Genomic DNA, 72,089 nt, shown 5'->3' on the forward strand with positions numbered 1-72,089 from the left:
AGATGTTTCACCTTCAGCAGAATGAACTTCAAAAACTTGATGATTTTTCCATTATTTGATTGGGAAAGATAATTATTAAAGTTAGCTGATTTTCATCTTGAAACACCTGATGCCATGATGCACAGCTGCTGTCAATTGTTTATGATATTATTTTTCTCCGAGGAAGACAACACAATATCAGCTATCAGTTCTCTTATTATACATGAACAAAAAAATTAGGGATAAAAATAAACAAAAACAATTTATAAGAACAGTCATTTGATCTGAAAATTACAAAAAATCCTTATGCTTCAGTGAGTAATATATAAGTGTAACTTCTGCAGCTTTGCACTAAATTTCCTTAAAATAACTGCTAAATTTTTGAGCCAGAATCTTGAGCTTCTTCATTACATTTGCATTTGTACTATTCATGTTGGTAGTGATCTCATCACAGCCTTCACAGTGGATGGTAAATGCCAATAAATGTTGTATACAAACTGTGTATACTTATCATTTTCGTGAAGTTTCATGAAATCACTTTATTTTTTATTAAATATAAACTCTTTTTGGCTTATGGCTTATGAAAAATTTTATCATAAAATTAGAAAAACTTATTCCTTACCTTTTCAAAAAAAGTTGATTTACATGACATTGTAAATGACAAAAACACTGTAGCAAGTTCAGACTATCCTCTGTACCCTCAGTGGCAGGGCTACTCAGCCTCTATTTCAAGCATACATTTCATAAATACTTAATGTATCATTCTCAAGGTTTTTATATAAGCTTATGATTGGTGGCCTGGAGATTTTATGCATCTTGAAAATCTCAACACAGGCAGTGACTTGGCTGGCTAGAGCACCAAATAGCTGGAAGGGAAGTCTCATTGAATATTTGTTGAATACTTCTCCCATTATCATCAGTGCCTAGAATTTGCTGGGTCAGGTCCATTTTGTACCAGCACACTTGGGTTTCTGAGTGAACATCTTGCATGCTCATCTTAGTTACTTTAGGTTTGGAAAAGGTAAGTGGAAAGATAGGGTATTGTTAGTCATCTTTCAGATTTAATCACATGTTACAGTAAGGACTCTGGTCACTCACAAGCATCTCACACACTACTGAAACCATGGGAGAAGTGGGAAGTAGAGGCTTGTCAACTTATATGAATGCAACTATTAATTTTAAAGCAACTATTTTAATGCAATGATTTAATAATATTTTATCTAGAAATGAAAAATCTGATAAATTCCTGTCTTAGTCTGTTTGGACTGCTGTAACAAAAACACCATAGACCGAGTGGTGTATAAACAACAGACATTTATATTTCCACAGTCCTGGCGGCTAGAAATTCCAAGATCAAGTCAACTGCAGATTCAGCATCTGGTAAGGGCCTGTTTTCTGATTTATAGACAGTCATCATGTTGGTGTATTCTTGTATGTTGAAAAAGGCAAAACAGCTCTCTGGGGCCTCTTATAAGGGCACCAATCTCTTTAAAGAAGGTGGGCTTCTAATAATCTAATCACGTCTCCAAGGCTCTGCCTCCAGATATCATCACATTGTGGATTAGGTTTCAATATATGAATGCTAAGGCGTAAGTAAACATTCAGTCTATAGCAAATCCCAAAACTTGATAGGAAGCTAGGAAAACAGTCATAAACCAGGACAGTCTTAACCAAAGCCATGCATAGGGCTAGCATATGTCTATTGTGTGTGTGTGTGTGTGTGTGTATATGTGCAAGTTAAAGAAGTGTGTCGTCATAACAATATACACTTTATTTTGAAATGTTGTTTTGTTTTCTCTTAATAAAACAGCACTACACATCAGGATATACAGAGCTACCTTATTATTTTTTACTAGCTACATAGTATACACTAAATTGTCATCTAGAAATATTGTGCCAATTTATATTTCTATAAGCAGTGCACAAAATTCTATTTTTCCAAAATAGTCAATGGAAATTATGAATATTTTCTCAGAATTTAATGGGAAAGAGGGATTCATTCATTTAATGAGGTTCAATATCTTATCATGCATAATATAAATTCAGAAAAATGAACATATAAGTATGCAAGTTACGATTTTTCACATTAACCCATTCCTAGAAAGCCCTTGCTTTCCAGTCACTAACGAACTCCTGTAAGGATCATTGAATAATTGCTATTGTCACTCCTAAAAGGGTTTTGTTGTTGTTGTACCTTATAAAAAGAAGATTATAAACGATGTAGTACTATTTTATATCTGATATTTTTCCTCAGTGTCCTAGTTTGGGGCTGCTATAATAAAGTACCATAGACTGTGTAGCTTATAAACAGCAGAAATTTACTCCTTATGGTTCTGGATGCTGGAAGTCCAAGATCAGGGTGTCAAGGTGGTCAGGTTCTGGTGAGGGGCCACATCCTGGTTCATAGACTGGGCCTTCTCGCTGGGTACTCACGTGGCAGCATGGAGCTCTTGGGCATTTTGCACTGTCCAATCGCTAGAGCTCCACTCTCGACATAGTCACCTCCCAAAGACTCTGCTTCCTAATACCATCATATTGGGGTTCAGAATTTTAATGCAGAAATTTTGGGAGAACAAAAACATTTAGTCCATCACACCCAGTCTTATAATAAATGGATTATGTTACTCCAAGTTGGACAAAAACCATGTCAAGAGGAAGAAATATTCACATTTACAAAGTATGGTCACTAATCTATTAGATCTATACAGCTAGCAGTAACTAAGATAGACAAAGCCTCAACCAAAAAGCTGTTTCACTTATAAGGTATAGTGAATAAATGATCTTAAGGGTTTTAGGGTAAATTAGTGAGCTAATAGTGCTAAAAACAAGAAAAATACTAACCCAAACTTATATATTTATATTTATTTTTCCTTTAAAATATCAACTTTACAGGTACTTTATTTGACAATAATGATATGTTGCAATAGTTTGGGTGTTATACTGTGACACTGCCTTCTGCATCTGTTGTTTTATTGAAAAGAAAATAGCTTAAATTGAAGCCTACTCTTTTTTTGAAATGTTCAGTTTTGAAAACTTTTATAAGTAAACCATGGATTGGCCTGGCAAATATATTACTTCATTAGTAATTTTTAAATTATTGCTGTTCTTAAATGTTTTCTTCTAAAGAATGCTTTATAGATATGCAAACCTAAAGTTTTAATGCACTTAAACCAGAAGCAATAGAAAGTTTAAACACATAAAGCAAGCTTATTTTGGATAAAGGAGAGCAGAAATAACAGAATCCTATTCACTGTCCTTAAATAATATAAATTAATGATTTTTTTTTCCGTTGATGTCTATTACTTTTTGTTTAGCTTTTAAAATATATGACGCATTTTAGAGATTTTAGAAACAGGCCTGTGTCCTATTCATACTGGCTCCTAATCATGCCCAAATTGTTTCTCAACATATGCACATAATAATGTTGTATTTTTTGCACCATAAGTGAATGTTTTAAGCATTTTCAATGTTTTTGGCATGATGAGAGTCTTGTAAATACATGAAATATTTAATTGTGCTGTTGAACTATTGTTTTAAACTAATTCCATAGAAATTGTATTAAGGACATTGCACTGTGATTTGCACTATTTGTGTGTGATTTGCACTGTGATTGTGCACTATTGCACAAGATGCAATAAGAGGCATCTATTGCTTTAAATGTTTTCTTTTCATCTTAATACATGAGTGATTAACACCACTATATTAGTATACCAGCATTTCCATAATAAAATACCACAGACTGGGTGGTTTAAATCACAGACACTTATTTTCTCACAGTTCTGAAGGTTAGAAGTTCAAGATCAAGATGTTGGCAGAATTGGTTTCTCCTGAGTCCTCTCTCCTTGACTTGCAAGTACCCACCTTCTCACTGTGCCCCTAAATGGTCTATGCAGTTCATACAGCCCATAGCACTATGAGTGATCACCAGGATCTTTTTTGTTTGTTTGTTTGTTTGTTTGTTTGCAGTCTTGCTATTTTATTTATTTATTTTTTTTTACGGATCCTGGATCATCACCAGGATCTTTTTTTTTTTTTTTAACAGAGCGAGTGCAGTGGCATGATGTCAGCTCACTGCAAGCTCCGCCTCCCCGGTTCACGCCATTCTCCTGCCTCAGCCTCCCAAGTAGCTGGGACTACAAGTGCCCGCCACCACACCCAGCTAATTTTTTTGTATTTTTTTAGTAGAGACGGGATTTCACTGTATTAGCCAGGATGGTCTTGATCTCCTGACCTCGTGATCCACCTGCCTTGGCCTCCCAAAGTGCTGGTATTACAGACTAGGATCTATTTTTTATACAGAGGGTTGCTTCTTATTCACAATATAAATCTCCAACCTAAATACACCTTTCTTTTTTCAGTATTATGTCATCAAGAAGACTAGAAATTGATTTTGTGATTATGGTTCTAAGTAAGTGAAAACAAACACCTCAGAATTATTTCTATTTCATTTATATATTTTTATCACTTTTCATAAGATGAAGAGAGTAGTCAATTCTAAATTTACAAACTTTAGCATTTTTGTAGTTAATAAAGACAACCTTCCTCATTTTGAATGTTATTTGCATACCTGTTTTATTTTCTGAAGGAATGCAAGTTGATGTTAGATGACTTTTTGATTATTTCAGCTTAGCAACAGATAATCCATTAACTAAGGAAGATTTTCTTTTTCCCAGTTTTATGCCATGCCTACCATAATATGTTTGATAGTTTCATTCCTTCTAAAACACAGATCAGTTTTCAATATACACCAAAAGAAATAAAAATGCAATATTTTATTTAGTATAGATATTCTTTTGATCATTAACGTAATTATTATAGAAATAGACAAATGCCTTTGCACTGATTTTCTTTGAAATTTCTATGTAATGATTTCAAATTCAGATGAAATCATTAAAATATACCCTTAAAATAAACATTATAGTAAAATTTAAAAATACCAAAGGAGTAATATAGATATGATTCCTTCATGTTACAAAATAATTTTTCCTGTTTTAAAAATGCATAATTAAATTAATGCATAAATTTTCACTAATTTTGTTTAAACGTGAATATTATATAGATATGCAAACAAAGTTTTAATGCACTTAAAACAAACCATAAAATGTTTAATAATTATATGAACCATGAAGAATTATAATTTGAAGATACAATTTTTTTGAGGCAACTTTGTGTCATCTATCTCTATCTCTATTTCTATCTCTAACTCTGAGGCTTTATAACCGTACAGCATGTCAATAGAGCTTGACAGTATCAACCACAATAATATGGTTGATATTAGATGTGTTTTAGTCATCCCAACACCTCTTTTACAATGTCTCTCCCTTCCTCCCTCTATTGATTTCCTATTTCTGTTTTAATAGATTACTGCAAGATGGGTGGCTTTAAAAATATTATTATCTTAAATTCTGAAAGTCAGAAAGCAGCATGGGCCTTACTGGTCTAAAATGAAGATGTTGGGAGTGCTCATTCCCTTCTGAAGACTCTAAGAAGAAAAAAATATATATATAATATATATATTATTTTTCAGCTTCTAGAATTTTCTCTTTGGCCCTTCACAGGTTCTGGAGATTAGAAATATCTTTAAGGTCATTATCCTGCTTATCATATTTCCCTTGTCCCCCACACATATGATCATGAGTGTCTTGTCAATTAATTTGCTATTCTGTCTGCTAACAACAGATTATTAATCCAAATATGAGTACCTGATTTAATCTGGGCCAAGGAGTGCCTCCATGGGACTTAGATTTGGGACTATCTGCTGGTCATTCTCTCTCATGGTGCCTACAACTATGAATTTTACAATTGGGAAACTATTAGCAGATATATTTCTTGCCATGTGGTGAAAATATGCCAGTAGAGAGAATCACTCACATGGAGCGATTAAGAGAGAAATGCTAGAGATAAAGAGAACGTGTATTTTTGAGTTTTCAGATGGCCTCTGAGGCCCAGTTCTATAGCTGTCGTTTTTTTACCTGAATAGTTAAATTGCACTTTCCATTCCAGGAAAAGTCAATGTTGTTTCTCTTCTTGCATTCAAGAGTCCTAATTAAAATGCAATTAATTAGAATTACATAGAGATTTAGATAAAACAACAGTTATTGACCAGCTTGCTCCATCTTGATTTTGTCTCTACAGTAAGTTACATGATTAGACTGGCTCCCTTGTTGCCTCCATCAATATTATTTCTTCACTGCTCTGAAGCTCATTTGTTCAATATTCTTTAAATTAAAAAAATAATCAGCTTTACTTCTCAACCTGAACTTTTTCTAAAGATACATCTTAAGTCTTGGAAATTACTTATTCCAAGTATTCACATATTTTTCCTTCTTTATTTAAAGGTCCTCTCAAAAATTATGTATATACTTAATTCTTGAGACAATTATCTTGCCTCAATTAAGGATTATTGTTTTCCACAATAGATTTGCATAGATTTTAGCTTAAGAAAGCTGGTATTTGTGCATCAGATAAACCAGTAATCTCATGGGTATGCAATAGCAGGAAATACAGCTGAATGCAGAAGCAGAAATCAGTCTCTCTGATGGGGCCTTCCACCTCTCTCATGCTATTCTCTGTGCATTTGCTCTATTCTCTTGCTTCTCTCTGCAGAATCACTGCCTTTGGTTACTTGTGGAATCACTATTTTCTCAAAATGTTTCCTTACATGTAGTTTTGATTGGCCCAGGCAGTGACTCCAGCACCATCTCTATACAATATTTTGGCACAGTTGGCTGCATCATCTGATTCAGCTGCAGTGCCACAGGGCGTACTTACCTGGGAGAGTCATCGCCTGGCACAGCTTAGATTTCATGTGCTAAGCAGAAAAGAACAAAGCTGGAGGCATCACATTACCTTACTTCAGACTATAAAGGCTACAGTAACCAAAACAGCATGGTACCAGTAGAAAAAGAGACACATAGACCAATGGAACGGAATAGAGAACCCAGACATAAAGCTACACACTTACCAAAATCTTCTCTCTGATAAAGTGGACAAAAATAAGCAATAATAAAAGGATTCCCAATTCAGTAAATGGTGCTGGGACAACTGGCTATGCATATGTGGGAGAATAAAACTGGACAATTACCTATCACCACATACAACAATTAACTCGAGATGGGTTAAGCACTTAAATGTTAGAACTCAAACTATATCAATCCTAGAAGAAAACCTAGTAAATACTCTTCTGGATATCAGCCTTAGCAAATATTTAACTAAGTCCCCAAAAGCAATTGCAACAATTAAGAAAATTGACAGTCGGAAGCTAATTAAACTAAACAGCTTCTGCACAGCAAAAGAAACTATCAACACAGAAAGCAGACAACCTACAGGATGGCAGAAAATATTTGCAAACTATGCATTTGACAAAGGTCTAATATCCAGAATCTTCAAGGAGCTTAAACAACTCAAGCAAAAAACAAACAACCTCATTGAAAAGTTGGCAAGGCCAGGCGAGGTGGCTCACACCTGTAATACCAGCACTTTGGGAGACCGAGGTAGGCAGATCACTTGAGGCCAGAAGTGGGAGACCAGCCTGGCCAACATGGTGAAACCCTGTCTCTGTTAAAACTACAAAAATTGGCCAAGCATGGTGACGCACGCCTGTAATCCCAGCTACTCGGGAGGCTGAGGTACAAGAATCGCTTGAACCTGGGAGCTGGAGGTTGCAGTGAGCCGAGAGTGCACCACCGCACTCCATGTACTCCAGCCTGAGCAGCAGAAAAGAAAAAAGAAAAAAAAATGCAATGAGCAAAAAACATAAGCAATCATATATTAGGAGAAAATTGACAAGCAGCCAGCAAACATATAAAAAATGCTCAACATTGCTCATTAAAACCACAAAATTGCACCTTACATGAGTCAGAATGACTAGGAATAAAAAGTTAAAACATGAGTCAGAATGACTAGGAATAAAACAAAAACAAAAACAGATACCGGTGAGGCTGCAGAGAAAAGAAAATGCTTATACATTTCTGGTGGGAATGTAAATTTCCAGCTACCGTGGAAAGCAGTTTCGAGATTCTCAAAGATCTTAAAATTACCGTTTGATCCAGCAATCCCATTACTGGGTATATACCCAAAGGAAAATAAACCATTCTACCAAAAAGACACTTATTTGTATGTTTATCACAGTACTATTCACAATGGCAAAGACACGGAATAAACTTAGGTGGCCATCCGTGGTAGATAAAGAAAATGTGGTGGATAAAGAATACTATAAAGCCATTACAAAGAACAAAATTACGTCCTTTGCAGCAAAACAGATGCAGTAGAATGCTGTCATCCTAAGCAAATTAAAGCAGGAATAGAAAATCAAATACCGTATGTTCTTATTTATAAGAGGGAGATAAACATTGGGTACACATAGACATAAATATGGAAACAATAGACATGAGAAACTACTAGAGGGGGCAGTAAAGGGGAGAGGGAAGAGGGAAGGACTGAAAAACTGCTTATTGGGTACTATACTCATTATCTGGATGATGGGATCATTTGTACCCCAAATGTCAGTGTCACACAATATATCCATGTAGCAGACCTACACACATACTCCCTGAATCTAAAATAAATTTGAAATTAGAAAAAAAATGTTTGAAGCTACTGCTATTAAAAGATCAGAAAAAGGCATGGAGTATATTCAACTTCATAGTCCTGAGAAGCAACCACCCTTGCCTACACCTTGATGTTGGATGTCTAGCCTCCAGACCTGTGAGACAGTAAATTTCTGTTGCCTAGTTAGATAAAAATGTTATCTACTCAAAACTATAGTAAACTATACCAGTACAAAGAATGGATAAAGTCATAAACTTTACTTCTAAAGTAGAATAATATTGAGAAACTCTGGTTGAATTAAGACAGGAGAACCCAGAGTCTCTATGCTTTTTTTCCTTTTCTTTTCTTTTTATTTATTTATTTTTTTTTTGAGATGGAGTTTTGCTCTTGTTGTCCAGGCAGGAGTGCAATGGTGCAATCTCGGCTCACCGCAACCTCTGCCTCCTGTGTTCAAGTGATTATCCTGGCTCAGCCTCCTGGGTAGCTGGGATTACAGGCATGTACCACCACACCCGGCTTATGTTGTATTTTTAGTAGAGACAGGGTTTCTCCATGTTGGTCAGGCTGGCCTCAAACTCTTAACCTCAGGAGATCTGCCTGCCTCAGCCTCCCAAAGTGCTGGCATTATAGGCGTGAGCCACCATGCCTGGCCATCTCTATGCTTTTTATCTCTTTTTTAACAAATTCTCTACTAGGAGTTCCCAAATTCCCTAGAAATTATCTAGTCATTTTGAAAACCACTAGGATAGTGAATAAAGCCCAGGTCTGAATTTAGAAGACCAGCATTATCTCCTGATATAGCTTCTACGTAGCTGACTGCATGATGTTGGTCTCTGTGGCTCTCAGCTTAATCATTCTCAGATAAAGCAATGATGATAGGAAGTAGACGACTTTTAAATTCTGTCCTAGTTGAAATTTTTACAGTGTTTGATCTACATTTAATTACTTACAGAAGTGGAAATTCTTAAGAGTTTACAATTAATGAATTTCTGAAATCTGAAATGATAAGGTTCCCAGAGGAAATGTATCTCTCAATCATCATTCAGACACTTTAAAATAACAAGCAATCTTTATCCTTTACATTTTAGAGCAATTTCAAATTGCATATAGAACCCCTATGACTTTCTGTGATCATAAATATGAATGACTAGAATGGAACAGATGAATGGCCAATGGCTATAATACATATTAATTGAATTATATTCTAACTAATTCATAAATATGCATTTATAATAGCCTATTACAGGAAAAGAAATTTCTCTTTTTAAGATATAAAACTTGGCAGTGCATTTTAAGCACTTAGTGTTCTTTTTTCCTGGATTCTTTGTGTAGAGGCAGAAAAGAACAAAAGATAGGGAAGTTCTCAGGGCAAAGTGAAGTAGGTTTTGAATTTTCTTGTGTGTCAGTTGAATTTTTTTAATTTTCAAAGTATGTGATGTAATGTTGTGTTCATTATGAATAGTCTGACTCAATCACTAGCCTACGCTAAAGAGATCTAAAGTGAGTAGATTCATATTTATGGAAAAGCAAAACATTTTTAAAACAAAACACTAATGAGTCTCTTCTATAGAATGCCAATAAGCAATCTATTAAGGTAATGTAATCAAACACTTTAGAAAAAAACAAACATGGTGCATATAATTACCAATCCTTCACTGTGAGGAGTGTTGGGCTATAGGCTTCCTTACCATCCATTGGCTCCTAAAGCTGTTTCACCTTTCCCAGCGTGAGGCTAAATATTAAATGTGAGAAGAATTCTTCCAAATGTGAGGGGAAATTCTTCACAGGCAAGATTAGAATGATGTATTGCCCTCTGAATTCCAGCTGTGTTTGCCCAGTGGTCAGAAGAGAGAAGGAGGCTGAAATAAATATTTCCCTTGTTTTTTCATCTGGGGTCCATGGTGTCTTTCAACTAAGATTAGTGCTTCCCTTTAGGTGGCATGTTTCCAAGACTTTCCTCTGGGTCTAGGTGATGCTCACTCCCCTCCTTCTATTTAGGACATATGAGAGATGACACTTGGATCCTTCTAACTCTGGATTGATGTGTTATTCCTTGTGGTTTTCCTATACCCTGCTAAAATGTTTGTGAAGAGCATGTAAATGAAACTTTCTGGAATTATGCTTTGTGCATGTGCCACCTGGTTCTTGTGAAACAGTGATGAGTATCTGCTGTATCTTGTAGCAACAGGTAGTAAAAACGGTATCTTAGACACGATCCTTTAAAAAGTTATTTTGTCTTTTAAGAAAATGCTAAATGACGGCTCATATACAAGGCACTCTGCAAGGCAACATATGCAAGGGACTCTGTTGGACAATGAGAAAATAACAGTATGCTATTTGGCTCATCCTATTCTGTTGCGAATAATATCTCTCAATGACTACCACCTCTAAGGTCTGCTCAGACTCATTGTACACTTTTGAAAGGCTTCTGTCAAATATACAAGGCCTTCACGTTAATTCCTGCTACAACTAAAACTTGTATTTTTATCTTTTGTGGTTATTCTTTTTTTTCTGTTTCAATTTAATTTGTGCATTCAAATCTCTAGCAGATATTCATCAATAGGCATTATTGGCCAGATGCCACTATAAATGCCTGTTTACAGCAGCAAACAAAACTTAACAAACCCCCCTGTCCTCCAAGAGCTCACATCCTGGTATCAATTCTTTATATCGTACTGGTTCATGGACACTATTCTTTAATCTAGCTAGGAAAACATATAACTCTCCTTTTATCTTTTTCATTCCATTCTATTACAACGTGTCCTAGTCGGTTCAGGCTACTGTAATAAATTATTATTGACTGGATGGCTTAAACAACAAATATTTATTTCTTACAGTTCTAGAGGCCTAGAAGTCCAAGATTAAAGTGCTGGCAGATGCAGTGTCTGGTGAGTTTGCTTCCTGGTTTACAGAGGACCATCTTCTTGCTGTATTTTCACAAAGCAGAAAGCAGAGAGTGGAAGAAAGCTCTTATCTGTCTTCTAACAGTACTAATATAAGAATACTAATCCCATTATGCGTGCTCCACCCTCAAGACCCAATCACCTCTGAAATCACCCCTACTACCATCACAGAGAGAATTAAGATTTAAATAAATGAATTTGAGGTGGGGTAAGCATAAACCTGTAGCTCCCTAACACAATGCATTTAATTCCCTTAAGCCCTGGGAAACTTCAGCTTCTTTCTTACACTGTCTTTGTATTTACTCCTCAGGCCTTAAAACTGCTTCTGTTTCTAATACAGAATCCTTCCATAGAATTTTAGAATGAGTAACTCTTCTTCTAGTGTTTTGGGAGGCCGAGGTGGGAGGATTGCATGAGCCCAAGAGTTTGAGACCAGCCTGGGTAACAGAGCAAGACCCCAATTCTACAAAAAGTAAAAATTAGCTGGGCATGATGGTTCATGCCTGTAATCCCAGCCACTCTGGAGGCTAAGGTGGGAGTATCCCTTGAGCCCAGGAGTTCAAGGCCGCAGTGGCTGAGCTATGATCATGCCACTGCATTCCAGCTTTGAGCAGCAAAACAAGATCCATGTCTTTTAAAAAAGAAAAAATGTTTAACTCTTCTTGATCTTCAGACTGTGAATTACATTTTCACATACTCATTTGTTTCTCCTTCCATATGAAAATGTAATTTTCCAGATAAATTTTCACTATCTACTTAAAGAGATTTTCCTTCTTGTTTTTTTAATGTAAAAATATACTTGAATTAAATAGTTCAAGATTTTCATATCTAACGATTTATTTGCTTATGCCAGAAGGCAAGTTAAATGTGGAGCTTCCTGAGAAACCTGTCTGGAGAAGGCAGGGCTCACCTCTTCATATCAAGTCTTTCTAGTTATGTTTAGCTACACACTTTGTGTGTGTATATTTTAGATATAACTTCAGAACTAAGTAAAAAATTGAAAAAAATTATGTTGCCCTGGAATACATTTCTCTTTCTTATATGAATTTCTAGAATCCTCATGGAGACCTGGGAATTTTATACAGAATTTGAATTATGAGCCATATTGCAGCTGCAGAGTATATAAATATTCTAGAGCCACCAAGCTTTCCAATTAAAAAAGATGTTTTCTAATTTTATTTCTATGTGCTAAAAACAAAATTCTCCTGAGTGTGTGTGGCAGTTTCTTAATTTCTTGCCATGTACCCAGTTTCTAGTTGCTGTGTAAATCTGATGTATAATACAAAATCAAAATAAATATGAGCTGAGGATTATTTTGTTTTTGATTTTCCACCAGTAGATAAATATTTACCAGTTTTCTCACAGTAGCCTTGATTCTGATTTCGAGACACTGATTATGGAGATTTCGTTGAATTCAGCAGAAAGGAGTAAGTAGTTTCACCAGGTCACATAGAGGTTATTAGTTGGATGAAACTCTTTGAAACTTCTTAATAGGAAACTGCTCGTGAATTTCTCTCTACATCGTGTCACCTGTGGTGTGTACATACTTTGTTAAATCTCTTCAAGGTGGGCCTTAGCCTGTCAGTCTTGATCTTAGATTGATCTGAAAGAGAAATCCATATATTAGACTGATAGATCCATGTTTTCATTGATTTCTACTTACATTCCAATATAGAATTTTGCAATAATAGAAATGGAATGACTCTAAATTTGCATATCCAACCATATTCAAAATAAATAATGCTAGATAAATAATTTTAGGATTGTATTATTTCATACTTAGTATATACAATTAGATTGTGAGCAGAAGCAAGATTTTATTTGTTCTTTACTCTGTGCTTGCTTATTTAACATTGAAGGCTGTGATTAACCCCCAAAAAATGGGAGAAGAGAGAAAATACAACCAAAAATATTACCTTAGCCTAAATCTTGACATAGTTACCTCTTCTATAATAGGTTGCTGGCATCAGCACATAGTAAGACCAAACCATCTTTTTCTCCATGTGGATTTCTTGCAGGATGTTGGATTCATTTCTCACATCCATCAGCGTCCCTCTTACTTCTGTGGCAATTCTAATGTGTAGAAGAAAATTATCACCAATATAAATATTATCCCACATTGTTATGAATAATTCCCACCTCAAAGTAAATATTAGTTAGCTTAGACTAGACGATATTGCCAAAAAGTTTTGTTTCTTCATCGGGTTTTACATCTGTTAGTAGTTATGACTTAATGACTATTCTGTTCTATGTAGTCAGTCATTCTGGGACCCAGGATGTGGGAGACATTTCACATTGGTTCTCCGTGGATCACTTGCATTTCTGCGTGTGTTATGAAAATACATTAGCAAATTTTCTTCTGAATTCTATATCCGAGGATCTTTTTGAAGAAGGTTCACCATGCACTGATTACCGGCTTGTTTGAATTTGATGAGACAGAACATGCATACAGGTAACAAGCTACATGTGGCAGGTTTATCACTTGTAGGAACAACAAGAGCCTGGGATTCACTCTGATCCATCCCGAAAAGCTCAGGAAAGCTGTCTGGAACAAATGAAGTCTAGTCTGTGCTTGTCTGTGTGTGCCTCACTTGCACTGCAGCTGAGGGACCCTGGACCTGCCGTGTAAAACACTAAGGATCTCTTGTTCTAGTGGGGACTGGAACGGAGCCTGATCTATTCTAGCCAGTCTTCCCCTGTCTCAAGATGTTGCATTCCCAGCACATCTCAGTTATTCTTGAGAATTACAAATGAAAAAGGAAGGGGAACTGAGTTGTCCAAAGTCACCCAGAGAACTATCCTGAATCTTTGATTAGCAATCTTTGAACAGAGGCAGCACCCTCCTGCTGGAGAGGGAAGATTTGTTTCCTGATCAGGAAAGTGAAAATATTGTCTCTATGTGGAACAAAGGTTGAACAGACCTTCTAGTAGCCCCTTTAAAATTTGGGTGGTTTTCTTAGCTATGGGTCCCCCAGGTGTAACCAAACCCACTGTGTATGGCATTCACAGGGACATTCCTCACTGCCCCCTGAGTCTTGGAGGGACCAGAAAAAAATTAGTAAAATAAAAGTCTATTGTTATTTCTCCCAACACATTTTTATTATGGATACTAAAAAATTATAAGATATATCAAAATATTAAAGATAAGACTTGTATGCAACTTTTATTTGGCCGTATAGTCAGAAACCACTGTGAACATGGAGCTCGTGTTGTCTGCTCTACTTTGAGGAATAAAGCCATTTGTCTCTGCGCCCGGTGTTTCATGTGCTCTTCCAGCACTGATGAATCTGTGTAGAAAAATTGTGTAGAAAAAAATGTGATTCGTGCTGGAAGCATTGAGGAAGGAGAATGAGTTCATGCACTGAATATATTCCAGCCCAAATGAAATCCCTCAAAGGCAATTACAAAAAGAGAATGACTGAGATTTAAGTTAAAGTATTTATTAGTTCACAGTCTTGCCAACAACACCACAACAACACAACATTTACTCAAATAGCAACATACAAAATGTATACTTATTGTAAGTTATATTATTAAATTATAATCTTAAAATATTAGGCAACATCAACTTATAAATTAAGATATTTAGTTATTAAAACCCAGTATATCTAGTAACTATCAAATTGCAATTTATTTTTTTAAATATTAGTAAAATAAAATTATATTGTTATTTCTATCAGTATATTTTTCTTATGGATACTAAAAAATTATACAGTATGCCAAAATATTCAATATAAGACTTGTATATAATTTTTATATGGCCTTATAGTCAGAAAGGATATTGATCTTATTTTTGACAGTGTTAATGAATTTGTATATTGGGCATTTAAGTGGAATTCTTTTTAATTTTGTAGGATTATTTGTAGGTAAATAACAAATAGAGCTGCAGAAAAGTGTTGTTTCATTGCTTTAATCAAATAAATGTTTTACTTTGCTACATATGGATATTAAAAAATTATAAAGCATATCAAAATTTTCAAGATAAGACTTGCATGCAACTTTTATATGGGCGTATAGTCAGAAACCAATGTGAACATGGAACCCATGTTGTCTGCTATACTGTATATAATATATACAGTTTTATATATTGGTTTATATAAACAATGTTCTATTATGTAAAAAAATCAATCATTTCAATTTAACCAATAATGATTAGAATTATATTACCTGGCAGGATGGCTGCACCTGGTTGATCAATGACTGGATGAACAATGTTGGCCTCAATTATTTCTGGCAGGTGGCAGGCTGGTTAGTTTGAGGGAACTTACTCAGGATGAATGTTTTCTGATCTATATTGCCTAACATTCCAACAAGTTATCCAAGCCTTCATCAATGACTCTTCTTTTTTCCACATTGTCTCATCTTCCAACAAAGTAACCCAGGCATCTTCAAATAATAATTGAGGGCTCCCAGTGGTAGTGAGTCAGCATGGATGTGCAAGTCTTTTCAAACATGTATTGTGTTATATTTGCTGTTGTACAATTATCCAAAGTAAGTCCGTGATCAAATGCAGATTCAAGGTGTCAATAAAGTTCACTTCTAGAGGGGCGTATTAGACAGAATTCTTAAGAGAAAAAGAAACACCAATAAGATTATATATATATGCACACACACACATATATATGAAGGTATATATATATGTGTGTATATAGATATGAATATTTATATAAACACACATGTGTGTATATATACATAAAGATATATAATCAGCACTATCATGAGTGCTGATATATATATTATATATATTATACATAAAGATATATATACACACACACACACACGTGGAGAGAGAGAGATTGAGATTCATTATAAGAATTTGTTTTATGCAATTATAGAGGCTGAGAAGTTCCAGGATCTAATGTCATTAAGTTGGACACCCAGGAGAAATGATGGGGCAGTTCCAGTTTGAGTTTAAAGGTCTGAAAACCAGGAGAGCTGATGGTGGAAGTTCCAGCCCAAAAGTCTGCAAGCTTGAGAACCAAGAAGAGTTAATGTTTCAGTTTGAGTATGAAGGAAGAAAGAGCTCAATGTCCCAGCTCAAGGCAGTCAGGCAGAAGGAGTTCTCTCTTACCCAGCCTTTTTTGTTGTATTCATATCAACTGATTGGATAAGGCCTACTCACATTTAGAAAAACCATCTGCTCTACTCAGTCAACTGTTTCAAATGTTAATCTCATCCAGAAACACCTTCACAGACACAACCAGCATAATGTTTGAATAAATGTCTGGGCAACCTGTGACCCAGTCAAGTTAACACATAAAACTCGTTATCACTATGGGTGAAATCATAAAGTCACATTAAAAGGGGGCATGCATAGATATAAAGAAATAACTTCGGACTCTTAAGCAGTCTGCAACATTAAACATTCTAAGCAAATTATCTTGCATTATCAAATATAGATAATAAAATCTTCATTAAAGCTTTTATATATTTAAAATATTCATAAACCAGACATGTATTACATGTCTGTATAGGGCCGTTGCAATAATATATAATTTTCTAAGAGTTTGAATATTCAAAAATTTTCTGACTCTACAAAATAAGCATAGAATTGGGCTACAATAGGACTCATGATAGTGCTGATGAAATAATAAATGATTATACTTCTCCATTAAACATATATGGCCAAAGAGTAATGAGTTAATGAGTTTTCTTGTAGTGTGTATAGGAATATATTTCTGTGCAAAGATTAGTGTTGTATTTCATTTATTTTATTTTCTTCACATAATTAGATATGTTCCATCTTCTTTACAACAATTGAGGTCATTGAATCCAAGCATATTTACTTTTCTTCTCACTAAATAAGATTCTTATTTTCAAATTCTTAATAATATGTAGTTGAAGTAATACGACCACTTTGGAGCCATAATGTCGACAAGTTCTAATTTTTGAAAATTATGTTGACCTTCCAAGCCCCAAGTGCATCATTTTTATACAATGAGTGCTAATTTCCTAAATAATACCCAACTGGCCTGATAGAACACAACTTCCAGAAGTGTTTCTTAGTCTCCCTGGTGTAGTTTACACAGTGGGAAAATATAGTTAGGTATGTCACACACTACATTATTGGATACAGCACAATGGTTGCAATTATATTTGTGGTGGTTTTAAACTAAGTAATTCTAATGGAAGTGTATCTCTAATAATACAGTTAAATTTGCATGCTGATTTGTAATATTAAAAGAACATTTTCCAATTTCATAAGTTTTTCCAAAAATGTTTGTGTTCATCTACAAACCAATTTTTTTTTTTTTTTTTTTTTCTTTTTTTGAGACGGAGTCTCGCTCTGTGGCCCAGGCTGGAGTGCAGTGGCGCAATCTCGGCTCACTGCAAGCTCCGCCTCCCGGGTTCACGCCATTCTCCTGCCTCAGCCTCCCGAGTAGCTGGGACTACAGGCGCCCGCCACTGTGCCCGGCTAATTTTTTCTATTTTTAGTAGAGACGGGATTTCACCATGATCTCGATCTCCTGACCTTGTGATCCGCCCGCCTCGGCCTCCCAAAGTGCTGGGATTACAGGCGTGAGCCACCGCGCCCGGCTTACAAACCAATTTTAAGACTACCTTACAAATGAGTGTCAGAAGGTGTAGTCCAAATCACAGCAAATTTCTTTGGTGCACACAGAATGATTTTCATCATCTCCTATTGTTCTCTAAGGCACTTTTCCACTTCTGCAAACCAATATTTTGTATTTTTAAAGCCTGAATGGCAAATGGAACATATTATTTAGTCCAATACAATTATATTCAGGCAAAATCCTACTTGTCTTGCATAATCAGCTATTTCAACTGTCTTACAGAAAATGTTTTTATGGGAATCATTCCCTATGCAACGAAAACAAAACTCTGATTTATCCAGTTGATAGGGAAAGCATACTCAAATAAACAGCATATTGTGCACAATACGTTAGCATAATATCACAAACATATTAGCCTAGTTTTTCCCCAGTGCACTAGTAAATAGGTATCCTGCTTAGAAATGAGAAAGTCTTTCTTGTCTTCTCTTCTATATCGATTTTATTCTCATGCATAATCTAAAACAACATATGCTTTTTCAGGGTTATACTACTAATTAAAACCGGTATTTAGAAACTTGTGATAATTAATCTTTACAATTTAATAAATATTTTATTGCCATAAGAAATATCCCTGGAACATAAATAAATGCCCATAATTCTTTATGAGATTTGGAGATGAGAATGTTCAGAGGCTTTCCCCCATACACTTAGTTTAAAAAATTCCACGCACATTTTTCTTCTCACAATTTCACCTGGGAAATATGACTTCATTACAAAAATATGAATTTGTCATGATCAGTTTATCAAAGGATAAATATGCATCATGCTATGTAAGATGAACCAATGCTTCTCAACCCATAATGTGCATATATGGGTCACCTGAAGATCTTGTTTAAAGTGCAGATTCCGATTCAACAGCCCTGGCCTGGACGGGAAATAAAATTGTGCATTTTTAACAATGTTCTCAAGTCAAAGCAACATTTAGTCCATAGATGCTTAACATCATTAAATAGCCTTAATTTTTTTATTTAATCAACTACTTGGAATTCTTAGCTTATGTTATTAGCAGGAGATCTGAATGGAAGATAAAGACTGAATTTGTAGCATACTATGATATATACATTTCTGAAGCAGGTCAAACAGTAATGATGAGCAAAAGGAAGATTCCTTTGGCATTTGGGGAAATCAAATTGGGTGGGGTAGAGGTTTTATGTTGGTGGAATATCTATAATTTGAATATGTTGATGAGAGAAATATAAAATGATGGGATACGAACAACTCACAGAATAAGTACATAAACACATTAGGCATGTGTATCTATTACAGGTACACATATACACAAAAAGTTATCCTAATAACTAATATCTATAGAAAATACTACATATATCCAAAACTATACCAAGAACGCTACGTGAATTGTCTCATTGAATTTTCAAATGGCTGTTGAAATCAGTACAGTACTATATATACATGCTTTGTAAATGTAGGTAGTCATGTTTTATAAATTAAGGCAGTAAACTCACTTGCATACCACAACACACCTACTAAAAGCTGAAGTGGAGTTGGGATTGGAAAGAATTTTAATTTTTCTTATTTCTCATCCCTGAACAACAAAGGTAATCCCACGTATGGGGAATTTTTTTCATCAGACAGCAACATTTTGCTACCCAGTTTTGGAATGGTCATAATGATGTTAGGCTGTGTTAGTGTAAAATGAATTTTAAAACCTCGGTGGTCCAACACTGAAAAATCATGTATCTCTCAATAATAAAATATTCAGATAGGCAAGTGGCTCCCCTTTATGCCATGTGGAACATTTGTTTTCCAAAGTTGATGTGACAGTGAAAGAGAAAAGTGAAAGGAGCTGACTGGCTCTGAACTGCGTTGGCCTGAAACAGAAACACGAATTACTACCACTCATACTCCTTTGGCCTGAAGAATGTTTACAGTTTTAATGCAACAGCAAGGGAGACTGGAAAATACCAGGCAACATGTGCATAGCTGGTGAGTGTGATTTCTGTCACACAGTGTTGACACAGAATTTTAAATCTTACAGGCATTTTATATTATATGTCATTTGTCTCAGATAGAGTTCACCCTAAAGCAGATACTAAGACAAGGAATTAAGTGTGAGTAGTTTATTCAGGCAGTGAACACAGGAATCACTGCTAGGGGAATTTGGAGTTTAAACAGGTAAGGGATGAAAGGAAAACACAGCTTCAACTATAAAGCAAGTCGCAGTTGTGGAATTCTATAGCTTGCTTCTGCCTAGGAATTCTGGGAATCAGCATAAAACACAGGCCTCAAAATCAGGAACAGAAAGCTCAAGGAAATGAACCACTTCAGTGCTTCTGTCCAACACTGGCTGAGGACATTAGTTCCCTGGTACTTCTAGTCTGCCCCATGTACAAGATTGAGGGTTCTGTTAGTAAGAAAAATCTCCTTGACAGAGCGAAAGAGATACTGCTTTTGGAAATTCTGGAAAATGAAAATATGGGCAGAGAATCTACCATGAATATATATACATATACAATAAAATGCCCTTAATTATACACACACACACATGCATATATATGTATATATGCATACATAAAATGTATGTCAATGAATATATATCTATACAACAAAAATATAAAGAATTCGTGATTATATGAATCATTACATTTCCTTTCAGATCAAAAATCATCTGCAAGCAAGATAAATTCAGTCTCAAAACCCCAGTTGAAAGCATCACTATACTCATTGCATGAACTTCAGGAAGTTCAGGAAATGGCATAATCTGCGTTGCACACCCTCTAATTCTCACATCATGTGTACTGCTACAGAACTTTAAGCTGAACATTTGAGGATCAACTTTTGTAGGTGAGAAAGAGCATCTTGGAAGATATGAGTTGTATGAGCTGTGCTGTCTCTGAATGGGGTATATAGTTGTGTCATTGCCTGCACCTCTATGTTTTAAGTTACTTTCTTTCAAAAAAACTGACATAAGTGTTATTATTTTGCCTTACTCAGTGACGAGTACAAAGAATGCTCTAGTAAATGTGAATTAAATGAAATTGAATTAAAAGGAAAATTAAATGTTCTATGTCATTTTAATAAAAATGTTAATCATTTATATACTGTTAGTCTCTTTAAAATTATAACTTACTGTGCATATTATGTTTTTAAATTAGCTTCATTTCATCTGTTCTAAATATATAGTACATTATCAAATGTGTTTTATCACTTTTTTATTCTATTATTTGAAATGCTTTTAACTCTAATTAGTTAACATTCTGCATATACTAATTTGAAAACAGATATAGCCTCCAATTTATGTCTTTAGAAGAAAGAGAAACATTTAAAGAAATTACTATATGCATCTCCAGACTTTTTACAACTTTCTTCAAAGTTCTACGTGATTGGGCTGTAGTGTAACTGCAGTATCATGTCTTGCCTCTTGACCTCTGCTTACTCCTCCTTACTGGCTCATTTTCTTCTCAGATACGTCAAGAATGTAACAGACTCAGCCTTTGCATTTGCTGATTTCACTGAAACCATCTCTATGAGACATGTGCAATGTTCCCTCAATATATTCAGGATTCTTCCAAAATGTCAAATCATCAAACATCCCTTTCCAGATCACCCTACCTAGCAAGAAACCCTGATTTCCTCTGCCTTTGTCCTGTCTTATTTTCTTAAAAATGTGCATCATTCTTGAGAAAATACACATATTTAGTTTCTTGGGAATGTGTATCTCTTATCCCTAATTAGAGCGTAATCTTCATGAGGGTGGGGTCTTTACCTTAGTCACTGTAAAATTTCCAGTGTTTAGAACATTGAAATACAGGGCACATTCAACTGGTATTTGTGTAAGTAATAGATAAATGGAAGAAATAGATTAATTAGTCTTAATAAAATGTAAGTAAGACCTAAAGTAATTATAACATGAAATAATTACCTTCAACACAAATCATGTGAACTATAATGTTATGTATGATGGCTATGATTTTTGTAGGCCATGTTTGAACTGATTGATTTGTTCCTTTCAGAAGCCCAAGGAGTTGGGTTTTATTATTGCTCCTGCATTTTAGAGGGACAATAGATAGTAGCTACGTTCCAGATTCAGTTTATACAGATAGATAGGTTCACTGTTTTATCCAACATTTTTGTGTACAAATTTGTCAAAACAGTTGGTTAACTAGCTGATATATTTTTTGATACAGAATAGAGATTACGCAATATCCGGAAATTGGTTCAGGGTTTTTATTTTTTGTTTTGTTTTGTGGAGCTTCTTAGTGACGGTGGTGGGGTTATTGGTTTCAAACTTTTTAGAAGTAAAATTAACATATTATAGTAATTGGAGGTAACAAACAATATGTATTATGTGGTACTTAGGATCTTAGGAAAACATGGGACAACCAGAAATAAGGAAAATGCTGAGGCAATGTATTGTTATGAAGGGGTATGTGAAACATTGATTTAGGCTTACCATCAGGGAGGATAATGTCTCATCATCTTCAAGTCCTTGTGATGTTGAGCGTCTCCTCCAGCAATTCTCTTTGGTAGCATGTTTTCTTTTATGCCCAGACTATCTGCTGCCTTAGGTAGAACCATAGGCCACGTTTTGTTTCACGAAGCATGATAGTGAATCAAGAATAATCCAGGTCAAGTATATATTATCCGGTTTACCTCATCCCAAACCAGTATCTGATCTGTCACATTAGTTTCTGTTCCATTTGTTTATGTGAGCTTAATAAGTAGCTTAGACATTTTCTTACTTACATTCTCTCATGGATTTCCAAAAATCCATAAGATTGAGTTTTGATTAGTAGGATTGATTGTAGATTATCTGAATGTTCCATAATGGGTGTATGCTTTTGTGTGTGTTTGTATGTGTGCATGTGTGCACGTGGTTTCCTGGAAACTAAGACCAAATTGCTTGATATAAGAAAAGGATACTAGAAATAAAAGAGATTTTTTAAATAGGAAAACAAGGCATGGAAGATGGACAGTTTATATGGGGTGATAGATAATTTAAAAAAAAAAAATTGTCTATGATGCCAAAGAAACACAGCTTCACTACTGTAATTGTTGCTAGGTATATAATGCAATTTTTCTATTTCTCTCTATTTTTTCTTTATTAGAGTCTTCTCTGGGCAAAATTGGCCTCCATTGATCTGAAATATCAATATATCAGATGTGTAAAGTGATGGGCATTAGGGGAAAGTAGAAGTAGAATAAATTAGTGTTCTTGAAACCTAGATCTTTATTAAAATCATTTTTCAGGACTTAAAAAATATAGATCAAGCGGACACATGATCAGAACTGGGACCCACTACCCTCACTACCATCTCCCATCTTAGAGTAGGGGAGGTGGGTGGCATAAATCGATATGGTTAACCAGCGCTACAGTTTGTCACAGTGATCGATCAGGATGGGAACAACTTCCATTATGAGGCTTTGTCCCATGCACAGTCTCATTCTTTTCTCCATTGGCTGTGGTGAGAATAAAATAGCCACTTTCCTTTGACAATGAGTCCCACCTATCTGTGCAGTTACAGCCAAAAAGAATGGGTTCTCAGCACTCTTTCTTTCATAGCTAAAGACTGCAAAACACAAAATTGCCTTGAGAGCTTTTGTTGACGTCACCTTAATCTGATAATCACCCAGGTCCTTTCTACCTGCAGTTTTCTGGCAGGCTGGGGATGTGTGGCATGACTTTAAGTTGTATTTCAGGGCATATTTCCACCAATCCCTCCACTCTGTCTTTAGTCTTCCCATTTTACTCCATATTCTAAACAGCTGCTTTACTGTGCCTTACCAATTGAGCATCAACTATGCGATCAGTATCACCATATGTGATTAATATGTGACACTGGCAAAATGATTGTGTTCTTTGTCTTGCTGTTGCTGAATCTGTCTTAATGTCAATGCTTTGCATGAATGATAACGATGGTGATGATATGGCATAAATAAAAGCCAGTTGTATTACATCTGAGTCTTAGAGCTTTGGTGCCATCATTAATATATACACTTAATTTAAATAGGAATCAACACTAAAAGCCCAGACTTCACCAGTATGCAATATATCCATGTAAGACAACTGCACTTGTACCCCTTACATCTATAAAAATAAAAAATAGATACAGGAATAAATAAACAAATGGAAATAAAGTAGTATATCTGTATCACAGAATTTACTCTTGTCTCATTCGGTTTGGTTTGTTTATTTAGAGTTAATATATTTCAGTAGAACAAGGAAAAGTACTCAGTGGTTTTTTAAGATTATAATTATAATTTCCTGTGAAAATTCCAGCTTAGTGTTCCATTTCTCTCTTGCTTTTTGGTGGCATCGGACTTATTTTACATGGTGATCCAAAGCATATCACTGAATCTGCAAATCAATTCAAAACTATTATAATTTGCTTGTGCAAATGTCTTATGTTTTCTGTTATGTTAATGATCCAGATGGCAACAAGAACTTGTGAAGCAAATAATACAACATAATTTAGACAAAAATATACATGACATATTTATATCTGATATTGAAAAATGAAGATTGTATAATGTATTGTGATACAACTTAAACTTTTGGAAGCAAGTTCCTTTTCAAAGTTTGAATTATTGTTCTGTCAGTTATTTGTATTTGTTGTCGAGCAAACTTTTGGATCTAGATGTTAGATCTACATTCTCATTGGTAATACAGTGACAATAAACGCTACCTTTCAAAGATGTTTTAAAAACTAGGGAAAATATCTCTAGAGTATGTGGCTCATAACTTATACATAATCAATTCAAATCATAAAATTTTTATCATTACATCCTTAAAGTCAAAACAATGAAATTATCACAATAATAATCACCTTTCGATATATATATGGATAAGATTTTGTTATAATTAAAATGACTTAGGCCAGGGGCGGTGGCTCACCCCTGTAATCCCAGCACTTTGGGAGGCTGACGTGGGTGGATCACGAGGTCAGGAGATTGAGACCATCCTGGCTAACACGGTGAAACCCTGTCTCTAATAAAAATACAAAAAATTAGCCGGGCGAGGTGGCGGGCGCCTGTAGTCCCAGCTATTCGGGAGGCTGAGGCAGGCGAATGGCATGAACCTGGGAGGCGGAGCTTGCAGTGAGCCGAGATGTCGCCACTGCACCCCAGCGTGGGAGACAGAGCGAGACTCCGTCTCAAAAAAAAAAAAAAAAAAAAAAAGACTTAAAGCCTTCAGGTTTTTGGAGGCAAATATTTTTTCTCATACATATTTTCTAGAAACTTGACCTACCTACTGCATAATCATGAGCATAGGCATAATCTACACCTTATACTTATTTAGTGTTTAAAAAGTGTAATTTTACTAAAGTTGTGGGTTTCTTTTTTCTTTTTTCTTTAAGGTATTACCTTGCTTCTCTGTGAAGTTTCTGCTGGCCATTTAGCAGTTCCAGATGGCATGATTTCCTGTGGTCTGAATTCTTGCACATAGTGCACTGTCTTAGTTCTCCTCATTTGTGATCCACATCACGAAGAGGCTCCACTGCTACGTATGATGAAAGGCTAGCAGGCCATCGACAAATGTCACCTGGACTAAAATCTTGAAATATTTTCTTCAGACTTGTTTAACTGCTGCATATGTACATTCACCCTACGAGAAGAGGAAAACGACATTCAATTTCAGTAGGGTAGGAATCAGTTCATTTATATTCCAAAAGAAACACTCAAATTATAATCCATAATAGTTGTTCTATTATAGATGAGAATGGAGTGTGTTCTCGTAAAATGGTAAAGAACTGGTTGATAAGAGATCACCCTAAAGTGTTCTTGAACCTCTTTACTGATATTTTCCTGCATTATGTCTCTCTGCTAATCCTGCAGGAAAAATTACCTAGAGTGGTGTATAAGGTTCGTTTGTGTTCAATCCATGCATGACGGCTTTCACATATTTGTTTCACCTGAGATAATGTCTATAGCTATTTACATATTACTGCTTCTTGGTTATCATTAGAGGACACAAAGCAAGGATATTTACTTTAAAAGATGACAAAGATAGATCAGTGGTTGAAACAGAAGTGTGCACTTTGGGGTGGAAATATAACCAAGTCAGTAATTTTTGAGGGAGAAATTTAGATTTTATTACAAAGTGTTCAAAAAAACGAAAGCTTCAAATTTCATATTGTTGGTACTGGGGTGATGCCTAGGAGTTAAAGATAAATCTTTAGATAATTCAATAAAATGCATGCCAATTTCTTGTTTATAAACTGAGTTTGACAAAACTGGGTAAAATTAAACTTTAGCTATGTTGGTAAATTTAGTGATAAATGATGTTGATTAATCTAAAAGTCTACCATTTTATTTGTACATGCTACTTAATAGTATGTACACATTTGTCCTCATGGTCAATCTTCTTCATAAACGTGTATTTAATTAATTCATTAATTATCTCAACATAGACAAATGTATTCTAGGAACTATGAGACACACAGGAAATATAACAAAGAATGTGTTCGTATTGAGGAAATATACAAGTTAAGCAGTCAATTAAAATACAGAAAAATGTTCTGAGGAGTAAGCCATACATTTTATACTGTAAGTTAAAAATCTAGAACTTCAAACCTTTGTATTTCCCCAAACACACACACACACACACACACACACACAGCCTCACACATGGACACGCACACACACACACACACACACACAAGTATGTCTGGAGCAGCTAATTTCTAAGATTTTTTTTTTTTTTTTTTTTAGAGGGTTTCTTAGTCTATTTTTGCTGCTATAACAGAATACTTGAGTCTAGGTAATTTAAAAACAATACAAATTTCTTCTTCGTGGTTCTAGAGGCTTGGAAGTCCAAAACCAAGGAGTCAGCAGGTTCAGTGCCTTGTGAGGGATGCTTTCTGCTTCCTAGATGGTACCTTGTTGCTGTGTCTTCCTGTGGAGGAAGAGCAAGATAGAATGAGGGAAGGAAAAAAGGTGGCCCAAGCTTTTGCTTTTATAATGAATCCAGTCCCATGATAACTGCATTAACCCATTCATGAGGGTGGAGCATGCATGGCCTAATCACCTCTTAAAGATCCTTCCGCTTACTGCTGTGACAATGGCAACTAAATTTCAGCCTAAGTTTTGGAGGTGAAAAACATTTAAATCATAGCAAAGGCATGATATTTTAAATTCTGCCCCAGGACATAGGGAACACACACACATGCACACATGCGCATCCACACCCATACACACACACATGCATGCACATATCACTTTTAAATCTTTTTGTGTGCCTTCTTCCTCTGAGTACTTAGTACTGACAATTAACTTCAAGGCCAGACAAAAATAATAATAATAATAAGACAATCTTTATTTCTGTTTTCTGAATATTGCCCTAACCCATCCTACATTCCTCCAAGTACTGCGCTATTCTCTGTGGCTTCTCTAAACATTCCGACACATTGTAAGTAGTCTGAACATTAAATTTTCCGCAAGATTCTCAATGTGAATACAGCATGTGTTTAACCGTGGTATCCTGACTGATTTAGAGGAAAATGTTCTATTTTATATGCTCAGAAAGTAAGCTCATCCTCATCAACGTCTCTTAAAGAGCACTTCTTATCACGTAATTTTGGTTCAAGACATTCCCTTTTATTAAGTTTAGTAAGCTAGAATCTCAGCAACATGTTCAGTTTGTCTTTTCCCTCACTCCCAGCAGCTGAATGCTGTAATCCTCAACAACTCTCTTACTTTTGATTTCCTATCATCTGGTTTTTGATCTATTGCTATACTCTTATTTTATTCTGTTTCAAGAGGTGACCCTCATCACAATGAAGGCTTTGGGGGGCTCCCTTGCTCAGTTTTTTCAATCATGGACCAACCCCATCCACAACTCCTACACAATCAGCTCCAGTACTGCAGTTAGTTAGGCAGACCCATTTCCCATGCAGCCTATTGTGTACACACTACTGGTCTGGAAAAATAATCCAGCATGTGTGTTTTTAACAGTATATTTACTGATGAAATTCTGAGCCTGTCCTATGAGGGACCATCAGTGTCATTGTAATAAGCCTGTCTTATATCTCAAAAGCAATTATTTATTAAAAATAGTTTCTTATTCTTCCAATCAGCTCAAGGTAAAGGGAATAAAGGTTTTAGTCCCAGTCAATTCAGACTCATTAATGGACCTTTCCTGAGGTTGTTGAATGATTCATGACTAATACTATGTTCTTGAACTTTTCTGAGCTTATTATCACGACCAGAAGGTCAAGATCATTTTCTAATGGGAATTATATGAAAGTGGTTGAGGAAGCTCTAATCAGAGAGCAGAGCCCAAAACACCTACATCTAACAGCAGTGCAGTTGCCTCATTCATTTATGCTGCTTGCGATGGTCTGAATGTTTGTATGCCCCTTACACTATTATGTTAAAACCTAATCCTAATCCCCATTGTGATAGTGTTAAGAACTGTGGCCTTTGGGAAGTGATGAGGTCATGAAGGTTGAGTCCTCAGGAGTGAGATTAGTGCCCTTGTAATAGAGACCCAATGGAATTTGTTTGCCTTCCACCATGTGAAGATGCAGCAAGAACGGGGGTCTTTGCGAGACACCAAATGTGCCTACACCTTGGTCTTAGACTTTTGAGTCCCCAGAATGGTGAGAAATGGATTTCTGTTGTTTATAAACTACCCAGGAGAAGGTATTTTGTCATAGCAGCTTGGATGAAGACGCTTGGCTTTTAGGTATTATCTCTATGCTAAAATGGCTAAACTGAAGGTCTGTCTCTCAAAGATAATTTCTTGAATATTGTATATTCCTACCAGGTTCAGATTTTAGTCCTACTTGGAGTCTATCCTGCATTAGTTCTATTAACTACCCAAAAAAATCACACAAAAACAAAATAACTTCATTATCTCCTGTGTTTAGAGCATAATTTGTAAACAATGTGTTTGCATAAAGGCAAAGAGTTAAAAATAATAACAGAGAAACTGTAAAAAAAAAAAAAACAAAAAGAGGTAAGATTGCAAATGATAAACCCTACGACAGTGGCAGCTTTTAACACATTTGTCTCTGTTTAGTAAATTTCACCCCATCATTTTGCTTTTATTTCAGAAACATCAACATGAATATTATCACTTAATCAATGTTAATGTCCTAAGAGACTATATAACAGACCTGCGGTTCACTACCTACCGGAATTTTTTGTTGAGTGTAAATAAAATGAAACAAAAAAGAAAATAGGCCATCAATACAATAATTTTTGTTTCTATTGAAAACTGCTCTAATTCAAGAGCATTTGACTACTTGCAACCAGGGGAACTAAAAACAATGGAAACCTTTAATAACCCCATGTCAAATATTAATAGAATGTAAAATGATCTGATTTTTATTTATAAACATTTGGCACATTTCTACTCTACAGCCACAAAATCATAATATCGAATATGATGCTTTTGTAAATTGTACCTTTAAACTTGCCCTAAATTTTTAATGGAATTTATTACCAAGATTTCTTAGTACTTTCATACCTAAAATTGTTAAAATGTTCATCATCCCAGTATTTCACGTAAAAATGAAATATGTATTTAGTTCAGTGAAATTGGGCTCGGCCGGGCGCGGTGGCTCAAGCCTGTAATCCCAGCACTTTGGGAGGCCGAGGCGGGCGGATCACAAGGTCAGGAGATCGAGACCATCCTGGCTAACACCGTGAAACCCCGTCTCTACTAAAAAAATACGAAAAACCAGCCGGGCGAGGTGGCGGCGCCTGTAGTCCCGGCTACTCGGGAGGCTGAGGCAGGAGAATAGCGTGAACCCGGGGGGCGGAGCTTGCAGTGAGCCGAGATAGCGCCACTGCACTCCAGCCAGGGGCACAGAGCAAGACTCCGTCTCAAAAAAAAAAAAAAAAAAAGAAAAGAAATTGGGCTCAAAAAAATCTGACTTCTTACATTTTGCCATTTGGTTATGATATAAAAATTTATTTTAATATTTTCAAAAGAATTTTAAAGCAATACCAATTTTGTCATTGTGTATTTGATTAATAGCTCTTTTGGGAAGGAATTACCCTAACAATTATTGTAAGTATTCAAGTAAAATTTTTCTAGTTCTATTTTACCATTATGTTATGAGACAAATTTCTTTTACTCCCCTTCTTACTTTTATAAGAGGAATTATTTATCTTCAGAATTCATAAACATAAACCTCAAGATATGGTCCTATATGAGTGATAAAATGAATTTCAAACTGTCTAAAGTGGAATGATTTGCTATTCTAACTGGATTTCTATACTTGTGAAGATAAATAAATGGATGTATTGTTTCTAATATACTAACCATCCAAACACACACACACACACACATATATATATACCCCTATGTAGATATATATTTATATACTAGGAGAGTAGCTTTATTTTTCTTCAACATCCTTCTCATCGATAAGCTGACGATTAAAACCATCTTTCTCTAAGCTTTGTTCTCATATTGAAATCCATGTTAAAACTCTAGCAGCACAAAGGCACGGCAACAAAAAGTGTTGACTATAAAAAAATCAATTACTTTAACCAAAATAATCCCAATTGAAAATGCATTTGAGAACTCTGTTTCTACAACAGTTATTATTAAAGGTTGAACACTTACTGGCTTGGTATAAAATAAGTGAATAAAATATATCCAGTTTGAAAATTTCATTATCTCCAGTTAAATATTTCCCTCTTCTTGAAGTTACGATTTTTTGAAATAAAATAAATGGTTTAATCTATTCATCTGTATGGCAGGTAAGGTGAAGTAAATGTATTTTTGGAATTTTGATTATCACAGAATTATAGTATTTGCTGTTTTACCACAAATATTAAATGTATATGGTCCTCATGGCCCTATGGAGTTTTTTGCAACATATTAATATTGTTAGATTATTTTCTATTACTGTTGAAAAAGAAAACACTGGAGCTTATTTATGTTAATGCATAACTCAATACAGTTTGTGTGTGTGTGTGTGTGATAGAGACACAGAGAGAGAGAGAAGTTGAGATATTTTCGACCCTGTATTCCTTACCTTACATCCAAATCTCTGGATCCAAATTCCAAGGAGGCAAAATAACAATCCATCGTTCAAGTATGTTGTGAATGACGATGTGAATGCAGAGTGTGAGTGAAGTTATAACCTCAATCTTCTGAACCTTAGACTGGTGAAATTTGTTGTTTGCTTGTTTGTTTTGAGACAATGTCTCGCTTCTTCACCCATGCTGGAGTGCAATGGTGCAATCTCAGCTCACTGCAGCCTCTGCCTCCCAGGTTCAAGTAATTCTCCTGCCTTGGCCTCCCCAGTACCTGGGATTACAGGCATGTGCCACCACATGTGGCTAATTTTTGTGTTTTTAGTAGAGACGGGATTTCACCCTGTTGGTCGGGCTGGTCTTGAACTCCTGACCTCAAGTGATCCACCCACCTTGGCCTCCCAAAGTGCTGGGATTACAGACGTGAGCCATCGCACCTGACCTGTTTTTTGTTTGTTTATTTGCTTGTTTTTATATATAGTAGGAGAAAAGAAACCTAAAATTGAAGTTAAAAGACTCAAATTCCAGTCCCACTTCTGTTCTTTAATATATTTGTAACTGAAGCAAGTCTATTATATTTTGTGAATTTTAGCTTTCTCATTTACTTGGTATATTAGTAATTACTTTAGTGTTGTCATGGATATCTGGTGGTTTAAAATATATGAAACTGCTTTTAAACTGTTCTTATACTATTAAGAATCAATTGCTTCAATTTTATGAATATTCTTCTGTTGTATATGTTTCTCATATACAGTTAAAATATGAAAGTATTGCTCAGTGCCTTATTTAATTAATTTTAGATGTATCAGTGTAGTGGTAGGTCATGTGATCTATGTATATCTCAAAATCATATTAGTTATCATAGGTTTAAAACTGAACTTTGTATTAAGATTTAAACACTGTATCTTATTGGAGCTGGAAGAGATAATAACCTGCTCTTCGACTTCTTTGCTTCTTCTTAAGCATTAGATTGCCAACTGAGCAAAATAAAAAATTATTCCTCTAAAGATGGAAACCTCTATGTCTGTCAGTTTCCAAAGTATTTCTCAATGCTATTATGGGTCTCCTTGAGGGATACTGGGAAATGTTAGATGAGGAAGATTTTCACTATCTCTTGTGCCCACAGTTTTAAACCTTCTATTCCCTGAGTCCTGCTTCTGGAGATGTCACTCAAGCTGGAAACTCAGCCAAATTCAGACTCTGGAACTGAACATGCAAAGCTATGCTCTGTGTGGAGTTCACACACTGTTGGTTTGTCCCTGTGGGTGTTTGTCAACACTGTGTTTCTTGTGGCACAATTAGTTAGTTATTATAAAAATGAAATAAATAAACAATAGTTTCTCTAATGTGAAAAAAAAAAATCTTGCATACATCATGTAGATGAAATTGAGAAATAAGGCAAAATAAACTTCTGGTAGCAAGCAGTGAATGAGAAACAGCTGCAGCAAAGACGGTAATAAGAGAGAAAGCGTAATTAAACCAGATGTTGTAAAACATGCAATTTAAAATGATATACAACATTGATTTTAAATATAAATGTAAATAAAAGGGATGGATCAGAAGCATAATTAACACCAAAAGGAAACAAAAATAAATTTGGTAAAAAATAAATTAGAATGATACACCATAATTGACTTTGCTCAGACAACAAGATATTTCTTAGTGAAGGGAGATTTTTCCTGATTTTTAAATTCAGTGCTGCTCAATCAAATATGCATTTAACAGAGTCTCAGTAGGTCCTTCAATGATGATAAACCTCAGAGACAATAAAACAAGGAAAATGTGCTTTCTTAACATTAAAAAAATACAGTCCAAGCTATTCTCTCTCTCTCTCTCTCTTTTTTTTTTTTTTTTTTTTTTTTTTTTTTTTTTTTTTTGAGACAGGGTCTCAGTCTCTTACCCAGGCAGGAGTACAGTGACACCATCAGGGATCCCTGTAACCTCTATGTCCCCCAGGCTTGGGTGATCCTCCCCACTCAGTTTTCCTGGTAGCTGGGACTACAAGCACAGACCACCACACTCTGCTACTGTTGGTATTTTTTTTAGAGACGTGGTTTCGACATGTTGCCCAGACTGGTCTAGAACTCCTGGACTCAAGAGATCCACCCATTTTGGCCTCCCAAAGTGCTGCGATTACAAGCGTGAGCCACCATGGCCAACCCAAGCTATTCTATTTCATGCTTTCGAAAATTTTTTGCAATCCTAGGGACTAGGGAACTCAAAATAATGAGACTTATTTAAAAATATTAACTTAAACACTGATTTGCTCAAATTTCTAATCTTAGCCTAAATTTCTTCCTCACATTGACTACCAGTTTCCTTTCACCCTGAAACTAACTAAGTTCAGCAACATTTCCTGAAGAACCACAGGCCCATACATGTCTCCTCCCGATCTTGCTTCTCCTTCACCAATTTAGTACCAGTCTCTACTTGTACTTTATTGTGCTAACTGCTGTCAGGGCTGGTAATTGTTACATTTGAGATTGATGCCCAGGCTCTCCACATCAGGGATGGCTATTGAGGTGAGAAGCAGAGACTAACTCGTTGGGAGAAGTGAGGGAGACCAGCTAAGAGAGAAGTGGCTGGGAGACTGGGTTTCCTTCCAAGAAGACAGTATAAGAATGTCCAGATGAGGAACTCACATATGCTGCAACCCTGGAGACAGCCAGGGACACCCTAAGGAAGTAGCTTTCTGCGCAAAATTTGACATTAGACATATTGTATTTGAATTAGTTACAGACTTAGTGTATATAAACTCTCCTCCAAAACAGCAATCTTTATTAGATAGCAAGTTTTAGGAAAAGCCAGTCCAGCCCCAGTCATACCAGGACCACAACACAATGTTGAATATTCCAAATCAATAAAATGCGGAGGACTGCATTATGTTGCTAGAAGCAAGCAAATATACCCTGCAAAGTGTTCTGAGGAAGCCACACAATACAACCATTCTAAAATTACACCCAGGTGTTAATTTATAGAAGTAGGACTGAGTGACAAGATGAAGAGGCCAATTCTATTAAGAGAAGAACTTACTACTTACATTTCACAAAGGAAGGGTACATCCCGTGCTTCACAGGGACACAAGATGGTCCAGAGACAGAAGGCAAGAATAAAAGAGAAGCCTTAGTCGGAGTCTGTATTGGGGTTCCTGTGGAAAAGGCAGGACAGGACAAGGTGCATGGGTTAGGATTGGCTAGATTCAGTAATTCTGGTGGGCTCTGGGGGATAGCGGCTGTCCTTAGTTGTCTGACGTAGGCTTGGGATGATTTAGACCAGAAGAACATTGGCTTGGTGTGTGAGGGTGAGATAAAGAGAGTGGTTGGCTGGCATATGAAAGGCATGCTTGTAGGAAAATTGCTATATTTAAGAATAAGCTAGCCCTGGAAGGGGCAGCCTCTCCCTGCGTCTATAATGGGTCTGAGGCTCCCAAATGCCAGAGCATAAAGAATATAGAAATTAAGAAAACATAGTTAATACAGTTGGTCTTGTGGAATGGATACCAAATAGAGAAACTGAGAAAACAAAAACAGAACAAGAACACCCCTCTAACAGATGCTCCTTCAATGATAACCCTTTTCTGTTTCCCACAGGCAATTGTAGCTCTAAGGCACAGTTATCCAGAGACCTCACTGGCAGAGGCTGATGAAGAGGTGAATTAGGGACAAGAGAACATACAGCACAAAGGACTTCTGGAATTTCATCAGAGTACCCTCCCCCAGATGACATGACTGGAACATCAACTCTTGTGATGCTGTTGGGAAATAATCAGTATTTATGAAGTTGGCAGTACATGCCACACTGGATGCACCCACATGCCCTGAATCTTATGGCTTTGTTATGGAAGCAAAGGAAGTCAACATGATCTCCATTACCAACTGTCTGCCTCTTAAAGGATGAAGTCTTCCCTCAGATCACCAGAGCTCCCTATCTCACTAAGTTTACGCTAAGGGATGGTGAGGCAGGATTTGGAATCGTCCAGAAGTCCATTCAGTGAGTTTCACAATCCCCAGGTGTACTCCACAGGCTACAAATACTGAACCCACTACATCATGTAACATTTGCTCACATACCAACAAATGTGATGGGAAAAGTTTTAAGTTATTAGAGCGAAAAGGATTTTAAGAAAGGAAAGTAGTTTTAACATGAAGTAAATATTTTATTAGTAAGATTCCTAAGTCTGATTCATATGTGAAGAAAAATCATATTGCTATGAAAAAAAATAATGAGAGAAAAAGAAGACATTATTTAAAGTAAAAAAATAAGAGTAATCATAAATAGCTGAACAGATACTGGTGAATGTTTGATTGGCAAGTTAGAAAGTCAATTTTGGCGCAGGGGGTGGGGGACTAAGAAAATCATTCACTCACTATTAGGGATCAAAAATAAGTTAGAAATTGTTCTGAGTGTCAGAGTTTGGACCATATGTACAATAGGTGCTGACCTGATATAGTAAAATATCTGTAAGTGTTACGAATGTTGCAAAAAGGGAAATGCAAGCCATCATAGAAGCTCTCCCTTGGGCCAAAAACTAGGGGAACCAAATTTTCTGTGGTGTCATCATTCTTAAATCCTTTCTTCTTAATCACTCTTAAATCCATTCTTTCATCCTCTATAAGCTATACGAACTTAGACCAGTTACTTAACATGTCCTAATTTTCGCTACTAAATATGGCATCAAGATAATTGCACTTAAAACATAATGGGTTTATATTAAATGAGTTAATACATATACAATACAATAATATCTAGAAGAAAATAAATGTTAGCTGCTATTAACTTTTTATTGTATTATTAGGGTTACTATTTTAAAATTGTTAATTCATCTGGGATTCATTTTGTGTGTGTGAGCAACAATGGCCTAATATCGTCCTCAAATGGTCCATGTTATGGGCCGAAGTGTTAACTTATTCATATCCCAAATGTGTGTTGTGTGCATGTCTTAAAACTATCTAGTCATTCTATGTCTGTGTCTCTGGTTCTCTTGGTGACTAGCTATATAAAGTTTGTACAAATATTCACCAAACTTTTAACAGTAATTCTTTCTTAGCCTGTGTGGTGGGGAGAGTAAGCCTTTAATTACTTAAAAATTGTTTACAGGTATATCAGTATAGTTTTAATAATTATTACATTTATAACAAAAAACTAATGCAGAAACAGAAAAGCAAATACTATATGTTCTATTTATAAGTGAGAGCTAAACATTGATTATACATGGACATAAAGATGAGAACAATAAACACTGGGGAAAACAAGAGTGGGGAGAGAATGAGAGAGGAAAGAACTAAAAAATGACCTGTGCTCACTACCTAGGAGACGGATTCGTTTATACTTTAAACCTCAGCATCACACAATATACTTTTGTAACAAATTTGCACATGTACTGCCTGAGCCTGTGATAAAAATTGAAAAAGAAATTGATCTTTAAAAGGATAGAACAATCAATACTGACTTAAACTATAACATCTACAAGTGAAGATTCTAGTGTGTCATGTAATAATTTGGGAGTGAAAACTGTTACACTGCAGTGGTCTGACATCACTAACCAATAAAGTAAATTTCCATGGAAGCTATTGGTAGTTATGAGAAACCCAGATGGTATGTATGAAACAGTAAGTTATACAGCAACACAACAGTCCCTCTCTCTCCCTGCCCCTGTCTCTCTCTCTCTCTCTCTCTCTCTCTCTCTGTATCTCTCTGTCTCTCTCTATCATTCTATTTCACAAACATCGACTAAAGAGATGAAATATTTTTACTGACTTAAAAAGTTATTACTTATTTGTCACCAAAATTACAAAGCTGGAACTATATCTTCATGATATAAAGGCATATAAATGTTTTATCCATTGCCATGTCTTCTGAATTTAAAATTCAGAATTAATGCAGTGTTCCAAAGCATATGTTAAACAATGAACACAAAACTCATACAATCTACATCTCTTATAGCAAAAACCACAAATCTATGAAATGTCTACACATTGGAATCTTTATTTTCTTTTAATATGCTCTAGAAGACACAAATGACAGTTCCTGGACCAGGTATAGATTCTCTCTTGAGTCAACGAAGCTCTGGTCTTTGCTTTAATTTGATGGGAATGTAACATGCTGCTTAGAGATTTGTCAGTAAGAGATGAAATGCCTTCATGACAGATAGAGCTATAGGGTATTTCTAGGTATAGGAACCAAATAACTTTCTTTAACTAAAAAACTTATTATCTGTTCCTTAGTTCAGTTCCTCTTTTCACTGTATTGTAAAAATTCACCCATCTCTTTTGAAGCATGTATATGTATTTGTGTTGTGCCAATTCAATTTAAACATTTTATTGTTTAATGATCTTTAGACCCAAATGAAAGCTTTTTTCCAAAATAGATATTAAATTATATGTATCTTTCCTGATTAATTATTAAAATGCTATACCTCAGTTATCTGTAAAAATAATGATATGGTTAAATAATTGATCAAGTTAGCTTCTTTTTTTTTTTTTTTTTTAATTGTATCCATTAGGTCAACTAGTGATCGAGATTTTGGTGGAGATTCTTTTTATATTCCATAAATTAAAAATTAAATATTATGTTACAATACTGCCGGAAGGTAGGTACCTGGTTTACTCGACGTAAACACGTGATGTTTGAGGAGAGAAAATAAAAGGCCCAAGGATGTAAATAAGCACATAAGCAACAATAACAAACAACATCTATCACTGTTCTTACACTTTGTAAATAAAAGGAGAGATATAAAATTATCTTTAAGGCACACATCACTTAATCACTTTTCTGCATGAAACAGAGGAAGTCTTTGAAGCCAGATGACTGTTTCATTGAGTTTAGTGATAAGGAAAAGCTTTGAAAAAGAAGAAGATCAGTGCAGAAACTATCTTCTCTGGGCCAGAGGGGAAACTGGGGAGATGTAGCAAGAAGCTCTGCATGAGACTCTGGAAAGATCCTGAATTGTGGACTTCAGAATTAGGTCTCTCACAATTACAGGCAGATGCTGACTATTTCAGCTTTCCTTGGAGTAACAGATCAATTTTGTCAAGAGTAGGTTAATAAATCATGAAAGGAAGGCCAGGCGCAGTGGCTCACGCCTGTACTCCCAGCACTTTGGGAGGCTGAGATGGGTGAATTACATGGTCAGGAGTTCGAGAGCAGCCTGGCCAATATGTTTAAAATCCCGTCTCTACTAAAAGTACAAAAATTAGCCAGGCATGGTGGTGTGCGCCTGCAGTCCCAGCCACTCGGGAGGCTGAGGCAAGAGAATTCCCCAGAGGTGGAGGTTGTTGTGAGCCAAGATTACTCTATGGTACTCCAGCCTGGGTAACAGAGCAAGGCTCCATCTCCAAAAATAAATAAATAAATAAATCATGGAAGGAGATTTTTGTAGATGAACTAAGGAAATGGCCAGTGTTGAGATCTGAATAAAGAGATGAAAACCAAACAAAAGAAACAATTTGAAGTAAAAAATACAAAAAGAGGCAATTGTGTAGAGGAAATAATTGGAAAACAAATGGTATTATAGATCTAATATGTGCACGTTGAAAGATCAAGAAAGAAACTAGATCAGATGGGGAGAGGCAATGAGTACAAAAAAGTACCAGAAGATGTGTTTTCTGATTGGTTTTTGGGCAAATAATAGATTTGAATAGTAGATTGAAAGATTTTTTTGAGTTTCAGACAGAATTATTCAGGGAAAACATATATGTATATTTAATTTTATTTCAGGAAATTCTTAGGCAACAAAAATAAGATTTAAAACTGCCAAGAAAGTTATAGGAGGGGAGTGACTAACAAATATTTCTAATACTTTTATGTTTTTTCTTACAGATGCCAAAAAAATGGTCCTTGATGAAATATTTCTTTCAACTCTTAATTAAGGGATCCAAGGTAAGTGAGAATCTGGTCTAGGTTACTATAAACATGTGCCCATTGTTGCGATTTTTTAATCAAATGATATATCACTCATATTGATAATATATATCTGCACCAGAAAATAGGAGATAGTCAATATTACTGAAAGACTTCATAACTAGCGAGGTTCAAAAGCCAAAATGTCTCTTGAGTTCTCTGTGTTGATCTCTGAGAACCCACTCAGTTTCCATCTTGATGATGTGTGTCCCAACCTTAATAATTTGGAAGCATTTGGAAACTTTGTTTGAAAATTACAGAAATTACAATATACTGTTGCTGTGGATAATGCATTTTTCTTCCTATTCTATATGCTTTCGTAAGATAAATAAATAAATAAATTGGTACTAGATGAAACCTACTTTGTTTAGTTAGTTTGTCAGTTTCAAGTAAAGACCACTGATGCTGGTAGAGTGAAGAGCCTGTTGCAGAGGGATGTCAGAAGCAGGAGTGACCGCCACATCCTCATGTCAATATGTCAAAAGCAATTTTGCATGAGGGAAAGTTTGGAGAGAGAGGTTCTGACAAAATTCTGATGCAAGGATATTGAATAAATCATTCTTGGTTAGTTGTAGGGAAAGTTCTGTTGAAAATTTCTGGAGATCATATTAAAAATAGAAGTTGGATTTAACCATTCCACAATGTATACATCTATCAAAACATCATGTTGTATACCATAAAGACATGCAATTATTATTTGACAATTAAAATATATAAATATGTACGTATTTTTAAGTAGAAGTTGGAGAATGTAACTGCTGATTCTCAGCAGAGGAGCCAAAGCTTTTAAAATGAATGCAATTGAATGGTAGAAGGACGGTAACACAGCCTGTTGGGAGAATCAGAAACTGGGGCATGACGAACTGCAATATCTCTAGAAGGACATGAAGTAATAATAGAGGGCTGAAAGTCAAAATGCAAGGTGTGGTAATTGTGTGGTAGAAAGTAATAGTTATGGTAAAAAAAAAATTTAGAAAATCAGAAAAAAAAATCTGTACATAAATTCATAAATGAAATAGATGTAAGAATAGAGGACTTCACTGTAGCTGACCTACAGTTAGATAGTGAATACTTACATCTTTTGCCAATTTTAATTGATCATGTGTAATTAGGAAGCTACAGAATAGCCCAAAATCTCTTCCATAATGAATATCAAACATTATTAATAACACTAATGATTCAATGAGGAAAATTAATTGTCAGCAACCATGCTTCACTTATGAGAAAAGCAGAGGGATCCTGGATGCTAAGTTGATTATTATGACTTGAATAATCTGGTTCCACCAACAGCCTCTGTTGTGCCACATATGGTGAGAGGTGTTCATGATGTCCAATGGGATTATGGGACAGATGTGCCATCATAAACTTGTGTGATGTAAAGTCTAAAAGTAAAGCTCCATACATGTGCTGTGTTGACATCTGGTAAAATTGGAAAGGCCTTGGATGGCTTCACCACAAGTTTCCCTCTCTACTCTGCTTCCGTGGATAAGGTCTTCTAGTCAAATGACTCTCCTCACCAGGGCGATCAGGCACAGTTCTAGCTTATTGTCAAGTAGCAGTTTTTGGCTCCCTGCCAGCCTACAGAGTCACTAAAGCAAGCTCTTCACATTCTCCTGCAGAAACCAGAGGAAATCTCACTCTCCTGATTCTACAAAGCCTGCCTCTCACAGCCCCTGGTGGTTATTCTATTCCTGGGCACAAGTCCTCTGTGGCCCTGCATGCATGTGACATCCTCCTCCAGAGGGCTGTGAGTTATCAGTGCCTAATAAACTGCTGTCAACCTCCCTGTCCAGAGTTGGGTGGTCACGTGTTCTGCTCTCACCAAAACCCCAGGGTAGGAGTCCCACTCGGCAACAGTTGGAATAGGAGGTGATTAAAACAACTTGATTCTTGCTTTTTATTACCATTCCCATGTTGGGAGGAAGAAACTTTTGCTTTCCTTTTGCATTGGGAGGACTGCAATATATACTTGCTGTCTTCCTTTAAGGTACCTGGAAAAGGCTGTTTTTCTTGGCATGGTTGACACAATGATATTTACTGATATTTGGTGTGCTAAACACTGCTTTAATATTTCTATAACATCTGCATTGCGTATTATTATGTTTTTATTTACAGAATGTATTTTATAAGAACATCATTATATCTGCCCCAAAATAAGTAAGAATCCAGCTTATGTTACTATGTTTAGGATCAAACACCAGCACTTCATTGCAAGTTTCTATTGTTGAGCTGCAGCTGCCCTAGAAGATAAGAACTGGCCCAGTAACAGTGGGAGAACTAAGGGAGAACTAAGTGATTAGGGATTTTTGAAAGCAGCAAAGGCTTAGAAAGGATGACTACTCTATTTCACCCATGCTCATTCTGGCCACTTTCTTGTGATCACTTAGATCCCAAATTAGGAGTGACTGGGGAATCTGAAACTGGGTTTGTAAATCCTGAGCTCTCGCTCTGCTGTGTTGTTGACTGACCTATATTTCTCACGAATCTAAGTAAATATGGTGGTGGGGTAAGTCTACTGTGTTGATGGGCTTAGCCTGATTGTTCATCTGAATTCAAGTTTGTTAGTGCTAGTTTATCAGAATAGGTTTTGCATTACACCATGGAATTGTTTGAAGATTAATGTGGTACCATAGATAAAGTACTTCTTATAGTGACTAACATATATTCAGTTCCAAATAAATTATTTTGTGTGTTGTTGGCACACATGCTTCCTACTTTTTCTTAGTAGAGTTTTCACATTTGTCAAATGTCAAGTTTCCAGCTCATTGGACAAATGCCAATATTAATCAAAAATATGTGTTGTCTTCAAAATATTGAAATAATATATATTATGAAGAAATGTGTGTTCAGTATTGAATTAGCATATGCAAATTCAACATATGGGGTTTCAAAAAAGCAACAAACAATGAGTATTATTTCATCCAGTGAAGTTATAGAAAATTACAATGTGTCCAAAGTAAAATGCATTTGGCGTAGTTTCTGCTGTGATTATGCTGTTGTTAAATATAAACTTGTTTTACTTCAGTAATAAAAACATGGAGAATTTATTTTTCTGATTTCTCTTTCTTACATATGCTTGATGAACTAGGAACCTCTAGTTATCTATTCCATTATTAACACAGAGATAAGCTAATTTCAGACTAATTTCGGTTGTTGGGTTCAGCAAACCACCATGGCACGTGTATACCTGTTACAAACACGCACATTCTGCACATGTACTCCGGAACTTAAAGTACAGTCATTTTAAAAAAGAAGAAAATAACAGCAAGAAATGTATTTGCTTTCCTTAACGAACCAAGCTTTTTATAAGATCATTCCACCCTATTGCTGGTTATTGGTTTTTATCCTGATGAGTTGACTATCTCACTCAGATTCCCAGTGGAGACAGAAAAAGAGTGTTCACCTTGACTGACGTCTCTCTCTCATCAGGTTTAGCTACAAGAAATCTTAGGCCTAAAATTGTCTTATAGCTTTGCCACAAAGTTTTAGAGAAAGACCTTTTTTTATTTTTCCACTGTTTAAGGTACTTTATAGTACTTGGAAATGTAGGTTTTATGGGAATAAACTCTGTGAGGAAAAAATATCATCACATCCCTTTAAACTTGTTTTCTTTCCCTTTCTCTGACTTTAGTTATTTCTTTGCTTGCTTATTGTAACAGTAACTCCAACCTTGGGTTTCAAGTAATATTTAACTGGGTAAGGCACTAGGGCAATTTATTAGTCTCGACTCTGATTACATCTCAGGGAATATTAGTGCTGACCTGCAAGGTTTCCCTGGCAAGGCTAGGGCCATCTCCTGGACAGTGCAACTAAGGCCTTTATCTTTTTCCACAGATTAAACCCAGACCTTTAAAATGCCTAGAAATATTTTCTCCCTGCTTGTTCCTACAGGGTATTCTGTCTAGAACATTTGATGTAGAAATAGTGTATAACCTCTCGAGCTGTGAAAAAATGGGTGTCTATTTCAACTGTGCACCTTTGCCTAATTATATAAAATGGCTGAGAGACTTTAAGATTCTTCTTCAAGTTCTTATATTTAAAAGGTGTTGTAAGTGCCAAAACCAGAAAGTCTTGCTATTAAATTTACACTCTTTCATTCAATTTCTTCTTACTTAACAAGTTTCACTGCCATCGTGAGATATTAGGGTGCCACTCTGAAGACCACAAGGCTCATTATGACAAAAAGAATCTATACATCTCTACTTCCAGGCCACTGCTGTTCCCATTATGTCATGTTAGTATTAGGACAATCTTTTTTGGACAATAATTCCTGAATTCAGATCCTTTTATTTTGAGTCAAATATTTTTTTAAAAATTAGGTGTGGCTTTAATGAAGCTAAAGTTAGAAAAATAAAACTATATTAGATGGTAATGTATAATCACTGCAGTATTTCAGTTCTGCATCTGCCATCACATGAGTTCATTTGTTGATAAGGAAATACTGACAGGGCAAAACATTAGGAAAACTCTAGTGCTAACCAGCTAGCACAGGTATCTTTTTCACAGATAAAGCAACAAGTTTTGAAAGACATTTGAATGACATTTGAATGAGCTTATTTGTGAAAAGAGGCGGCCGTTTAGATTTCAATATACATTATGAGTTGTTTTTTTTTTTCCCAAGATAGTGCTTCTGTTTAAGACACTGTTCGATTTGCATTTCTGACAAGAAAATTTTTTTGAGTGGGTCCAATTCAAGTTGGAGAATCATTTACATGAAAAATTTCATTTGACTAAGAAATGTGGCCAGCTGAAAGAATATAAATGTAGCTTTAATCACATATTGAGGAAAGGACAAAACCGCACGGATACTAATTGCTTTGGTTTATAAAGATGCTAATGCTCATTGAAATCCTTTTCAAGAGAGGACAATTGAATGGACTCTTTTTGGGACTTTGTAGGACAATTATTCCCATATTATACTTTTATGTAGCTTTTCTTCATGGAAAAAATAAATACATTTGCCTGCTGAATAGTTTTTGCTGATTCTTAGAATAAAACCGAAAATATTGTGGTTTTAGAGGGAGTGAAATTATACTGTAAATTAAAGTCATGCAGAGTCGATGCCTCTGTGTGTATGTGCAGTGTTAAAATATACATAAAATTAAATATCCCATTTTAATAATGTTTAAGTGTACCATTCTGTGACATTGCGTACATGCACATTGTTGTACAATCATTACTGCCATCTGCCTCTAGAACTTTTTCATTTTCCCCAACTGAAACTCTGTACCCGTCAAACACTAAGCCCGTGTATTTCTCCCAGCTTCTGGCAACCACCATTCTATCTGTCTCTATGAATTTGACTACTCAAGGAACCTCATACAAGCGAAAACATACAGTGTTTGTCCTTTTCTAACAGGTTTATTTCACTTGGCATGTCATCAGGGTTCATCCATGTTATCACGTGTGTCAGAATTTGTCTACCTTTTTAAGGCTGGATCACGTATGTCGGCCGGGCGTGGTGGCTCACACCTGTAATCCCAGCACTTTGGGAGGCCGAGGTGGGAGGATCACCTGAGGTCAGGAGTTCGAGACCAGCCTGGACAATATGGTAAAACCCTGTCTCTACTAAAAATACAAAAATTAGCTGGGTGTAGTGGTGCATGCTTGTAATCCCAGCTACTTAGGAGGCTGAGACAGGAGAATAACTTGAACCCAGGAGATGGAGGTTGCAGTGAGCTGAGATGGTGTCATTGCACTCCAGCCTGGGCGACAGAGAAAGACTCCGTCTCAGGAAAAAAATACATGTATGTGTACATATATGCATATGTACATATATACGTGTATTTGTATATAAATTGTTATATATGTTATATATAATTTATATATAAATTTAAGAGTTATATATAATTTATATATAAATTTAAGATTTATATATAAATATTAAACTTATATGTATAAATTATGTATAATTTAATATTTGTATAAAAATTATATTAAATTACATATAATTTAAATATAAATACATGTATATATGTACATATATTATATATATAATATATAACATCTCTGTAATAATACATTTGGTTCAACATTAATGTATTATATGAAGCACATTTTGTTCACCCATTCGTTCCTCAATGGACACTTGGGTTGTTTCTACCTTTTGTCCATTAGATTGTTTCGATCTTTTGCCCATTTTGAATAATCTTATGTAACCGTAAGTAGAATTGCTGAATCATATGAATATTTTGAGGAATCACCAAATTGCTTTCACTGTGATTTTGATTTGCTTTGCCTTAATAAGTAGTGACATTGAATATCTTTTCATGTGTGTGTTGGTCATTTGTGTATCTTCTTTGGATAAACGTCTATTTAAGTCCTTTTGCTCAGTTTTAAAAATCTGATTGTGTTTTGTTATTGTTGACCATGCCTGTAGATGAGGAAATAAATACTGGGAAAGAATCCAATTTTACAAATAGATAAGAATGACATCTTAACAGCCAAGTTTTCTCAATATTTAGAAATTGATCTAATGTAATATGAATTATACTTTCTAAGGGAAAATTTATAGATGAGTACTGAATATTCCCTGTATTCAGTACAATGCAGCAGTTTTCAATGACCAACTGATATTACAAATGATATAACTATTTTGAATAAATATCTGGAAAAAGCAGGAGCAGGGATGAGTTCCAAACAAATCTGTGTGCCATGGAAATTTTACTTTACAGTTTAGTTCATTAATATATTCATGAAAAATGTTGGCTGGTTGCAGTAGCTCTCACCTGTAATCCCAGCACTTTGGGAGGGCGAGGTGGGTGGATCACCTGAGGTCAGGAATTCGAAGCCAGCCTGGCCAACGTAGCAAAACCCCATCTTTCCTAACAATACAAAAATTAGCCAGGCATGGTGGCAGGTGCCTACAATCCCAGCTACTCAGGAGGCTGAGGCAGAAGAATCACTTGAACCCAGGAGGTGGAGGTTGCAGTGAGCCAAGACTGGGCCACCATACTCCAGCCTGGGTGACAATATGAAACTCCATCTGAAAAAAAAAAAGTTTAACTTCCAGAACTTTCGCCTGCCCAAATGGCACCTGCTTCATGACTTTGCATCATTTATGAACACCTTTCAGATTGTTATTCAAAGTCTCTTCGGATATGAATTTGATGTATTTCTCATTTTAACATTAAAGCATAGAAACAGTTTCAACATCACGAAAGTCTTTTTTTATTTGAAAAATTGAAGTTTTAAGTGTTAAATTAATTTCTTTGAAAAAAATGAAAATATCAATAAAACTACATTGTATAGTTTGCTCCAGTTACAAGTCTGGAGATAATCAAGTAGTTCATTCTGGAGTCTTTGTAACTTTCATTTTGTATTAAGGAAAATGTTACCTGGTTGTTATTATCTTATTAAAAATTAAACTACTTCAATTTGAATTGTAACTAAAAATGTTATTAAGTCAATGAGTGACTCACATGCTAAGCTTGTCCAATATTTGGCCTGCGAATGAGACATCTGGGAAAGGTAAATTCTACTTTAGAGGGCATCTATGTAGAAGGCTGTCTTTTTTAATAATTTATTCTTATTGTTATCTCTATTATTATTCTCCATTTGAAAAATAATTTTCACATTGTATAAATCAGTCTTAGTGATTTGTGCGTTGGTATTTTTGTGCGTTGGTAATTTGTGCGTTGGTATTTTTGCCACTCAGATTTTCGAAAGCTATTTAACTGATGTGTAGAAGACTAGGTGCTCGCAAACCAGACGTTCCCGATAAGTCCTGCTCTTGCAAACGAAGCAGGGCATTGGGGGCTTGTTTATGTGTAAGCATCTTGAAAATCCGGAAAGTCAGGGAAAGGTCAGAAAAACAACAATGTGTCTTGTGACTTGGCAACATTCCACAAAGGACTGTATAAAATAAAGCAGAGCACGCCATTCGAGGCGGCCGCCATGTTTGTCTTGTCTTGTGTTGTCTTGTGTGTTCATTCCTTTGTTTAGGAAACACACGGACCCCAACACTGATGGAAGTCGGCTTGTTCATCTGTAAGATTCTGATGAGTATTATAAAACATTTAGATACAAGCAAAATCTAAACATACATTTTAAGACGACTTTGTTTGTAGCTGGAATAAGTATATCATCCTATAGCATGTAATATACAACCTGTTTTTACTGCTTTATTTATAACCTTCAGTCGTGTTCAAATTGTATATGGCAACTATACTTACTGTAGTGATTAGAAAAATAAAAACAAAAAGAATAATCTTACCCATCTCATCTTATTCAAATGTTAAGTACAGTAGATCATATCCCAAGAACAGAATACATAGGAAATCTAAGAATGGATATATATACATATATGTATGCAAGCCAAAATTTTTTGAGAATAGGGGTTTCCAGGGGTATAAGAGCAGCAGTATTAAATCTTTTCATTACAGATACCTTGCCAGTGTAGCAACTACACTTTCCTTTGCTTTCACTTTCTCGATAGGGATTTGATTGAGATAGAATTTGCTTTTCAACTCAGCTCTTGCAGCTCAAAACTTCTGCTGTAATTGCTACCTTAACACCCTGCTGAGAATCTTCATTAACTGTTACCCAGAGGAGATATAAAAGACCTGACAACTTTAGAAGTGAAGTGATGAATATCTCAGAGTTTAAAATAATCTCTGAATATGATGCCATTTTGAGAATGTTGCAATAGAAGTACGTGGAGGAAGGTGGAGGAAAAAATGAAGGCAAAATTGGCTCTATTATAGTCAGGCTTCAGAATATTTTAAATTACAAATGAATGAGTAATTTTAATAATGGCTAATGTGTACTGAATGGTCATTATTGGCTAGTCATTGCAGTAAGAGCTTTAGATGCGTTAGTTTATTTAACACCTTCTAGAAGCTTGCTGGTGAGTAATCCAACTTCGGTAAATTAAATAGCTTTTAAAACACATAAATAATAATGCTTTGAAATTAAAAGAGAATATAATGCTTGCCTAGGAAAAAAATTTCAGTATGTTATTCAGTACTTTTGGAAGTAATTATTTCAGGAAAGCTAACCATGAGCTAAATTCCTAGGATGTGAAATTTGCATCTTAAATTTGTCCAGGCAGTGTCTTTAAATTTTAAAGTGAGATACTCACTGTTGCATAATGGTTCATCATCACTATTGTGGGATCTGGCCAGCAGCCCACAGTGCAACGGGGCTCTCTCTTTGTTCCCAGGCAGATCGGCAGGTCGAGAAATAATAGACACACACAAGATAGTGAAAGCTGGGTCCGGGGGAGTCACCGCCTTCTGGTCCCATGGTGCCGCCAATGCACTGGATATACCAGCATTTATTATTAAGTTTAATGAGGGCGGGGGTAGGTTAGTGAGGGATTTAGGGTCGTTTGATTATGAGGTGAGATGGTCACATGGGGATGAAGTAATTCTTTAACATAACATCTGTATGCAGAAGTACAATATACAGAGATAAGAATTTATAAAATATTATGTGCATCAGTAATTTGTAACAGAGCCTCAAAACAGAAACACAGTCTTTCCATAACCTATAATTATACAGATATTAATCAGCAGTAACAGTTGCAGCAAAAGCTGGTTACAAACAATCCATAGAAACAGGACGTGAAGCTAGACAATGGATTAGACCAGAAATTCTCAGAAGGGAGTATGACTTAATTCTAAAGAGGCCTAGAAGAGCGGTGGCAAGATGAGGGCAATTATAGCCCTACCTTATCCGTATGAACTGGTGCCCCCATGCGTCCATTTATAGACCCTGCACAAGGGTCGCATTCCATTCCCAGAGCTATGAACATCTGCTTTTCTGGAATAGGAATCTTGGTGATGTGAAACCTCCCTGACTGCACGTCCATTCATAGGCTCTCTGCAGGGGGAAGCACATTACACGCTGTTGGCTCATTCTGGGAGCCCAACCTGGCATTGTCTTTACACAATCTTGCATGCAATTTTGTATTTACTATAATCAGGAGCATTTCATCTTTTATTCCGTAGCAATAGTTTCAGGGGGTCTCCCTACACATCACCTTCTTGCAAACCTAAAATACATTCATTATAGATAACTCTAGATGATTGATTTATTAAAATAATCATTAGAGAAATTATATTATTACAGTATTAGGTTCATGTGCAAAGAGGTACATCCTGTGCTTTGCTTAAATATTCTTACATATTTCTTAGTTTGCTTTTCATGAAAAAAAATTGACAGGAAGAAATCCAGGAAGAGTAGTGGACTCCAGTAACAATGGCAAAATAAAACAGCTAAATGAAGTTGACGACATCCCATTAAGACCTAAGCTGTTACAAGTTAACCAATACTGCTAGTCTAGAAAAACATAATTCCAGTTTTTCTTTCCATGTTGCTAATGTAGGAAATAATATTTTGTGCAAATATTAGCTCCTTTATCCAAATCAAAATTATATGGTTTTATTTACAATATAATGTTTTCATTTAGTATAGATTATTAGAATCACTACTGCTAATCCCAAGAATAAGATTTATTTTAGGAACTTGAGATATTCAAATTTTCTAAAATCTGACTTAAATGATGAATCTAGGCAACTATATATTCTACTGTTACCATTTGTTATTTTAAGTGTTAACTGTATCTTGTATTTACAGCGTCATATTTTATTGACATTCATTAGACTGTTATATCTAGCTTTATTAGAGTTAATCTGACTTAAAAATTAGAAAATTACAAAAAGTAAATATTGTGCAAGTTTTTTTCCAGATTACCTTAAAAATTGTATTATTAAATTCAATTTTAATCCAAGTTCATAGCATTTTGACATAGTTAAATTATTAGACTAAATATATTGCTTTCTAGATTTATATTACCAAAAATTAAATGTGGTTTATGACTTAGAGTCTTAAAGTAATTTAATTGTCCTATTTTTATTGGTAAAAAAAATACATTTATTTAGTGATGATGGAACTTTTGACAGAATTATAAGGGTTCACATTTTTGTTTTTGTTTTTAATCAAAATATTGATTTATATGTTTGATTTCTTTGTGACATAGTCACTTGGATGCGCTATTCCAGGATACCATATATTGGGTGTTTAAACAACAAACATTTATTTCTGGGAAATACAAGATCAATGTACTAGCAGATCTGGTGGTCCAGCTGGTTTTCTTCTTGTATCCTCATATGGCACAAAGAGAGAGCACTCTGGTCTCTTCGTTCCCTTATAAAAACACTAATCCCAGCATAGGGGCTTCACCTCTATGATCCCATTTAGACCCCCAGTTACCTTCCAATGGCCCCATCTCCAAACCTTACCACACTGGGGATTAAGGGTTCAATGCATGCGTTCTGGGAAGACAGCAATTTTCAGTTCAGTCCATAGCAATTTGTTTCTAATTTCATCTACTGAAGGTCGTACCTTTAAAGTCTTCAGTTGAGCACCAATCTCCTTTTTCTGTTTCCTTGTCCTTTCTCCATTTTGTTCAATCCCTAGTGTTGATTGGGGAAGCGCACTTCTGACGCAGGGCTGAAGACAGACAGAGTTTGTATATTACGATGAACAACTTTTCTGATATCATAAAAAATGCACTAATCAACAGCTACAAAAAGTTACACGTTAAATACTTTGAAAATTGCACTCAACAATCCCCCAAAAATTAATGTAAAGGGAATATTTTTTAATCCATTCGCACTTTAACTCAGCAAAGCTTATGAACAGATACATTAAATACACTTCAAAAACAGCATTACATTTTTCTATGATTCAAATATGGACATTTTCAGATAAACTTACCTTTTTGAGAATAGTGAGCTCTATTCAAAACAGCAGGACCCATTAAAAAGTGACAAATCTGTATGATTCAAATGGAAATCAGTTAAATTAAAATTATAATAAACTTCAGTTATTCATTAGTTATAAAAAATTTATTACCTACTGAGTTATTGTGGTCTGATAATTTGGTTTATTGGCATTTAAACAAACATACAACTCATGATTTGAACGGAAGTTTATGTATTGTATTTTATTCACTTAATCAATTAAATAGTAAAGTATAATTTCCTCAAGCTTGGAAAGAAAACATAATACTTATAAATATTTTTATGAGTTATTATAAATAAATACAGATTGCACTATAACACCAACAATTATAAATATTTGTATGAATTTTTGGAAATAAAGGCTACACGATAACATCAACCTCCAACTGAGCTTGCCTCTCTCTCAAACTTTTTACTACAGTATATTCTCTACTAGTCATATAAGAACAAAATCAACAAACAACCAATAAAACTATCCAGTTTATTGTTTTATGAAAGAGAAACTCAAATAACTGGGCAAAACTTTTTGAGATATTATGGAATAGAAATAATACTGGAAAGATACTTTCCTACTTATATCCACAATGTATACATTTTCTCATTTTAACCTATAACACACTTATGATTTCTTTCCATTACCTAAAGAACCTATTATCTTTTTACTATGATAAAAATATAAAGTGGACATGATATTTTGATTTTAGCAACTTCAAAATGCTTTTAGTACACTTATCCATGTCAAACTTCTAATAGCCTATAAATCATGACTAATAAATTATGTTAGTATTATATAAAATTACACCTACTCTTTTGAAAATGTGGTTATTATAAAATTTTGTAGTTAAATTGTCAAAGATAGCTGTAGTTTACCTTTCTGAATATAAATTTTGTGTTTCCTTGCTTAAGTTTTTGACCTTTCTCTTTTATTTAATACACTTGAGTGGAAATAGATATAATTCAAAATGATATAAATCCTGGCATCATTCAGTTTTTTAAATTTTAGGTAAAAAATTCTGCATGTAAAATTTCCTGACTTCCATCTGTCTTTTTTTCTTTTTTCTTTTCTTTTTTTTTTTTTGAGACAGAGTCTCACTCTTGTTGCCCAGGCTGGAGTGCAATGGTATGGTCTTGATACACGGCAACCTCTGCCTCCCAGGTTCAAGCAAATCTCCCTCAGCCTCCCGCATACCTGGGATTACAGGCGCACCCGCCACCATGCCTGGCTAATTTTTTTGTATTTTTAGTAGAGACAGAGTTTCACCATGTTGGCCAGGCTGGTCTTGAACTCCTGACTTTAGGTGATCCACCCGCCTAGGCCTCCCAAAGTGCTGGGATTACAGGTGTGAGCCACCTCTCCCAGACCCATCTGCCCTTTTATATTATCTTATTACATTTAAATTTAGTATAATTTTATATTCATATGTAAAATACATTCTTTTTTGAGAAAGCACTTATGATATACAGTTCTATTCAAAAGACTAATGATGATAATTGGAAATAACCATTGATTCCAGGTAACAGAAAGGAGCATACTCTTGTATCACTTAATAAGAACCAAAATTATTGGGGATGATAAGATAAAGCAAGTGCCTATTTTTATTGTATAGATAGAGTCACCCTGGATTTTGCTGGTGTCAGTCATCAAACATTTCTGTAATACACTAAACTTTCAGTGTATACTCTTTTTTCTTTAATGTAACTACTTTTTCACTCTGCAGTGAAGCAAATAACAAGCCTTACACAGTAGTTGCCAGTTTAATAATTAAATAAATGTATTAAGGTAGAAATACTCCTGTCTCTCATATTTTCATTTAATAACTGTCAAGAAACTATGATGGTGATGTGATTTAAAATTTATGCACAAACATCCCTGAAGATTATGATAAGTTCTAAAAATTAGTGAGTTATATTGCAGAATCTGGCCAGCAGCCTGCAATGCAACAGGGCTCACTCTTTGTTTCCAGGTGGATCGGCAGGTTGAGAAATAAAAGACACACATGAGATAGTGAAAGCTGGGTCCAAGGGGTTGACTGCCTTCTGGTCCTGCGATGCCGCCAATGCACTGGATATACCAGCATTTATTATTAGGTTTAGTGAGAGCGGGGGTAGGTTAGTGAGGGACTTAGGGTCATTTGATTATGAGGTGAGATGGTCACATGGGGATGAAGTAATTCTTTAATGTAACATCGGTATGCAGAAGTATAGCACACAGAGATGGGAATTTACAATATAGTGCGTGCATCAGCAATTTTTAGCAAAGCCTTAAAACAGAAACACAGTCTATCCATAACTTATGTTTAGCAAGATATTAATCAGCAGTAACAGTTGCAACAAAAGCTGGTTGCAAACAGTCAATAGAAACAGGATGTGAAACCAGACAACCGATTAGACCACAGATTCTTAGAAAGGAGTATGCCTTAACCCTAAAGAGACCTAGAAGAGCCGTGGCAAGATAAGGGCATTTATAACCCCATGTTATCCATGCGAACAGGCACCACTCATACATTCGTTTATAGGCTCTCCACAAGGGTCGCATTCCATTCCCAGAGCTATGAACCTCTGCTTTTCTGGAATAGGAATCTTGGTGATGTGAAACCTCCCTGACTGCACGTCCATTCATAGGCTCTCTGCAGGGGGAAGCACATCACACGCTGTTGGCTCATTCTGAGAGTCCATCCTGGCATTGTCTTTACACAATCCTGCATGCAACTTTGTATTTACTATAATCAGGAGCATTTCATCTTTTATTCTGTAGCAATAGTTTCAGGGGGTCTCCCTCCAGTGAGTATTTTCAATAAGACTTTTGCTCTACTTATTTAAAAAAAGATATTATGATCAAGAGAAATGTTCAGTATAGCTGTGGTTATTATTAACTAACCACAGGTTAGTGTTTAGTAAACACTAAAATTGGTTCTTGAAAGGGTTTTGGTATGCACAGTTTCAAAGTTTCTTAAGTAGTATTTGGTAACTGCAGAAAATGAAAATGAACAGAGACACAAAATTGAAGGTAAGATACGTGAGATGCATATTATTAGAATGCACTTTAGGATATGTATTTTTTCTGTAGATTAGTTAGGTAGGGAAAGTACAGGACAGGGTGGATTATAAAAAAATAAGTTGTCCATTGTTGTATCGAAACCGAAGTCACTGATGCAATGACAATATGTAAATTAGACTTGGTTTTCAAGGGGATTTTATGTAATTAGCACAACAGAAAACTAATGCTTTGGTTTTCTACTTTCAAATCTTAATCATTACCCATAGGTACTTAATTCAAGCCGAAAGTATTTGAATTATATGAGTTTATTTTTTAATATTTTCAGTAAAAGTAAATTGATTCATGAAATGATGAAATGTAATGCTTTTAGCTGGAAGAGAAACCTCTTGTAATGTTAGATATCTGTTGTCAGATATTTAAACTTGATAATAATAGCCATTAAAATAGCTACTTTTTATAAGCATTTTAATAGCTGTATTTTACATGCTCTTTATGCATTAGAGAATTGTGTTATATTCTGTATCTCATTTAATTATCTCATTTAATATCTCAAGAATATCTCATTTAATTATCTCAAGACTATCAAGAAAATAGAGTCATTATTCCCATTACACAATAAGGCATAGATGAGTAAATGTAAGTAAGTAAAATAAAGCATAGATGAGTTGTCATTGACCTAAGATCACACAGTTAATGAGGGTGGGGACTTGGGCCCCAGAAATAATGTAGCCAGCCACTATTCTTGTGACTGATGATCAAATAATGAATTGTGAATCCTTAATACTAAATGGGACATAGATGAAGACTTCTCTTATCTATGAGTAGGGAATTATAAGAGAGTGATCCGTGAAAATAAGACACTTATTTAAAAAACAAAACAAAACAAAACCAAAAAAAAAAAAAATTGTATCCTGAGAGGAGAATAGGTTAGAAAGAGATGCTATTGAATGCAGATATAGCAATAAATGAAGTCTACGTAAATAAGGAAACACAAAAGCCATGTAGTCATAACTTCATGCAACAAGGGATTCAGCTGCCATCATTTGCCTTTGGTGGAGACCCAAGTGCAAGGAGAGGAGTGAGAAAGCACTATAATGGACACAGGAGAAAGTTTTAGGAATGCTCTGATGGGAGGTTTCTGGCCTGGAGAAGCTGAAGAGGGCTAACTTGAAATATACCATTAGTTTGGAAAGCATATTTGGCTCTCTATGATTGGCTCTGAGCTGGAAGTGGGATAAAAATAGGGAAGGTAGCAGTCATTGTCAAAGGTTCTTAATCCTTCTGTGCTGACTGCTAACGGGGATAGGCTTTGCCTTCCTGGGTTGGTTGCTGCAGAAATTGTGGGTCAAAGATCAATTACCCTACAGTATTTCATAATTGCCCATTGTATATTCAGTCTCTCAGTCTCCCTTTTTGTTGCCCTCATTTGTAAGAGATTTACCAATAGATGGAAGGTTAGGGATCCAAGTCTGTACTGCTTGAGATCATTCAGTTGTCTCCATAATCAACTGTATCAATAGATCTTGAGCTTTTTGCGATTGCATTATGATGGTGATTTTCTGATAAGAGGGCAGCTACAGAGGAGCACTTAAGACTCTAGATGTAAAGCAATGAGCTAACATCATGACCACTATGGCAGAAATGAGAATAACGAATAGGTCCTCAAAGATAATTTGGAACAAGAACCCCAACTGCCCAATACAAGCCATGATAGCAAGTCCCATTGTAGAGAGTCAGGTAACATTTTTTTAAAGAAAATGTGTAGCCTATTCTACTTTGCGCCTTATCTCTGTACCTCCAAATATAGCATGACATATTATTAACAGTGCAGAAGCTACCATAGTTAGACATCAAGAAACAGAGAACAATGAGATTGTCCACTACGACTTGTGTCAATAATGTGTTGCATTGGTCTCAACTTCTATAATAACCCCCTCACTAAGAAGTAGACATGAATTTTAAAGTTTCTTAACTTGTCTATTTCTGATGGAGTTCCCAGCAAAAGAAAGTAACATCCTCTGTTTCCAAAACATAACTAAGCCAAGTACTACTTGAGAAGGTTATCTGTGATTTGTATATAGGCTTGGTCTATGACTGTTGACTAGTTGATAGTCCCTAGTAGGTGCAATAATATCTGCCATCTGGGCTGATTTTACCTGATGTAAAGTACTGTAAAATAGAGGAGAACTTTTATTAGTGATACCATATCCTTTTGATTAACCTCCAATTTCAATTTTGAGGCATGATCCCTCAACAAAAAAATATTAGGTCAGGGTTCTCAATGGGAATCTTTAATACATTTGAGTACAATAAAGAAACTTCCCTGAGTAAGAAAACAGTGAGAATTCCCTTCTGGTAAGGCCCAGTGTGGCAGGATTTTGGGTGTTATAGCAGGAATAGTGATGTGGAAGAGAGAGGATAAGAGATTCTGAGAAGACATTAATCTACTGGCTTGAAAGTGTAATATTTTCTCAGTTAGAAGTATCAATAACATATGTACTGCATGAGGAGCCGTGAAGTCAATGGGGAGCCTAGGACTAAGTCCGTAAGAGCATCAGTAGGTTTTGCAGTGGCAGCTCTTGCCCTAAAGCAAGGGGTATGAACCTTTGCAATCTGGTCAAAGACGGAGTTGGAATAAAAAAATGTGTTTTTATGTTTCCCATGAAGTTGAGTTAAAGTTTCAAGGATTCCAGATCACATATGTATAAACAGAAAAAAAAAAAAGCTTCCTTTTTTGGTAGAGACGACTAGAAAAGAAGGCTGTTGAAGAGCTTTCTCCAGGTTCTAATGGGCCTGTTTATGTTTGGGTTTCAAAAAAAAGAGTCTCATACTGAGAACTTAGTCAGTGGAAAAAAGGGGTTTTAGAATTGCAGAAAAATACTGACCTTCTTGTCCACAATATCCAGTTAAACCTAGGAATCTTTTTTGATTGTCATTTTGTGAGGGGTCTGACGTAAAGTTGGAGTCTTTAGTCTGTCAGGAGGAACTATTTTTATCTTGTTGGATAGGTCATGCCCTAAATTACGGATATTAGAGTTTGTTGTTGTTGTTGTTGTCATCATATTAAGTTTTGTTTTGTTTTGATTTTCTTGGAAATATGGGTAAATTATGAGGGAATATGCACTAAGTATAGTCTTCTTCTTCTCTCTTTTTTTTTTTTTTTTTTTGAGACGGAGTCTCGCTCTGTCGCCCAGGCTGGAGTGCAGTGGCCGGATCTCGGCTCACTACAAGCTCCGCCTCCCGGGTTCCTGCCATTCTCCTGCCTCAGCCTCCCGAGTAGCCACCACGCCCGGCTAGTTTTTTTGTATTTTTTTTTTTTTTAGTAGAGATGGGGTTTCACCGTGTTAGCCAGGATGGTCTCGATCTCCTGACCTCGTGATCCACCCGTCTCGGCCTCCCAAAGTGCTGGGATTACAGGCTTGAGCCACCGCGCCCGGCAGTCTTCTTCTCTAGAGGGCATGATACATAACCAGTTTCTACCCTAGCTCCTATTTGTGTCTTTGAACTCTGTCTCCATTCCCATCTTTTCTAAAGCCTCTACCTAATTATACTAGATTGTTGCTTTCTTGGCCAGCTTCCTCCACTAACACACGCTCCATCTTCTTTCTGAAATGCCCAACCCATTGATGATTCTCCTGACCATCCTGTTCAGGAACTGAAGGTGCCCAAGCATTGTTCAATAGAAGTAGTGATGATTCATTGTACATTGAAATCTCATTTTCATTCTTATTTACCAATGAAACTTCTTAATTGTTGGCTATCTTAGTAAGTCATTCACACGTGACCACAAAAAGGGATATACTTTTCTAACTTTCCATTACCAGCGTGATCAAAAATCAAAGGGCAGAAAAAACTATCTTTTTCACTCTTCACAGAGAAACAGTTTGACATCACAGAACAGGGCTTAATGAACAGAAATAATTAAATTCATCTTTAAAATTAATTTAAGTGAGTACTATATCTATTTAAGCTAGTGATTGCAAGAAATTTATTTATTACAGGACTATCAAATTCTCTGTTCATCTACTTTCACTAAAAAAATCAGGTATTAAAACATCTAGCAATAATATTGAATAGAGAATGAGGATTTGGCTCCCTTTGTCATGCTGAGTGTTGGTATTTCTTTAAAAAAACATGAAAATTATAAAATGTCCACATTTATTCTTTTAACAGAGAATATTCAAATATTACAAATGTAGAGAAAAAGTTAATAGAGTTATGACATTCTGGAATACATTTTAGGTCACCATCTACATGGAGACAATCTCATAAACTTGTACCCACAGTGTACCGTACAGTGACAGGTTTATTGTTCTGGCCTTGCTGCTAAACTATGGATACAGACTCGTCAAGAAAAAAAGCATGCATAGAGGTGAATAATAGCTATAATAAAATGGTAATGAATTACTTCAGGTGGAATCTGCAGAGAGTATCAGAGTTATTACTTAAAACAATCATTAGATATCTTTAAGACAAGGGTTTCCATATGTATAGATATATTCTTCAAACTGCAATCTGTGTTCAAATGCATTTAAGAATTATCATGAAATTAAACAAACACATGTACAAAAAAGTTTGAGAAAATAAAATCAAATTCAGCATTCTTAAAGTCTTCATAAAATGAGAAAGGTAATCTTCTTTGTTTACCATCATCTCTGCATTTATTTTTTCTATGCACTCTGATTTTGCTTTGTAAAAACTATGTTTCCCTGAAATTTTACTTTGTTCAAAAGAGGGCAGTATGTCTTCACTAATATAGATCCACATACGTGTTTAAATTTCAATCTTTGAGATATACTGAGTATAAATTAATTTGAATGTAATGAATACTATAAGAACATGCTTAAGTACCTTTTAAAGGTAGACATTATTTTTCCTAAAATTGTTTTAACATCATGTTAACTTCAGTACTTAAAGTTTAAGACAGATATTTGTCTTTGGAAAATGGTAAAATTAAATACTGATCTAGTCAACAGAATGCTTAGTGATTTTTCTAGCCAAATATTAAAAAATACCATTAAGATATTTTAAGATTTTGTTGCATTTTAGTAAAGACATTTACTTAATTTTAAAATAGTATTGTGGGCTATTTACATATTTTTGACCTTATTTTCACTCCCCTTCATCCTATCATACCAGAATTTAAATTAAAATTATTATTCCTAAAAGCAGTATCCACAACTTCTGAAAAATTTACCCTAATGAGATTTTTAAAAATGGTAATTATAGGGATATACACAATGTTCACTAATTCTGACCTGGAATGAGTTGGTTCAACTCCTATGATTGGGCTGAAAACGTCAGGTTCTGTATAATAGATAAGAGCAGGTATTTAGCTATATTGAAGGATGGATTATCTAAAAAGGTTTTATCTTTGAATGAAATATTGTGATGAGCAAGAGAATAATGATTGGAATTATATTATCATTTATAGGCAATACAATTCAGATAAAGAAAGTCCAGAACTGGACATTGAGTAACCTTAAACTTATTTTTGTCTCCTAGTTTAATGAAAAATTTTATTACTGAATATATTACTCATACAAATGTACAGATAACTTCTATATCCAGTTCAAAACAATAAAATACATACTAGCATATTCACCATCCAATTTAAGAAGCAGAATGTTACCATGTTTCTAGAATCTCCTGTCTTGATTCCTGATTGTATCATCACATCTCTTTTCCTCTCTGCCCCCCAGGAAAGCCAATATTCCGACTTCATGCTAATCACATTATTTTATTTCATTAGAGCTCACTTTGTGTTCCTAAATCACATTTTGTTTAATTATCCGCATGGAATTTATATTTTCTTTCCTCTGATATTACTATAACAATACAAAATTATCATAGAAGAATATTGAATAGGTGACAGCGTGCATTTTATTTTCTATCTGATCATAACAGAAATGTTCTTCATATTTCAGCAGTATGACATTTACTGTTGGTTTTACAGATACCTTTCAGAAGATTCAGACTGTTATCTTTTATTACTAAACTGAAAAATATTTATTTTATATTTTAAAAATTTTGATAGATATTGGATTTTATAGAACTATATGGTATTTATAAGATAACCATATGGCTCTTTATATATTCTGTTTATCAGATTAATTTATTAATTTTTAAAAAGTGCATTAATATTTTATTTCTATAAAATATTCCAATCTAGTTATAACCTAGTCTTATTTTTATCTGAGATGGAATTTTTGCATATATGATCTTAAATGATAATGACCTGTAACTTTATTAAGTCATAGTGTTCTTGGCTTATTTTGATAACAATGTTGGACTAGTTTTACAAAATTAGTTGAGGCTTCCCCTTCTTGTTTTATTCTCTACTGCATTTTACAGAACTTAAAATTTTCTAGACCTTTTTATGGCTGAGTAGTATTCCATCCTCTGTGTGTGTGTGTGTGTGTGTGTGTGTGTGTGTGTGTATACACACCACAATTTTGTTATTCACTAATTGATTTGTTGATTAATAGGCATTTGGGTTGGTTCCATGTTTTTACAATTGTGAATTGTGCTGCTATAAACATGCATGTACAATTATCTTTTTTTGTATAATAACTTCTTTTCCTCAGGGGACAGATTGGGAGGGGTGACGGATAAAAGACTACAAATTGGGTTGATATGGTTTGGCTGAGTCCCCACCCAAATCTAAACTTAAATGGTATCTCCAGAATTGCCACGTGTTGTGAGAGGGACCCAGGGGGAGGTAATTGAATCGTGGGGGCCTGTCTTTCCCATGCTATTCTCATGATGGTGAATAAGTCTTGAGATCTGATGGTTTGATCAGGGGTTTCTGTTGTTGCTTCCTACTCATTTTTTTCTTGCCACTGGCATGTAAGAAATGCTTTCACCTCCCCCCATGATTCTGAGTCCTCCTCAGACGTGTGGAACTCTTAAGTCCAATTAAATCTCTTTTTCCACCCAGTTTTGGGCATGACTTTATCAGCAGCATGAAAACGGACTAATACACGCATTCAGTGTACACTGCTCGGGTGATGTGCGCACCAAACTCTCACAAATCACCGCCAAAGAGCTTACTCATGTAACCAAATACCACGTGTTCCCCAAAAATCTGTGGAAATGAAAAAATTTTTAAAAAACTTTTAGACCTTAAGTATTGGCTAAAATTCATTTAGAAAACTATCTATGCATTATCTTGTGTGTGTTCTTTTTTTTTTTTTTTTTTTGGTGGGAAGCTTTTTAATGATTTCAAAATTTTGTCAACTAAAAGATTATCCAGATTTTCTACTTCTTCATGGACATATTTTAATAGTATGTATGTTTTATGTTCATATATGTATTTATTTCTAAAGTGATTTGTTCTTCTTCTTTTGTTACTGCAAAAATACAAACTCATTGGAGTAGAATATTGAACCCTTAGCAAGAGATTTTTTCATGTTTTAGTGTTTCCAAATATTTTATGTTCTGGGTCCATTTCTTTTCAATTAATTTCTACACTTATATCTTTCTTCCTACAGTCTTTAGATTATTTTATTTTAATTTTGATCACTCCTTGAGTTATATTCTTAGCATATCAATTTTAGGTTTCTTTATTTTTTCTAAAATGAATATTTACGGTTATTCATTTTTTTCTAAGATCTGTGAGGAATCCAGTATATGACCAAAAATTTATGTGTGCGTGTTTTGTTTTGTTTTAAGCCCTGACCAAAGGCAATTACAAAGGCTATTCCTGGCAATCCTCATGAGGGAGGCACTGTCCCCACACTTGACTTGATGTACAGCCAGGACAGTGTAGTCTTGGAAAAGATTTGCAGTCAAGGACAAAAAACAGCCAGCCATGCTCAAACACACGCGCATGCGCGTGCACACACGCGCACACACACACACACACACACACACACACACATATATATATATCTGCATTTATAGCCCAGGCTCTAATTTATTTGTATTCTGTTTTTCTGTTTGCTTTATGCTTAAATTTATTTTCTTTCTCTATTTTTCCTAGACAGAAGCTTAGACTGTTTATTTGATTTTCTTCTTTTTTGATACAGCCATTTAATGCTTTAACTTTACCTCAAAGCACTGATTTTGCTGCATTCCACAAATCTAAGTTGTAGTTTATCTTAACTTAGTTCAGAATATTTTAAAATTTATCTTGAGACCTTTTCCTTGATCCATGTATTATTTAGAAGTGTTTAACTGTTTAACTTCCAATGCCTGGGGAATTTTCAGCTATCTTTCATTATAGATTTCTAGTTAAATTGCATTAAGATTTGAGAAAATACTTTGTGTGGCTTCTATTTTTATAAAAAATTGTTAAAGTGTGCATTATGGCCAAGAAACTAGTCTGTCTTAACTAATGTTCCATGTGAACTTCTGAAGAATGTGCATTCTGCTTTTGCTGTGGTGGAATGTTCTAAATGTATCAATTAAATTAAGTCGATAATAGTGCTTTTCAGGTTAACTGTATCCCCATTTTATGCTTGCTTGTCAATTACTACTAAAGGGCTGTTGAAGTCTCCAATTACAATACTGGTTTTATCTACTTCTCCATTTTTTAATTAGCTTTTGCATCATAATTATTGATGCTTTGTTCAAGTGTAATCACATTATGAATTATGTTTTTTTAAGAATTAATCATTTTGTCATATAATGTCTCTCTTCATTCCTCATAATTTTTCCTTTTCTGAAGCTGTTTTCTCTGAAATTAATATAGATTCTCCAGTTTTCTTGAAGTTAATGTAAGGATATACATTTTTCTCTATTGCTTCATTTTTGCCCATCTGAATCTTTATATTTAAAGTGAGCTTCTTGTAGACAATAAATAGTTGGGCATCTTTCTCTCATTTAAAAAAAATCTATTCTGACATAAAATCTATTTTCCAATATCTATTACCAAAAAATCTATTTTCTGTCATATTTTTGTCTTCAACTCTCTTCCAGCATTTGTTTTATTTTCTTTAGTATTTCATTTCATATCCACTAATGCCTTATTAGAGATATCTCTTTATATAACATTTTAGTGGTTTGTCTACAGATTGCAGCTTCATCTTTAACATATTATCATCTACTTTCAAATAATATTATACAACTTAATGGATACAAACATCCCTTTCATCCTTTTTGACGTTTTTATTATATATTTAATTTCTAAATTTGTTTAAAATCCTGTAATACATTTGTTTCTTTCTTGTCTAAAGAAACAAAATTGTGGAAAAAAAATTATATTTGGTTACGTATTTACTATTGACTTTGTGTTTCCCTTCTGCATAGATTGCCTTATATTATTTTCTTCATCTGAAGAACTTACTCTTCTTGATGTGAAAGTTTTCTAGTGTCCAGTTTTAGGAGTGTTTCCATATTATTAAAAGTCTTGTTGTCTCTTTCCTTTCTGAAATATATTTTAGTTGCAATGCAATCTCCATGAATCAGTCTTTCTCTTCGGTTCTTTTAAATGCTGTTTCATTGTCTTCTGTTTTAACATGTTGCAAGAATGTTGCTGATCTGACTTGTATTTATTTTTCACGGAATATATGTGTTTTCCTCCTAGCCATGATCATAAAATTTTCTCACTGATGCTGGTATTCAGCAATTTGATTTTGATGTGTCTTGATTTAATTTTTTAATACATTTCTAGTATTTCCTTGTTTTTTAAGCTTCATAGATTTAATAGTTTTCATGGTTTTATAATTCTCATCAAATTTGAAATGTTTTGCCATTGTTCACTCAAATATTTTCTGACATCCATCTCTTTCCCAGTTTCTGTTTACGCTCAGTGTTACAATATTCCTTTACATACCATCAGGCTCTTTCATTTGTAAAAAAATATTTTTTTCTCTGTGATTTGTATTGTTGTGTCTCTAACTTTACTAACATTTTATTCTCCTTTGTACATTTGCTTATAAATTAATCTGATGATTTATTTTCTTATCGCAAACTTCCATTTAAAAATAATTTAAATTTAAAATAATTTAAATTTATTTCTTATCATGTTCAGTGTTTCTTTAAAAGCTTTGCATTAAAAAGTTTTTAATGAGTTTGTGAGTTAATTCCTTCATCTCTGACATTTCTGTGTCAATTTCTATTGACAGATTTTTCTCCCAATTATGGATAACACTGTTGCTTCTTCACGTCAACTAATCTTTATTTCATGCCAGACATTATGAGTGTTACTTTGTTGAGTTTTTAGATTTAACTGTCTTCCTTTAAGAAGTGTTCATGTTTATCTTGTCAGTCAATTAAATTTCCTGCAGATCAGTTTGTGTTTTAGTTTGGGCTACAGTAACAGAATACCATAGACTAGATGGCCTAAACCACAGAAATTTATTTCTCACAGTTCTGGATATTTGAATGCCAAGATCAAGGCACTCAGTAACTGATGAGGACCCCATTCCTCGTTTGCAGATAGCCATCTTCTTGTATTTCGACATGGCAGGGAGTAGAAAGAGAGAGATCATTTCTGTTTTGTCTTATCATATAATGTCACTAGTCTATTTATTAGGGCTTCACTTTCATGACATAATTATCCTCCAAAGGCTGCACTTCTAAATACCATTGCATTGGGGATTTAAGCACCAGTGTGCACAATTTGGAGGAACACAAACATTCAGTTCATAGGAATTTGATTTTTACTTAGAACTATAAAGTGATTTTAATTCTAGCAATTGTTTAGCTTTATTATTAAGACTAGATCCCTATCCCTTTAGCCTCCTTATTGACCGTCCCATTTATTCTAATCTCTTCTTTATCTTTTTATTTTGAGACAGGGTCTTGCTATGTCATCTAGGCTGGAGTACAATGGTGTGATCATGGCTCATTGCAGCCTCAACATCCCAGACTCAAGTGATCCTCTCGCTTCAGCCTCCCAAGTAGCTGGGATCACAGGCAAATGATGCCACATGTAGCTGATTTTTGTATTTTTGGTAGAGAAGGGATTTCAGCATGTTGCCCAGGTTGGTCTCAAAACTTTTGGACTCAAGCAATCCACCAGCTTTGACCTCTCAAAGTGCTAGGATCACAGGCATAAGCTACTGGGCCCAGCCTGTTCCATTTATTCTAAATATTCTCTCTTCTCTGCCTGGGAGAAGTCAAGTATCTACCAATGTGTGAATGCTGAGAATTTCCAGTTTATAGTAGTTCTGTATTTCCTTCATTGCCACATAGTTCTATTCTATGCATATACAGATTAATATTGAGCCAAAGATCCACATGGATTCTGTCTATGAAAAATCCTGGAGCTCCTGATGTCATATTCTAAGGTAATAAACCCATAGATGTCTTCCCAGTCTCCTTTGGAGACATTTGTTTATATTATGAGATTAATTAAACCCAGGGATTATCTCTTTCCCTCACAGAGATTATTTTTTCAAAGGTCTTTGTCCTTCTTTCTTTAGATGTGAGGACAGGCCAGTGTGCCTGTCCTAGATTCCCTAGATAAACTCCAGGCCTCATAATTTCAAATTTTCTCCCCATAGTGCAAACCCCACAACATGTACAGGAGAATATCTTCATTTTTTTTCATCTAATGAGAAACTTGAGTGTAAAGAATCAATGCAATGCAAGATACTACTCTAGCTACTTATGTTGCTGGGAGTAATAAAACATCTGTTTTCTGATCCAGATAACTCATGTGTCCTGTCAGAATATGAATATAAACGTAAACTTCATCCTGGGTAAGATGGTTACATAACAGTTTTCTTCTTCTCTGTGCCAGGAGCACAAATGATTCCCAATATTACTTATATTTAGTATTCCATAGTTTCCAGTGTGTTTTGTTTGTTTCTCATTTTTATTGCATGGCTCACCCCAAAGCCTGAACATATGATAGGCATTTAATACATAGTTTGCTAATGAGCAAGTATGTAATTAATCGAATAAATTTACACCAATAATGTGATAATAAATCATCTTGCATATTTTTTCTCCCCCCCCCAAATTTTTATTAGTGATGACAGATTCAAATCAAATTCTTTTCTTTGACTTTCATAGCTATGAAAACACTATCTTTCCAGTCTTATTTTCTGTGTATGGTTCCATTGATAATTCTAGGGATCAATGAAAAATACCTTATGCTTTATATATTCCCATTATAATGCCTATTCTGGAGTAGATTTTGAACACTAGTATTGAGTTAAGAAAGCAGGCTCAGCTGTTTATCTGAGTTTACATCCTAGCTTTGTGACTCCATGTCTTTGTCCCTTTGTGTAGGGCATTTTAAAGGCATAGATGTAAACTGTATACGATAATGTCTGACAAATTATAAGCACATGTGTTTACCATACACTCAATTTGTAATGCATTGTGAAATACATGACCTCACCCAACTTGTTTGGAAGCTTCACAAATTTGAGGATAGATTATGTGTCCTGCATATGTTCAGTCTCTCAAAATGTGTAGTATACTGTCTTTAAAAGAGATGCTATAAAGCAAAGCAAATTTCCTAAATAGTGTATGCATGAAATAACTTTATCTGAGTTTTGCTTTAAAAATAATTCAAATTTCATGTGAAAGCAAATATGCAGATATCATATTATAAACATTTATAAATAAATGTCCTTTAATTTACTAATCAGACTCTAGGCCTTGAAGATATTCTAATGGAATTTGTCCTGAAACATGTGGCAACCTTTATGTCTCTTTTGCCTTCTAACTCACTTTCCTCTCCCCTATCCCTATTGTGTGTCTTTTAATATTTTTTTGTTTTGTTTTGTTTGAGACAGAGTTTCACTCTTGTTGCCCAGGCTGGATGCAATGGCGTTATCTAGGATCACTGCAACCTCTGACTCCCGGGTTCAAGCAGTTCTCCTGCTTCAGCCTGCCGAGTAGCTGGGATTACAGGTGCCCACCACCACGCCCAGCTAGTTTTTTTGTATTTTTAGTAGAGACAGTGGTTCACTATGTTGGTCAGGCTGATCTTGATCTCCTGACCTCAGGTGATCCACTGGCCTCAGCCTCCCAAAGGGCTGGGATTACACCACACCTGGCGTTTTGAGATTTATTACATCAGCTAGCAAGAGATACAAATGGTGACACCTGCATCTACGTCTATTGTCAACTGTTATAACGATAACTTTAATGACTTTTAATATATATCCAAATGTATGAGGTAGGCAAGGTAATTAATAAATTGTTTTTGAGTGATTGATGATGTATCCCATTGCAAAGTCAGTTAATTACTGATAGAGAATTTTCCCAATTATAGTTCAGAGAAATATAAAAATAGATAACAGATAATTTATTTAAATAAATCCTAACCTGCTCAGTTAAAGATAATGGGTTATAGAATTACATGCTTTAGTGCTTCACTGCTTTACTTTTATCTTCCTGTGAATCATAAATTTCAATACTTCAAGTATGCCATTCTGCTTTGTTACCTGTAATCTTAAAATTTTGTGTTATAGTAGGAAAGAAAATTAGTTACTGAATAAAAATGTCGATTTTTTTTCATTCTAAAACATTGCTATCATTTTCGAACAGACATTGCCATATTTATGAAGTGCATCAATGTTTGTTTAAAATCAGAGAACCCATTTGTCTATGCAAAACTTTGCTTTAACAACAATGTTGCCGTTCTTGACCACTTGACTATCACCTAGTCAGAGTTAAAATCGTTTTCCTTGTTGACCTAAAGAAAGAAACTGAGACAAGGTTTATAGAGAGAGTTTCTTTGATTCAAGGTTGAGCACAGCTGCTGGGCACACAATTCCAAGTTGCTTTGGGGAGTGTTCTATTCAGCAGTTGTTGCAAGCAGGTTTTTAAAGGTAAAGAGGAACAATGAGTGGGCTGACACACAATTGTTTGGGAGGAATTCTCACTGGTGTACAGACATAACATTTATTAGTGGTTGACTAGACATTGTTGAACTATTGAGTATTAGTTATGGTGTCTAATATGTGGCATTTTGTGACTACTTGGTGTTATTTAGTCAAAAGCCCAATAACAAGTGGCTTCACAAGGTAATTATTTAGCTCAAGGTCTCAGAGAGACTCCACTGCTGTTACACACTATCGTATTTCAATTCCATTCTAGGCCTGATAATTAAAGGGCGCTCACATTCCTCAGACAGAAAGTTTCTTTTCTTTCTCAGTCCATTTTTCCTGTAGAGTGAGAAGACACAATTTTGTTTGTTTGTTTGTTTGTTTTTTGAGAGGGAGTCTCGCTCTGTCACCCAGCCTGGAGTGCAGTGACGCCATCTCGGCTCTCTGCAAGCTCCGCCTCCCGGGTTCCCGCCATTCTCCCGCCTCAGCCTCCCGAGTAGCTGCGACCACACGCGCGGCCACCAGGCCCGGCTAAATTTTTTGTGTTTTTACTAGAGACGGGATTTCACCGTGTTAACCAGGATGGTCTCCATCTCCTGACCTCGTGATCTGCCACCTTGGCCTCCCAAAGTGCTGGGATTACAGGCATAAGCCACTGCGCCAGGCCGGAAGATACCACGTTTATCTGGAGAGGATATCCCAGCAGGTAGGTACTTTGTTATTTGGTACAAGCGCACAAAATACGGTACTGTATAACTGGGAACATCAAAATGTAATTTGCCTCATGTGTTTCTTATTTTAAGTGTCCAAGAATCACAATGCATCAAGGGCTACTATAATGGAAAGCAGATAAATTGGTAACTAAATACTTACAACATATCTTAGTTATGTTTGAGTGATGTATCTTTATACTCAATTGTAAATGCAGATAGATTAGGACATTTAAATGTCTTCAATAATAAATTAAGTAAAAAAAGAATAGATTAATAAATAATAGTAAGTAATAAAAATAAGACTACTAGTAGAATAAGTACATACTATACTGTATATAACTTTTTAACAGAAAATAATCAGTTGATTTACATGTGTCACTGAATTATTTCTTAAAATATAGCACATATTTTAAGTGTTTGGATTTTTTCCAATAAAATGTTTATTGTAGTAGCTTTCACACAATGCTGCATTTGAAAATAGTTAAATAAAACACAAGAATTGATCGATTTGTAAAACGTGCAGATGTATCTCTTTGTCAGTTACAGTTTTAGCAATGTCTCCAACCCTTAAAAAGACACAGAAAATAATTGCAACACTGATTTCTGTAAATTGTTTTCCTGAGGCACTAATCATCAGAAAACACAGACAAGACACTAAGGACCATCATGCAAAACTAGAATCAATGTTGATTGCTTTTATTGTTGTGTGCATCTGTTGGTCTCATTATTTGTTCGTTTCCCTTAATTTGTTTCTAAATGTTTATCAGATTTTACAGAAGCACTCATAAAATTATTAATGAAACATCTATTTGTTTGTTTTGACTTTACTGGAAAGTCTGTGGAAAGAAGTAGAGTAAAAGAAAAAGTGATCACATTTTATATTCAATTTGGTGCCTTTCTTACCGACCATAGCAGGGAAGGGCAAGCACTTCTACTGGTATTTTGAAGAGCACATATAATACAATATATTTGCCAAAGAAAACAGAAATGACTTGATTTTTTTTTCATAATTTCTTTAAATAGGCTGATAATGTGTTTCAAAGTATTTTCAAGGCCCCTGGTGGTAGATGATGTTTAATTTTTCATTCATATTTTCAATTTCCTACAGTAGCATTGATGTATCAGAGGTAAGTTTCCTCAAAAAGTAAAAATATAAAATAAGGTTTTGGTCATACATGTCAAACTATGGTTAATGTATTAAGGGCCTGACATATAACAAGAAGAAAAGGTTAAAGTCATATTTTCAACTCAGATAATTTGGTCGTTTTTTCTACTGCTGAAACAGCCAAATTCCCTGGTTATGAATTCCTCTGTAGATGGTGTATTGCAGGGCATGGAAAAGTGCATTGCTCTTCAACTCTTTAATGCTTTTCCCAGTGTTTTTTTTTTTTTTTTTTTTTGAGACGGAGTCTTGCTCTGTAGCCCGGGCTGGAGTGCAGTGGCCGGATCTCAGCTCACTGCAAGCTCCGCCTCCCGGGTTCCCGCCATTCTCCTGCCTCAGCCTCCGGAGTAGCTGGGACTACAGGCGCCCGCCACCTCGCCCGGCTAGTTTTTTGTATTTTTAGTAGAGACGGGGTTTCACCGTGTTAGCCAGGATGGTCTCGATCTCCTGACCTCGTGATCCACCCGTCTCGGCCTCCCTAAGTGCTGGGATTACAGGCTTAATGAAACAGAATATTTCCCTGACCCCTTCGCAGGCAGGAACTGAAATGCACGGGCACCAGCAGGGGTGAACTCCACTCACTCGCTGCTCCATCCCTCACGGGAGTGGGGAGTGCAGGTGAGCAGGTGCAGGAGCCAAGCTAAGCGCTTTTGGGCACTGGCAAAAGTGAACTCCATCGTGGCCCCATGACAGTGTCTGGGGGAGAGTGCCCACCAACCCTGAAGCCCCAGAGGAAGTGTTACATTGCCCCTTTAGCTTTGCTGTCCACAGATGGCTTCAGTGTTAACAGCTCAGTGGAGAGAGTCAGTGTGACAGCCGTTAGCACCCACACTTGTGGCCCCTGAGTTCTTGCCCGGTGTCCAGGAGGAATGAGGTCACACGAACAAACTGAAAATGGTAATTGTGGGGTATTTTATTGCCAGTGAAACTGGCCTTCAGCAGGAAGGGGAGCTGAAAAGAGGATGGAACCGGAAGGTAATCTTCCCCTGGTGTCCTGCCCTCACCTGTCCGGCTCCTCTTCGAAGCTACACTGTGAAGCTGTCCCTCTGAAGTCAAGATGCTTCTCTCTGATGTCCGACTGTAGTTTCTGACGTCCAGTTGCTTCCCTTCTCCATGTTGGCCGAGCTCGGGGGTTTTATAGGCACGGAATAGGGGCAGGCAGGGCCGTGGGTGGTTTTGGAAAATACAAGATTGAAGGAGAAAAGCAGGGCTGTGAGTTCTCACTTTGGGCCATGGTTCCAGGCTTTTCAGCCTGAGGGTGGGGCCCTTGCTGGGGACCTGCCCTCTTCTGCCCAGAATTTCCCTGCCTTCTCTCCCTATTATGTTGGATTGAATTGTGTTGCCTAGAGTTCATATATTGAATGCTTATCACACTGAGATTGCATTTACACATGGAATCTTTAAGGAGATAAGATTAAGGAAGGTTGTAATGCTGGGCCCTAATCCAATAGAACTGGTGTTCTAATCAGAAGAAGGGACACCAGAGATCTCCCTCTCTCTCCATGTGTGACTACACAAAGGAAAGTCCATCTGAGGACACAGCAAGAAGTCTGCAAACTAAAGAGAGAGGCCTCAGGAGAAATCCTGCTGGCACCTTAACTTGGAACTTCTAGCCTCCAGAACTGCAAGAAAATACATTCCTGTTTTGTAAGCCACCAAACCTATGGTATCTTGTGGCAACCCAAGCAGATTAACATACTTAATATAACTTCCACAATAAGAGGATATTTTTAATCTTTATCTTTGAAGATTGAGATTTCTAGCAAAAGCCAAGATCATCTGAACCAGGCCTCTGTCCCTATTTTATAAACTGCTCAACAGTCCAACCCGGACACCAGATCTTGATTCTAATACCTTTTCAGTCAAAGAAACAAGGATGCTTATGAGAAGTAGTCAAATCTGTAGTTAGGGAAGACAAAATACAGAATGAACATGTCATATTGCATAATGGCAGAAGGGAAGGCCGTAATCAAAAGACAGAAGGATGAGAGTATGTCAAACGGGCACCAGAGTCAACCTGAAAAGCTCCTAATGCCAAAAGAGTGAGAAATTTGAGCAACAAAATAAATAAAGAAGTATAAGATTATAACCCAGTATAAAAAAATTAAGATCTATAAGTCCATAGTGTTATAAATATATGATTGACTAAGGAATAAATGAAGATAAAGGATACATGATCCTTACAGAAAATTCCAAATAACGTGTAGATTCTTTCTCCTTCAGGGTGTTGACTATAATCCCTCCCACTCTGGAGTGTAGGCTGGACTTGCTTATTTGCTTCCGTAGAGTAATGGGATAAAATAGGTTGCTTTATATTGGAAAAGCCTGACAAACACTGCCTTAACCAAGTGACTGAGAGGAACATAATCTGTGTTAAATCATTTTGATATAATGTGTACCTGATAAGATGGGATAAAATTGGCACTTTCTTCCTGTGATATTTGTCACAAAATTCCATAAATATAGTCTGACTATGAAAAAAAATTTCTCAAACTCAAATTTAGAAGACTTCAAAATACCCGACCAGTGATTCTGAAGATTGTCAAGGTCTTTGAAAACAAGTAAGGACTGAGGAAATGTCAAAGGTACAGTAAGTGATGGAGACAAGGTGTGGTATCCTGGACTGGATACTGGAATAGAAAAACATAATCATTGAAAAACTGGTGAAGCTCTAATAAAATCTGAACTTTTCTTAATAGCAATTTTCCAATATTTATTTCTTGGTCGTGATAAATTTCTCATAGTAACATAAAATGTTAATATTAAGGGAGATGGGGAGAAGTATTTGGGAATCCTATGGATTATCTTTGCAACTTTTCTGAAAACTAAAATTATGACAGAATACAAAGTTTTTTAAAATAATAATATAC

At 35.4% G+C, this 72,089-nt stretch overlaps 1 long non-coding RNA gene across 2 annotated transcripts; it reads right to left on the reverse strand.

The window, feature by feature from the left end:
* Positions 1-24,140: 24,140 nt before the first annotated feature.
* On the reverse strand, positions 24,141-48,190 carry LOC119618582 (uncharacterized). 2 transcript variants are annotated; one of them, XR_005234969.2, is made up of 5 exons: positions 47,943-48,190; positions 34,002-34,109; positions 26,745-26,861; positions 25,331-25,571; positions 24,141-24,323 (listed from the first exon to the last, which is right to left on the reverse strand). It is a non-coding gene; the product is annotated as an uncharacterized lncRNA (long non-coding RNA). The 2 variants fall into 2 exon arrangements; XR_005234968.2 differs by lacking the exon at positions 34,002-34,109.
* Positions 48,191-72,089: the final 23,899 nt, after the last annotated feature.

The sequence above is a fragment of the Chlorocebus sabaeus genome, chromosome 2 (genome assembly GCF_047675955.1).
Source record: "Chlorocebus sabaeus isolate Y175 chromosome 2, mChlSab1.0.hap1, whole genome shotgun sequence".
In the NCBI taxonomy this organism is placed as follows: Eukaryota; Metazoa; Chordata; class Mammalia; order Primates; family Cercopithecidae; genus Chlorocebus; species Chlorocebus sabaeus.